This window comes from Peromyscus eremicus, chromosome 20 (assembly GCF_949786415.1).
Source record: "Peromyscus eremicus chromosome 20, PerEre_H2_v1, whole genome shotgun sequence".
NCBI classification, from domain to species: Eukaryota; Metazoa; Chordata; class Mammalia; order Rodentia; family Cricetidae; genus Peromyscus; species Peromyscus eremicus.
The window spans coordinates 23568338-23630707 of NC_081436.1; the positions used below are offsets into that span (position 1 = coordinate 23568338).

General features: G+C 42.9%; 2 protein-coding genes across 2 annotated transcripts in view; both read left to right on the plus strand.

Annotated features, from left to right (window-relative positions):
* The window catches only part of Fam227a (family with sequence similarity 227 member A), a 55434-nt gene extending 51289 nt beyond the window's left edge, over positions 1–4145 (plus strand). The window contains exon 18 of the mRNA XM_059248058.1: positions 3220–4145. Coding sequence (XP_059104041.1) covers positions 3220–3292 — 73 coding nt within the window. The 3' untranslated portion in view covers positions 3293–4145. The remainder of the gene's footprint in view (positions 1–3219) is intronic.
* An 11655-nt stretch (positions 4146–15800) lies between these two features.
* On the plus strand, positions 15801–60744 carry Dmc1 (DNA meiotic recombinase 1). Its single transcript, XM_059246959.1, has 14 exons — positions 15801–15927; positions 19878–19961; positions 20578–20622; positions 22160–22306; positions 24671–24753; positions 29799–29851; positions 31287–31328; positions 33520–33592; positions 37116–37207; positions 38035–38108; positions 38230–38344; positions 39110–39170; positions 55262–55378; positions 60526–60744. Exons 2-14 carry the CDS (start codon positions 19911–19913, stop codon positions 60593–60595), a joined length of 1023 nt encoding a protein of 340 aa, XP_059102942.1. The 5' UTR covers positions 15801–15927; positions 19878–19910; the 3' UTR covers positions 60596–60744.
* Positions 60745–62370: the final 1626 nt, after the last annotated feature.

Genomic DNA, 62370 nt, shown 5'->3' on the forward strand with positions numbered 1-62370 from the left:
TCAGATGGTAGAGAGCACCACATGGGAGGAGGGCAGAGCCAGGGGTAGGGAGAAGCTCAGATGGTGGGGAGCACCAAATGGGAGGAGGGCAGAGCCAGGGGTGGGGAGAAGCTCAGATGGTGGGGAGCACCACATGGGAGGAGGGCAGAGCCAGGGGTGGGAAGAAGCTCAGATGGTGGGGAGCACCACATGGGAGGAGGGCAGAGCCAGGGGTGGGGAGAAGCTCAGATGGTGGGGAGCACCGCTTGGGAGGAGGGCAGAGCCAGGGGTGGGGAGAAGCTCAGATGGTGGGGAGCACCACATGGGAGGAGGGCAGGGCCACGGGTGGGGAGAAGCTCAGATGGTGGGGAGCACCGCATGGGAGGAGGGCAGGGCAGGGTATGGGCAGGACATGGGGGGGTCGTTCGTAGACTGGACAAACAAGGAGGTTTTTATGAAGCACTTTGTTTTCTGTTATGGGGACTGCTGGAAGATGGTCGGCAAGGGCATCACTGATTAGATTTGGCTTTTCAGAAAGCAATATCAGGTTTTAGTGCTCACGTCTGCAGGACTTGTAAAGGATCTCACAAATCCTTGTCTGTACATGGTACCTGTCTATACCTCTCAGTCAGGAATCCCCAGACTGTCTCAATCTTGGCTCAGAAAACTATTTCAGAAACTAGTCCTTAATAACATATTACTAATTAAGAAACCATTTACAGGCAAGAAATGGTGGCATGGGGCTATAATCACAGCACTTAGGAGGCTGAGGCAAAAGGATTTTTTTTTTTTTAAGTTTTATTTGTTATGTATACAGCATATATGCCTGCAGGCCAGAAGAGGGCACCAGATCTCATTACAGATGGTTGTGAGCCACCATGTGGTTGCTGGGACTTGAACTCAGGACCTCTGGAAGAATACCCAGTGCTCTTAACCACTGAGTCATCTCTTCAGCCCCTAGCAGAAGGATTTTAAAAGAACAAGTACCTTGGTATCTAACTGGTGAATTAGTTCTTTTTGTTGCCATAATGAAACATCCAAGGGTGAATGTTCATGACAAAAAGAGATTTATTAGCTTATAGTTCTGGAGGTCTCAAAAAACGTGTGTGTGTGTGTGTGTGTGTGTGTGTGTGTGTGTGTGTGTGTGTACTATGTGTGCTGTGAAATTATGGAAAAGAAATCAGAATTCTAAAAGGATCACACGCAGCCAGGTGGTGGTGATGCACACCTTTAATCCCAGCACTCGGGAGGCAGAGACAGGCGGATCTCTGTGAGTTCGAGGCCAGCCTGGTCTACAGAGTGAGTTCCAGGAAAGCTACACAAAGAAACCCTGTCTCGAAAAACAAAAAAAATAAAATAAAAGGATCACACGCGTGCGTGTACATACACACACACACACACGCACGCACGCACGCACGCACTGACTGGGCCATAGCTCACTGGGTAAAGCCCTTGCTGCACAGGCATGAGGACCTGATGGCTAGGACCCAATGTGACTGTAATCCCAGTATTCCTGCAGTGAAAGGGTGGTGGAAGTGGAGACGGGAGAACCCTGCAGACTTGTGGGCTAGCTAATCTTGTAAACAACAACAAAAGGTAGAAGACAAGGACACCCAAGGTCATCCTCTGGTGGACACACATGCGCCATGGTACACGTGTGACCCCACAAATATCATACACATGTGCACACACACAAAGGGATGGTATAAACACCTGCATCAGCTGACTGCTCCCTAGAGGCCCCAGGTAAGGGTTAACCAAGCCAACAGGTTCCCTTTTGGTTTACCCCACAGAAAAAGTCAAGGTGTGGAAACTGTAGAAATGTTAGAGAGAACCGATAATCATCGGCTTCCATTGCTGTTACTTCTGTGGTCCTTACCGCGCCTCTTAAGTCAGGAAGGCCTAGAGCATGCCTGGCTGGGAGTCCTGCCAGGCTCCACCCAAAAGGACTCCTTTTTGCTGGGCCCTGCACATGGGTTAAATTCTCAGAACCCAAAGGACAGCTCACAACCATCTGTAATTCTAGTTCCAGGGAATCTAATGCCCTCTTCTGGCTATAGATGTGCCCACAAAACACTCATACACATAAAATAAATAAATCCTAAGAAAAGGAAATTTAATTGCTATTTTAATTAAAGTAAGGTGAAGCAAGGCAAAGTCATCTCTCTGTCGCTGGTTTTCCGAGACAAGGTTTCTCTGTGTAGCCCTGACTGCTGGAACTCACTCTGTAGACCAGGTTGGCCTCGAACTCAGAGATCTGCCTGCCTCTGCCTCCCAAGTGCTGGGATGAAAGGCGTGTACCACCACGGTCAGCTTGACATAGTCATCTTTTAAGGGCTAAATGGAGAGAGACAGCAGTCTCGGTCACTGAGCTTTTAACATCAGCTCCCTCAGGACCCCCTGGTTCTGTGGCCCTACGTGGTTCTTATCTTGAGTCTCAGCCTTTTCCTCTGTAAAATGGGAATGATAACAGTGTGTATGGCTTAGGGTTGATGTGCAGAATGACTGGTCAGCTCTTTGTAACGCCCAGAACACAGTGCCTGATACAAGCAAGATACAAGAAGAGAAGTGTACCATCATCATCGTCGTTAACATTACTGTTTGAGACAAGGGCTCACTATGTACCCCAGAGTAGTCTCAAACTGAAGAGCCTGCTGCCTCAGCTTCCGGAGTGCTGGATTACAGTGTGGGCCACTGCGCCCTGCCCAAGAAGGGCTCCTGAAATGTAAGCAGCGAGTGCTGTACACAGCTGCCTGTAAGACACCGCTGCTCGGTGCCCCTTGCCCGTTTCCCAGCAGCCCGTTGCCCTTCCTCCTCCCTGGAATGTCTAACACCAGGCTGCTGGGCTGCTTCCTCATCCTTCCAGAGCCTGTGGGCTGATCCCATCACTTCATTGGTCACTAAGAGGATTGTGATTCATTCAACACTATTATCAACGGCCAGGACTCTGTTTGCTCGTCGTTCCCTAGAACACTTTGGTTATCCTGAGAGCTAAGCCTCGATGTCTATTTTAATTTGCTTGTCTTCTTGATATTTTTTCCCTTGTGTATTTACTGCTGTCCACCCCCAGATTCTTCCTTGGTTGTATACATCTCCCCTTCTCCCAGAACATTCAGACCCTCCACGTCACCTGTCATTTGCTGGCCTTTTGATCTGCTTCCCTCAGGTGCTTGATTCTAGCCTGCTGACATCTTGGCCACTCAGGATGTCATTTGTCTGTGTCTTTTCATTCCTCCGCAGTGAGCTCGTCACCAAGGTTTCCAAAGCCACACAGGACGTGCTCTTTAGACTCTCACCGTCTTCCATGGAGTGAACTCGCCCACGCACGGGCTCGGACTGCAGAGGTGGGGCCTGTGTCTGTTGTTGAATGGGATAGAAAATGGAATCAGCAATGGCAAACGAGAGCACCCCTGCAGCCAGGAGCGTGCTGAGTCTTCCCCAGTCCACGGGATAAAGACGATTAAAGGTCACATCTACCACGAGCCGAAGTTAGGGCTGAGAGAAGGTGATTCGCCTCATCCATTCAGACATGTAATTTCTTCTTTCATTCCCTTATTAATGATAACAACACAATTCAACACATCCTTAGGAAACATAGCAAGACCTTGTTTCAAAAACCAGGCAAGCAGGGAGGGAGCTGAGCCAGGTAGTGGTGGCACACACCTTTAATCCCAGCACTCGGAAGGCAGAGACAGGTGGGTCTCTGCATTTGAGGCCACCCTGGTCTACAGAACAAGTTCCAGGACAGCCAGGGCTACTCAGAGATACCCTGTCTCAAAAAACCAAAACCAACCACCTGAGACACCCAGCTACGTGGGCTGAGCATTTTCTGGATTCTTGGACTTTCCATTCATAGTTAGCCATTGTTGGATTAGTAAGAAGGAGAGATTCATTCTATAAGTTCTGTTACTCTGAAGAACCCTGGCTAATACAGATTTTGGTACCAGAAGTGGTTGTGGAGCAACAGAAATATAAGGATGAATCTTTTAAGCATCTGGAATAGCCTTTCCAATTTGCTGATACCTACAAGTACTGAAACTTCTCCAGGGAGCTCAGAATGTACTAAAAGTCCATGATGTGAACTATTTCACAAACTTATAGAAATAAATACATTTGATTATTCTGATTCACCAAACAGACAAATAAACAACAAACAAATCCCCCCACAGTTCTGACTTCAAATTGAGAACCGAAGGTGAATTTTATGTTTCAAACAGCCTGCTGAAGACCAGGAGAGGAGGCTGGAAAGGGCAAGGGAAGGAGGATGGAGAATTCCACAGCTCCAGGGAAACTTAGAGGGTTTCTCCACTGTCCTAACAGTGGGGAGAGGCCTACAGATTCACATACCCGTAATTTGCTTTAAGGGCATGTATGCTCTTGTGTTCACTATACCTCAGGCTGTTGTTTACAAATGCATGTGTTAGCCAGGCATGATGGTAGATGCCTGTAATCCCAGCACCCAGGAGATGGGATAGGGAAGATCAGGAGTTCAAAGCCAGCCTCCACCACATCCCAAGTTCAAGACCAACCTGAGCTTTACTAGACCGTGTCTCAAAACAAACAAAACATCAATTATAAACATAGATATTTCTGAATTCTGCCTACTGAAATAAAATTAGAAATAAAAACTGACAGCAACCCAGGACACCCTGCCCCAGTGGTAGGTAAGTGTTCTACCACTGAGCTCCCCCCACCTCTAGCCTAGGACTGTGGCTTGAGATAACGTTCTCACTAAAAGGACTCGTATGAACACACCAGGCGCGTGTCCAGTGGTTTCCCACACTGATTCAGAGCACATAGACTTGAGCCAGCTGTGAGTCTGGGGCAGCGTGTAGATGGGAGTCACGACAGATCCTGCCTCACTGTGTCTGTTTGTCATTACTCCACGAAAAGCACTTGGAGCAGCGCCCAACTCCAGCAGGGGCTGTACATGATGCTGTCCTGCTCACTGCGTGCTCCATGAACATGTGGCCTCATGGCCTCTTCCCTTTGCACCTGAGACCTGCTTTCTCTCCTGAGCCTCACACTGCAGAAGAACTACTTGCCCCTCCCTGAAGAAGCCTGGGTGGGTCTGTCTTCCACCCTGTAAGGCAGGCCAGTCCTCAACCATCTTCCTGCTCAATGCAAGGGTTACACCACTAAGGTCTTCCCAGTGCTTGGGTCCCAGTGGCCCGCCTGATCTTCATATGGCTCTATGAAGACCACTCTCTGTCTCCAGTTCCCCGCAGGGCTCTGCTTCTTTAGGGCAGATGTCTGTCTTTATCTCTGTATCCAGCAGAGGGCTGAACTGAGAAGTGTCTGATGAGTACTGACGCTGTACATGCTCACAGGTAGGCCTCTGATGTCTGTGTGGGAAGGTTAGGAGGTTTGCACCTTGGGAAAGGTGGACAAATGAGAAAGTCCAAAACATATGTGTCACTTACATGTATATAGTGAATATATCATATGTCTATACATTAAAACATTTCCATAGAATTCATTCACTCATGTATGTTAAAATATATGTGACACACAATTATTTAGGGCTTGCTCATCTGTTATCTATATTACGTTAGCTATTAGCACATGTCCTAAGTTTATCTATAGTTTTTGGTTTAAATTTTTTTGTTTGCAGTACTAGCTGTGGACCCTGCCTGTGCTAAGCAGGGACTTTACCAGTAAACCACTCCTTCATGTTTCAGGGTCTTGCTTAATTTTCTGGGGCACCCTTGAGCTTGTGAGGCTCCTGCCTTAGCCACTGGGCCCAGCTGCCTCTACATGGTTTGGGGGTGGAGGGTGGGAAGCATGATCATGGAAGAAGTTAAACTAAAGGAGTGGGAATATGTCTGCACCCCGATATCTGCATTCCTTTAAATCCTGCACCAGTTTGTATTATTTGTCTGAAGCGTGTCATCCCTGCTGGGGACTACTGGCCCTCCCAGAGCTGTGAAACAAGACTTCTTTTCTGGTAATGGGAGCTGGTACAAACATTTCCAGGAGCCTAAGATTCTTTTCAAAGTCCCTGGAACTATCTGTGCCTGCCCCATACGCCAGCTACACTTCTGGAAATCTACCCTAAAGAAAACTCAGAAAAGAAGGCATACAGGAGATGTTTGTCATCTCTGATAAGAGGAGACACATGTTGGTAACAGACATTCCATGGAATTCTGCGCGGCCATTTAAAAGCTAGGTGGAAAGTGCAAAAATAACCCTAGGGGTGTGGCCGAGTGGCAGGGTGCTTGTTGAGTATGTCTGTTTGGGTTTTGTTAATGTTTTCAATAAAGATCAATTGTTTTTATTTCGGTTTTGGTTTCTAAAACTTGGAAGAGTTTTTCTTTGCCTCCCCCCCCCCCATTAAAACTATAGGCCGTCCTTAGATGCATATGCACACATCAGAGTTTGTCGGAATGCGTCCCTGCAGTAGTAAGCACGCGTTTGAAACTGGGCCCAAGAGGAAGGGAAGCAGAACAAGAGCACAGGTCAGGTCTGGAGACGGAGCTTGCAGCCCAAGGAGATGCTTTCCTGGCCGCTGTCCCTTCCACTGCACCTTAGCTGCCCCACATCAGCATTTGGCCTCCCGTTGCCCTGCCAACCACTAGGGTTCAGCCTAGGTGCCGTGTTTCCCCTCCCCCAAGAAGAGATCGGTGCCCCGTGTGCATTCCCATACCACCCTGTATTTTTATTAATTTTAAGATTTTGGTTTTGTTTTTTGTTTGTGTGTGTGTGTGTGTGTGTGTGTGTCTGTGTGCGCGCGCGTGCGTGCAGGCCAGAAGAGGGCATTAGATTCCCTGGAGTTTAAGGCAGTGTGTACTGTGGAATAATCCTTCTGTACACTGTGAAAATGTGTTCCTCTCATTGTTAATAAAAAGCCGATTGGTCAGCCGGGCGGTGGTGGCACACACCTTTAATCCCAGCACTCGGGAGGCAGAGCCAGGCAGATCTCTGTGAGTTCGAGGCCAACCTGGTCTCCAAAGCAAGTTCCAGGAAAGGCACAAAGATAAACAGAGAAACCCTGTCTTAAAGGGGAAAAAAAAAAAGGCGAAAAGCTGATTGATCGATAGCTAGGCAGGATTTTCTGGGCAGAATCCTGGAAAGAAGAGGGGCGGGGTCTGAAGAGTGATGAGAGAGGCAGAGAGACAGCCACGTGGTAGAGGGTAGATAAGAAATATGGGTTCATTTAGCCGAGCGGTGGTGGTGCACGCCTTTAATCCCAGCACTCGGGAGGCAGAGGCAGGCGGATCTTTGTGAGTTCAAGGTCAGCCTGGTCTACAGAGTGAGTTCCAGGAAAGGCACAAAAAAAAAAAAAAAAGAAAAGAAAAGAATATATGGGTTAATTTAAAATGTAAAAGCTAGAAACCAGCCTGAGCTATCGGCTGAGCATTTATAATTAATAAGTCTAAATGGTTATTTGGGAGTGGCTGCCGAGACACAAAGAAACTCCGTCTACAGTTATGAGTCACCTAGTGTGGGTACTAGGAACTGAACACAGGTCCTCTGGAAAAACCCTTAACTCTTAACCGCAGAGCCCCTGTACGTATTCCTGCAAAAGGAGAATAAGAAGGTCCCAGGTTAAGAGCTTCCCCTGCTATGTACAAACAGCAGGCGTGAACAGGGCCCAGTGCAGGCTGCGTGGATCTTTGCTGTGGGATGGTCTGTATGTCAAGTGTGTTGCTGATTGGTCAATAAATAAATCACTGATTGGCCAGTGGCCAGGCAGGAAGTATAGGCGGGACAAGGAGGAGAATAAAGCTGGGAAGTGGAAGGCTGAGTCAGAGAGACACTGCCAGCCGACATGATGACAAACAGCATGTGAAGATGCCGGTAAGCCACGAGCCATGTGGCAAGGTATAGATTTATAGAAATGGATTAATTTAAGCTGTAAGAACAGTTAGCAAGAAGCCTGCCACGGCCATACAGTTTGTAACCAATATAAGTCTCTGTGTTGGTTGGGTCCGAGAGGCTGTGGGACTGGCAGGTGAGAGAGATTTGCCCTGACTGTGGGCCAGGCAGGAAAACTCTAGCTACAGATCTTACTCTTCACCTGTTTGCTGATGCTGGGGATCAGTCTCAGGGTCTCAAGTCTAAGTCAAGCCCCTACCACTGAGCTTCCCCCCAGCCTGTGCCTTACTCTCCAAGGAGCTTGATTCAAAAGTGGAGTTAAAGCAGAGGGACGTGGTTCTCTCTACGTCATCCTGTGAGAGATCACACAACAGTAAGAAAATGATAAAAAGAAGTTCTCTTTCATAGGTTTGGATCACATCATCCAATAAGTATTTATCTTTGGGAGCCTGAAAAAGAGAGTCCCCACTTGTTTGGGGCAGTGTCTTAGTCATTGTTTTATTGCTGTGAAGAGACACCATGACCACAGCAACTCTTATACAGGAAAGCATTTAAGTGGGGCTGGCTTACAGTTCAGAGGCTTAGTCCATTATCATCACGGCAGGAAGCATGGTGGCATGCAGGCAGACACGGTGCTGAAGGAGGAGCTGAGAGTTCTACATCAGGATCCACAGGCAGCAGGAAGAGAGAGCCGCTGGGGCTAGCTAGAGCATTTGAAACCCCCAAACCACACCCAGTGACACACTTCCTCCAACAAGGCCACACCTTCTAGTCGTCGTCTCCCCCCCCCCCCCCTTGTCAAGTAGTGCCACGCTCTAAGGACCAAGCATTCAAATATAGGAGCCTGTGGGGACCATTCCTATTCAAACCACCACAGGCAGTAATTTGAAAACATAGTTGGGCATGGTAGGGCAAGCCTGTAACCCTGGCACTCAGGAAAGGGGGGCAGGAGAACTGGAAGTCTGAGCCCAGCCCGGGGGACCTAGTAAGAGCCTGTTTGAAACGCAACAACAAAAAGTTAGGCAGTGGAGGCGCACGCCTTTAATCCCAGAACTCAGGAGGCAGAGGCAGGCGGATCTCTTAGTTCAAGGCCAGCTTGGTCTACAGAGTGAGTTCCAGGATAGCCAGGGCTACACAGAGAAACCCTGTCTTGAAACACCCCCCCCCAAAAAAAAACCCAGAAATATCAAAATGAAAAAACTGAAAAAGGGCCGGAGAGATGGCTCAGCAGTCCAAAGTCTTAGTCCTCTCACAGGAGACTAGAGCGGCTTTCAGCAGCCACAGACAGGACGGTGCCCCACTCTGACAGCTCAGACATAGGGATGAGAAGTTCCTCAAGGCTCGGGAAATTGAGAATAAAGTCCATAGGCTGGAGAGATGGCTCAGAGGTTAGGAACACTGACTGCTCTCCTGGCCGTGGTGGCTAACACCTTTAACCCCAGCACTCGGGAGGCAGAGGTAGGTAGATCTCAGTGAGGGCAGTCTGGTGTTAATATTCTGACCTGCCCCTTGAAATCCCACCCCTTGGGGCCGCCCTGCATCCTGACGTAAAAGCCTCATTTTAAGGAAAAACCCCTCCCCTTCCTCTCTATTCCGCTTTTCCTCCCACAAGGTGTGCACCTTTGACCCCCTCTCTCTTCCTCTCCTCTCTCTTTCCCTCTTTCCTATCTTTCTCTTCGTGTCTCTATTATAATAAGCCATTTCCTCTCAGATGCAGCATCTGGGTTGTGGATTTGACTGTCCGCCGCTGCCATGCCCACATGGCATGGGTCACCTGCCAGCCCAGTACTGCACCTGCCCAGCATGCCAGCATGTTTCCCTGCACACGAGGGATACCCTCAGGGTCCCCCGTGCAATATATCATAACACCTCGTCTACAGAGTGAGTTCCAGGACAGCCAGAGCTGTTATACAGAGAAACCCTGTCTAGAAAAACAAAATAAAACAAGAACACTGACTGCTCTTCCAGAGGACCTAGACATTTCAATTCCTGACATCCACATAGTGGCTAATAACTGTCTGAACTCGAGCCCAGGGGATCTGACACCCTCTTCTGGCCTCTGTGCACTACATGTGCACAGAAATACAGGGAAAACACATGCATACAAATAATCTCTAATTTTTTTTTAAATTTTGTTTTTTTCCAGACAGGGTTTCTCTGTGTAGCCCTAGCTGTCCTGGAATTTGCTCTCAGAACTCAAACTCAGAAATCTGCCTGCCTCTGCATACCAAGGGCTGGAATTAAAGGCACATACCACTATGCCCAGCCCCCCCGAAAAATGTCTTAAAAAGAATAAGGCACATATAAATAAATGTCCCAAATGAGAAAGACACACTGCTGGTGACAGCAGGTCCTGGAATGACACCAAGTCTACTGATAGGACTGGAGGGCTGGCTCAGTGAGAGCTGTCCTGGGAGACTTGGGGGTTAAGTAGTACCATAGAAAGCCACCTTGAGCCATCTCATTGAGAACACTTGCTGCTCTTACAGAGAACCCAGGTTTAGTTCCCAGCACCCACGTGACAACTTATAACCATCCTTAACGCCAATTCTATGGGATCTGACTCCCTCTTCTGGCTCCTCATGCACCAGGTACACATGGTGCACACACAGACATGTAGGAAAGATACTGATAGACATAAGTTTTTGAGACAGGGTCTTGTTGCAGAATATTTGTTTACTCTGTAAAGATGTGGGGGACCTGCCTCCACTTTTACCCTAGGTACTCTTGAGGAGAGAGGGATAAGAAAATATCAGGTAGAATGATAAGCCTAGCCGATGAGAGGAAAGACAGAAACACAGGATAGCTTCAGGAGGACCTGGGTCAATACCCAACAGCCCAGAACTTTATTCAAAGGGGCTTTTTATAACAACACCAAGGGGCGAGGCAAAAGACACCCCCCCCCGCTAGATACAGCCAAGTGTAGACCCTTCCAAACACCTGGTAACCATGCACGTGGTCAAATCATCCCCTTATGCAGCCCTGCTGGGTAAAGCAAGCTCGGATTCTCTAACCCTGAGTAATTTGGGCCTCTACATAAAGATGTCTCTGCCTAAGATGCCTTCTGGTTGGTTTAATAAAGAGCTAAATAGCCGATAGCTAAGCAGGAGAGATGGCAAGATTTCTGAGGGGAGAGAGGAAGAAGAGATAATCAAGGCACGCAAGAGACGCCATCAAGATGCAGAAGGAGTCTGACATGCAGAATGGAAGAGAGGTAAAAGCCACGTGATAGAATATAGATTAATAAAAACATATGGGTTAATTTAAGTTATAAGAGCTAGTGGAACAAGCCTAAGCTAATGGCCAAGCTTTTATAGTTAATACACCTGCATGTTGTTATTTGTGGGCTGATGGTCTCAACAAGAAAGCATATTACAATGTTTCACTACGTAGCTCTGACTGGCCTGGAGCTTGCTGTGTAGACCAGACTGGTCTCAAACTCAAGAGATCCACCTGCTTGAGTACTGGGGCTAAAGACATGTACCACTATACCTAGCATTCAGTTTTTGGAAAATATTTGAGGCTGGTGAGATGGCTCAGCAGGTAAAGGTACATGCTGTCCAGCCTGGTGACCTGGGTTCAACCCCGCGACTCACATGGTGGAAGGAGAGAACCGACTCCCACAAGTTGTCCTCTTTGTGCTGTGTTACTTGTCCTTGAATCCCCTCCCCCAACACATGTGCATGTTAAAAATAATGTATCCTATTTATAAGTAAGATACTACTGGAGACTTAAAGGAAATGTGAAGTGTGTCATAAGATAATGTTAATTGGGGAAGGCAGGGGAATTGAAAGCAGGTCTCATGTAGCCCAGGCTATGCAGCTGAGGCTGTTCTTGAACTCTTAATCTTCCTACCTACTCCTCCCAAGTGCTGGTAACATTGTGGGTGTGGTCGCCACTCACAACTAAACATTAATTAAATAAATAGTCTAACATATGTACATTTTATACTCTAGTGTTTCAATAAAATCTTGTCAGCCTTGAGGGACAATATGGTGAATAAAGGAGTAGAAGAAAAACCTGTTCCCATCAGCCTCTGTGACGATGTCTAGAGAAATGTACTGTGCACCAATGAGAAGCAGGAAAATGAGACAGACCCAGAGGCCTAAGGGGGAGTTAGGGAGTGTTAATGAACTTCCAAGGATGGTTTAGAAAGTGTGAAGAGCTCCACTTTCCAGAATGTACAATATAGTGAGCGTGGTGGTGGAGGCCCTTAATACCAGCATCCAGGGGGCAGAGGCCGGCAGATCCGCATGAGTTTAGGACAGCCAAGTCTACCTAGTGAGACCCTGTCTCAAAAACAAGCAAACAAAAACATGAAACTCACCAGGGGAGGCAAATTATTAATCCAGGGGGAATGTGGGCTGATTGTGTGTGGGGGATGGTTGTGTGCATGCACATGTGTGTCTAGAACAGACTGTTACAGAGCAGTGGTTCTCATCCTGTGGGTCGAGACCCCTGTGGCAAACCCCTAGCTTCAAAACTATTTACGGTTTGTAACAGTAGCAAAATTAGTTATGAAGTATAAATAAAAATAATTTTATGAAGAGAACTGATAGAAAGTGCTGAGGGCAGAGGCCACAAGGGAACCAGTGAAAGGGGCAAGGGCAGAGTCACAAGATGGGAGGGGCCTCAGGGACCAGTAGAATTTGTAAAAAGAAAAAAAAAGAAGAAAAAAGAAAAAGAAAACTTTTATGGTTTGGGGGTCACAACATGAGGAACTGTATGTATTAAAGGGTCGCAGGGTTAGGGAAGTTGAGAACCACTGGTCTAGAACATCTCAGCCCTGGCTCACCATGCCTCATTTTCTACTGGGGACAGTAAGGGGTGACTGGTCACCTGTGTGTTGTTTCTTCTTTTCTTCTTTTTGTTTGTTTATTGAGACAGGGTTTCTCTGTGTAGCCCTGGCTATCCTAGAACTCACTCTGTAGACCAGGCTGGCCTCGAATTCAGAGATCCACCTGCCTCTGCCTCCTGAGTGCTGGGATTAAAGGCATGCGCCACCACTGCAAGGCTACTTGTACATAGTTTCTACCACTAAAAGAACTGCAAAGCATGAGACCTGGAGTTCAGATAGCATAGCTGTGTCTGCCCCTCCTCGCCTCTGGACAGGAAGGACCCTGACTCTCTTAGGAAGGGAAGGAAAGGGCCTTTGCTTTCTCAGTCCTGGAACAGTAAGAGAAGAGTTTTTGATGGCTTTCTGTGTGTGAGCAAATGGCCTCAGAGAAGACTCATTTCTAAATTGCTCTCCAAAGTGACTCGATTTCTGGTTTCTAAAAACGCTTTTCAGTCACAAGGTTCACATTCTGCAGAAAGATGAAACTATTCATGGAAAATTATGCAACAGAGAGAGGCAGACGAGGGTCACGTCCTACCATAGCATCTTGACTGTCTGCGTTCTTTTATCTTGGCCCTCAATAGCATTGGTACCTTGTCCTTGAATCTCTCCCACCAAATATCTAGTGCAGTGCCTGGCACACAATAGGAAATCAATGCCCACTATCTAAATGCATTAAATGTTTAAGGGAAGATCTGCCTGGTCAGTTATTTGGGGTTGTGTGTGTGTGATGAACCTTCTTTCTTTAGTTCTTTATCAAAGTATTTCTCAAATTTGTGCTCTTGAAACTCCAAGAATATACATTCACAGACACCTGCTGTGAAGATCCCCAGACTGGAACCACGAGCCTCTATTTGGCTATAAGGTGATTGTCCACAGAGGGGCAGTACAGTGCAATGGTTGGAAACGCAGGTCCTGCTCTGAATCCCATTGCCTGTTTCCCTATTTCATTTCATTTCTTCTTCTTCTTCTTCTTCTTCTTCTTCTTCTTCTTCTTCTTCTTCTTCTTCTTCTTCTTCTTTTCTTCTTCTTCTTCTTCTTCTTCTTCTTCTTCTTCTTCTTCTTCTTCTTCTTCTTCTTCTTCTTCTTCCTCTCTCCCCCTTGGGTTTTTTAAGATAGGATTTCTCTGTGTAGCCCTGGCTGTCCTGGATCTCACTCTGTAGACCAGGTTGGCCTTGAACTCACAGAGATCCACCAGCTTCTGCCTCCTGTGTGCTGGGATGAAAGGTGTGTGCCACCACACCTGGCCATTTCTTTCTTATGAAATATTGTTTTATCAGGAGCTGGAGAGGTGGCTCAGTGCTTAAGAGCACCTCCCAACTACCTGTAACTCTACTTCTAGGGGATCTGATGCTCTCTTCTGGCCTCAACAGCACTGATACACACTGGCACACACTGGTGCACATACTTACATGCAGGCGCGCACGCTTGTGCACACACACACACACACACACATACACAATAAAATAATCTTATTAATCTGCTATGGCTTCTGATTTTGTGCTATGCCCTGTTCTTGCAGAGGACCTAGATTTGGTTCTCAGTGCCCACACAGTGGCTCACAACCATGTGTAACTCCAGTTCAGGGGATCCAACACCCTCTTCTTCACTGGCATCAGGCACTCCCATGGTGTATATACATGTAGGCAAAACACTCATACACATGAAGTAAAATGTTAGATTCATTTAAAATCCATTTTTCTTATAAAATTGTAAATGGCCCGTGTTTTCTTCTAGTGCTTTTCTTACAGTCTTCAGTTTGATCCATCTAGAATTTATTTTGGTATAAGGTGTGAAGTGTGGTTCCAATTTTATTTTCTTCCAGATGGTTACCTAGTCATTCCAACACTATTCGCTTAACTCATTTCCTTACCAACTTGAAACTGCTCCTTCACGATACTCAGAATTTTTATAAAATGTGAAAGACTTTTTTTCCCCGATTTAACTGGAAGGTGCACTTTTTCACTCTCTTGTTTGTGGCTGTTTTTAAACGTTTAAGACGTTGCAGAGAACCATCGGTATGCTATCCTAACAAGACTTTCTCCTCACTTCATGAATTTGTCATTACCAAGCTCATTTCGGTTTCTTTCTTCGAGTGTACTGCACACAACCTTCAAATATTATGAACATTTCTCTCTCCCAGCTGTCACTACACCAAACTACATATGTTAGATTTCCCTAAATCGTCTCGCTGTCCTCTTTGCAGCTCTCCGGTATACTGTTGATGTCTTCAAACAAGTTGCTCAAAAGTTACTGCATTTTAGGTGGATTCAGAAGGAAAACCTGCCGCCATTATCGGGTTCCTTCTCAAACGGACAATTTCCATTCAAGAAGACGAACAGGCAACGATTCTGGAAAACAAGAGAATTTTGAAAAGCTACGGCATTTGCTGGCTCTTTAAACTATCCACGGGAGAGGAGTGTCCTTCAAAATGCCATTTGTTTTGGTGTTTATTCCACCATCAAAAAGGTTCAAAAGAAAGTAGAGGTCACCCTGTACTGCTAGGTCATCCTAGACACTTCCAAGCTACCTCAGCAGATGGTCTTTCAAGTGTTTCATGATTCTCAACAGTCTGTTTCCATTTAGGGGAAAAGGAGGCAGTCTGGAGAGATGGCCTTGCAGGCATCATGGCTGGCCCCGGGGTTTCTATTTAAAACGGAACTGAAATGTGTTGGGTTTCTGTAGACTATTTAGAATCACGTTAGGACAAAGAAAATTACTCTCCATCCCAGATGAGAGGGCGGCAAATGCTGAGTCAGGAAAGGAGAGGGGAATGGGAAGTCTGAAGTACGCAGCCAGGTACGGAAAGCTTGGAGTGAAAGCAGCCTCGGGCAGGGGAAAGGGACCCCCATGCCCGACCTCCTCACAGTTGTAGGTGGCCATCTCCCGCCCAGGTCAGCCGCCTTGGCTCTCTCCTTGACTCAGCACCTCCCTCTGCCCAAGGGACTCTGGGGTTCTCGTCTCCCGCCCAAAACGCTTTGCTCAGAGCGTGCATCTCCCTCCCTCATCTCAGAGGCCCAAGGGTCCCATTCGGTCCCACCCCGCCCACTCCCTGGGGCCCTCGCCCCGCCCCCCGCGTTGCTCCATTCGCCCCGCCCACACCCGCGCCCCGCCCACACCCTGCGCCCCGCCCACGCCCACGCCCCGCGCCCCGCCCACATTGGGGGCGTGCCCTCGCGGTCCTCCTTCGGCGCCAAACTCGTAGAGATTCGACGACCCGCTCGTCGGCCTCGGCGTTCTGGGGCCGAGTTAGAATCCGGGACCGGACGGGAAAGCGTACCCGAGTGGGAACCGTAAGGGATTCGCCTTGAAAATCTTGGGGAGACCGCGGGTTCGAGTGGGGGTGAGAGGCGAAAAGAGGAAGCAGCGCGGGAAAATCTGAGGAAAACTCGAAGCGTTGAGGAAGCGCTTCCTCTCGGTGCCCTCTCTGTGGTAATTGTGGGTCACTGTTGGACTTGGCCTGGTGACCGTCGCCTTCCACCCCGGCCCGTAGTCCTTGCGAGACATTCCCTGCCTCCTGTCAGTCAGTCCGACCTGAGTCTTGAAGGCCCGCACGTCAGGAGGGAAGTAGGGCCCGGGAAATGCGGGCCTCAGGGGCGCTGACTGAACCGCCTGCTGAGGGACCATGGGCTTCCCACCACCTTCGCTTCCCCCTGCCGCCCCCCAGCCCCCTGAAACCCCTCCCCCTGCCGCCCCCCAGCCCCTGAAACCCCTCCCTCTGCTGCCCCAGCCCCTGAAACCCCTCCCCCTGCCGCCCCCCAGCCCCCTGAAACCCCTCCCCCTGCCGCCCCCCAGCCCCCTGAAACCCCTCCCCCTGCCGCCCCCCAGCCCCTGAAACCCCTCCCTCTGCTGCCCCAGCCCCTGAAACCCCTCCCCCTGCCGCCCCCCAGCCCCCTGAAACCCCTCCCCCTGCCGCCCCCCAGCCCCTGAAACCCCTCCCTCTGCTGCCCCAGCCCCTGAAACCCCTCCCCCTGCCGCCCCCCAGCCCCCTGAAACCCCTCCCCCTGCCGCCCCCCAGCCCCTGAAACCCCTCCCTCTGCTGCCCCAGCCCCTGAAACCCCTCCCCCTGCCGCCCCCCAGCCCCCTGAAACCCCTCCCCCTGCCGCCCCCCAGCCCCCTGAAACCCCTCCCCCTGCCGCCCCCCAGCCCCCTGAAACCCCTCCCCCTGCCGCCCCCCCAGCCCCCTGAAACCCCTCCCCCTGCCGCCCCCCAGCCCCCTGAAACCCCTCCCCCTGCCGCCCCCCAGCCCCCTGAAACCCCTCCCCCTGCCGCCCCCCAGCCCCCTGAAACCCCTCCCCCTGCCGCCCCCCAGTCCCCTGAAACCCCTCCCCCTGCCGCCCCCCAGCCCCCTGAAACCCCTCCCTCTGCTGCCCCAGCCCCTGAAACCCCTCCCCCTGCCGCCCCCCAGCCCCTGAAACCCCTCCCCCGCCACCCCCAGTCCCCTGAAACCCCTCCCCCTGCCGCCCCCCAGCCCCCTGAAACCCCTCCCTCTGCTGCCCCAGCCCCTGAAACCCCTCCCTCTGCTGCCCCAGCCCCTGAAACCCCTCCCCCTGCCGCCCCCAGCCCCCTGAAACCCCTCCCTCTGCTGCCCCAGCCCCTGAAACCCCTCCCTCTGCTGCCCCAACCCCTGAAACCCCTCCCCCTGCCGCCCCCCCAGCCCCTGAAACCCCTCCCCCTGCCGCCCCCAGCCCCCAGAAACCCCTCCCTCTGCTGCCCCAACCCCTGAAACCCCTCCCCCTGCCGCCCCCCCAGCCCCTGAAACCCCTCCCCCTGCCGCCCCCCAGCCCCCTGAAACCCCTCCCCCTGCCGCCCCCCCAGCCCCCTGAAACCCCTCCCCCTGCCGCCCCCCAGTCCCCTGAAACCCCTCCCCCTGCCGCCCCCCAGTCCCCTGAAGCCCCCCCCCCAGTCCCCTGAAACCCCTCCCCCTGCCTCTTCCTGAAACCGAGGCTAGGCGCCCTGCTGGTAGGTTTGCTTTCCTCCAAAAGGATAGTCTGAAATCTGGGCAAATCATACACATAGCTGAGTGCCGGGCATGGTGGTGCACAGTCTGTAGTCCCAGAGCTAGGGAGGTGGGAGAGGAGAGTCATGAGTTCCAAGCCTGCTTGGACAGGCTGTGTGAAACACTTAGACTCACACAGGAGGCAGAGTCAGGAAATTCACTGCAAATTTAAAGCCAGCCTGTTCTACATGTGGATCTCCAGGACAGCCAAGGCTACAAGTAAAACCCTCCCTCACAATTGAAAAAAGGGAACAATATTCCAGAAGAGCCCACTCAAATAGTATCCTCTTTTGTACCCCCCTCTTTGCTGCCTTAGTGGTTTGTTTCCTTTGTGCTGGGCTTCAACACCTGAATTTGGTATTAAATGGGGAAACAAAATAGACCAAGAACAAGGTTATTCATTTTATTGTAATGTATACACCATCATGTCTGTAGCTTCCTGGGTTTAAAAAAAAAAAAAAACCTGACTTGTCATTGGGTATTGTTCTGGCTAGTTTTATGTCAACTTGACATCAGCTAGAGCCAGCTGAAGGGAGGGAACCTCAATTGAGAAAATGCTCCTGCAAGATCCAGTTCTAGGGCATTTTCTTTGTGATTGATGGTGGAAGGTCCAGCCCATTATGGGTGATACCATCCCTGAGCTGGTGGTCCTGGGTTCTGTAAGAAAGCAGGCTGTTGGGAGGCAGAGCCAGGCGGATCTCTGTGAGTTCGAGGCCAGCCTGGTCTACAAAGCGAGATCCAGGAAAGGCACCAAAACTACACAGAGAAACCCTGTCTCAAAAAAACAAAACAAACAAACAAAAAGAAAGCAGGCTGGGCAAGCCATGGTGAGCAAGTCAGTAAGCAGCTCTTCTCCATGGCCTCTGCATCAGTTCCTGCCTCCAGGTTCCTGCCCTGTTCGAGTTCCTGTCCTGACTTCCTGCAGTGATGGACTATAATGTGGAAGTGTAAGCCAAATCCGTTTCCTTCCCAGCTTCATTTTTGGTCATGGTGTTTCATAGCAGAAATAAAAGCCCTAACTCAGACAGGTATTTACTATATTTTTACAAAATTATGAAACTAGTAAGTACCGTGGAATATATAGTTTTATGAAGCAAAGCTGCATTTACCTGTGTAGCAATTCACAACCATCAACTGAGAAGTTATTTATCAGATATGAGAAAAATAAAATCCTTTTACTAAGGTTACAGTAAATTTGACATGGCTAGGAAAGATGCAAAGAAGAATGATACAAGGTTCTTAGAGTGTTGTTAAACATAAGCCTGCAATTAACAAGTCTAACATTCAAAAGAACAATAAAGCTATTTTCATTGTAATGACTGCATAATAGGAAATTAGAAAGTGATTAAAAAAAAAAAGTTATGCTATGTGCCTGGCACATGACTAATCCCAGTACTTGGGAGGTGGAGAAAAGATCAGCAGTTCAAGGTCATCTTCAGCTACAGCTTAAGGCCAGCCTGGACTACATGAGATATTGTCTCCAAAAAACAAACAAAAAAGATGAGCATGATTACATTCAGAAAATAATGCCATAAGCCCGGCAGAAAAATTGAACAGCCACATTTTTGCATGCAAAATGTTTTTGTTCTTCCTAATCTTTGGTGATTTTGAAATTATACCAGAGGCTTCTATGCAAGGGAATTTTTACTGTACAAACTATGACTACTGTGATGGGTTTCTTTGTCACCCTGACACAAGCTAAAGTCCTCTGGGAAGAGGGAACCCCCAAGGAATTGCCTTTATCAGATTGGCCTGTAGACCAGTGTGTGGAACATTTTCTTGATTCGTGGTTGATGTGGAAAGGCCTAGCTTACTGTGGGCATACCACTTAGGCAGGTGGTCCTGAGTTATATAAGAAAGTAGGCTGAGCTAGGCAGTGCTGGTGCACACCTTTAGTCCCAGCACTCGGGAGGCAGAGGCAGGCAGATTTCTCTGAGTTCAAGGCCAGCCTGGTCTACAGAGTGAGTTCCAGGACAGCCAGGGCTACACAGAGAAACCCTGTCTCGAAAAAGAAAGAAAGCAGACTGAGGAAGCCATGGAGAACAAGCCAGTAAGCAGCATTCTTCTGCAGCCTGTGTTTCAGATCCTGCCCCAGGCTCCTGCCTTGAGTTCCTCCTTTGGTTTCCCTCAGTGATGGACTGTGACTGGGGTGTGTAAACTCACCAAGTTGCTTTTGGTTTTATCACAATAGAAAGCAAATTAGAAGGAAAACTGCTTCTTAAATAATATTTCTTATTTTTCCAGAATTGATTATTTTTCTGCTGCTTCCCTTTCAACATGAAAGAGGATCAAGTTGTGCAGGAAGAATCGGGATTCCAAGATGAGGAGGTATTGTTAGAATGTTGAAAGTTATGTTGATGTTCAGTCTTTCCACAAAAATCATATTTCTTCGCTTTTAGCTACTGGTTTTAGGAACTAAAAGTGAAATAAGATATACACATAAATGTGTAACAATTTATTTGGCAAAGGGTGCTAAGTTTAGCTACTTAGCAACTGGTATGAAAGTTTTTATTGTTTGTTTTTCAATAGAAGAGATCCAACTCAATACTTCTTTCTGATAGGCAAATGCTCTTCCACTGGTCACATCTCCAGCCTCAAATGAAAGTAGCTTAATAACCACTTCCTGCTCCCTATGCACACTGGTCCTGAAAAAGGATATCAAGATTTGTAGTAAATAAAATAGGTCAGGTGGGAGCTGGAGAGATGGTTCAGTAGTCCTTTGCTCTTCCAAAGAACCAGGGTTTGATTCTCAGCACCCATGTTGGTTTGTTTTCTAAATATGTAACATGTTTGAAAACGTGATTGATTTTACTTCCGTGTTTAGAAAAGTGGAGCTGAAGTATTATGGAATGACTGTGAATCAGCATTAGTCACTCCCAAAAATGTGAAACATTTATTTAGATATGAAGGTTAAAATCCATTCTTTCTGTTTCGTTTCATTTAGGAATCTTTGTTTCAAGACATTGACCTGTTACAAAAACATGGAATTGTGAGTAACTTTTCAGTACTGTATTAAATGGTCTGTTCCATTTTCTCAGCCTTGTCCTTACCAACCCTGGATAATTCTTTTTGTTTGTTTGTTTTTTGGTTTTTTCGAGACAGGGTTTCTCTTTAGTTTTGGAGCCTGACCTGGATCTCAATCTGTAGACCAGACTGGCCTCGAATTCAGAGATCCGCCTGCCTCTGCCTCCCAAGTGCTGGGATTAAAGGCATGCGATAATTCTTTATTGTGTGGAGAAGGGGAGCTCTCTGTCTTAAGTTGTTTGGCTTGGTGTTCCAGAACAATTTAATCCCAGTATATGAGAACTGACCCCCAGGAGCCAGGAGATTGAAGCAAAGAAGCAGTCAAATCCAGAGTTGTATAAATAAATAAGAATATAAATAAGGGGAACTCACTCACAGAAGTGTGGCCCTGGATGGCACAAGCCCAAGCAGAGCCCCACAAGTTGAGTTAGAAGGATATACTGGTGAAGATAAAAGTGACTTCATCAAAGCTGGAATGAGTCTGGTTGATCTTAAGCTAATATCAAAGAGACACACTCCAGAGCCAGGTAATAATAAAACTTCACATACCACTATGTTGGTTTGGTCTATTTATAGTATGCTTGGAAATTATACAGGAAAAAAACACAAAAACAACCAACTAGTATTACTCTGAGCAATTATGGAATTACAACTCACAGATATCTGTAGTCATATCCAACTGAATTCACACACCTGGCCTCTGCTCATGCATCTAATGCCAGTAGTACTCTTCTACCTGTGATGACCAAAAATGTCTCTGGACACTGTTGAGAATTTCCAGTGATTAAAAACCACTGGTTCAGCTGGAGGTGTTTGGAGCATCTCTAAATAACCAGCACCATCTCTTGTCTCTCTAGATTTAACATTAGATAGATAATGCTTTATTTACAGAAAATTCTGTTTGTCCAATGACCAGTGTAAATCATGGTGGCAGAAATGTAGATTATCAAAATATGTGAATGTCAACAGTAATCATTGGTGTTAAAAGTTTGCTGAGGTTGTCTTTTGAAGTCTTCATATTAATCTCTTTCCATTGATTTCAGAAATAGAAGCAGGGGAAAATCCCAGTCTTTAGGTGATGTAGTTATTTGTGTTCTTCAGGAGCAGAAGGGAAAAAAAAAAAACAACTTTGAAAACTGTAGAGAACATATTGGTTATGAAGTTCTGTAGAAGGAAGGAGCTGAACTGAGGGGGTGAATGTGTGATAAATTTGTTAGCTTTTCCACCAACAGACTTTTCTTTTTAATTTCTTGCTACATTGCCATGGTCTCACTAACATTCTTGGGAAAATCAGGGCACAGCCAGAACATTTGGCAACCTACTGGGTATGTTCTACTCTGGTATTTCCAGAACATTTGGCTAGGTGGTGGGTGGGTTCCACCTGGTTGCTTGTATAAAATTAGCATCCTGATGGAAGGAGATGGACACGAAGCTCATGACATAGTAGAGGAGCCTTTCAGGCTGGCATTTTATCATCTGCTACTCCCATTCTTTTATTTCAGAATATGGCCGATATTAAGAAACTGAAGTCTGTAGGAATCTGTACCGTCAAAGGGATACAAATGACCACCAGAAGAGCCCTCTGCAATGTCAAAGGGCTCTCAGAAGCTAAAGTGGACAAGATTAAAGAAGCAGCCAACAAACTTATTGTAAGCCAAGTTTATTCTTTGCTGTTTTAGTTTAGCAGAGTTGTCTTTGTAGCCTTTCTCATGAACATTAGAAACTACAGTAGGAACTTTAAGTTCCTGTAGATAGACCACAATATATTATACTCCCCATGTGACCTGCTTATTACTTCAATCCCAAAGCCACAGCAATTAGTTTCTGGAAGACTGAGGTAAGCATTAATATGCCTAGAATATAGTCTGGCCCTGAATTCCATTCTTTTTTTTTTCCATTTATTTTTATTTTATGTGCGTTGGTGTTTTGCCTGCATGTATGTTTGTGTGAGGGTTTCGGATCTCCTGGAACTGGAGTTACAGACAATTGTGAGCTGCCATATGGGTGCTGGGAATTGAACCTGGGCCTTTGGAAGAGAAGTCAGTGCTCTTAACCTCTGAGCCATCTCTCCAGCCCCCTGAATTCCATTCTTAGAACCCACATGGTAGAAATAGACACCATGGCATGCATCCCTAACACACATACAGTTCCTCTGCCATTTGTTTGTTTTTGTCTGTCCCCTCCTTAGTTTGGTCTTGTCTTCTTATATATGCCTATAGCTGCTCTGAAGCTCAGTATTAAAGAATTTACTTTTTCCTGGTGTAGGCCAATTGGGAAGACAAACCTGGATTAGAAAAAGACTAGCATCAGCTGGGTCTATGTATGTGCAGCTAAAATGGATACGGCCGTGAATATGTCCACTAAGGCAAATGAGTTCATAACCTATACCTTCCAATGACACTGTGGACTGCAAGCAGTCAGGCTGTCAGGGAAAGGCATATAACCTTAGACCTAAACTCTCCTGTAGAGTTTCGGGGATCATCAGAGGAACCCTATTTTTAGTCTAGAAATAGGAATATATGAAAAAGTAGTCACCAAGTATCCCTGTCTACAGAAGACCAACACTTTCTATTTCTCCCTGTATGGGGGAGTCTCATGACCAGAAGTGGCAGTCAAAGCAGGCAGGTAATACAAATAGTATTGTGATCTTCAACTTGGACAGGACCCAGGTGACCAGTGGTGTTCCTGGTCCAGTTGCTCTGTTCTGGACCTACTAAAGCAGTATATCCAGAGGTCACTTCCCCAACTGCCAGAGTGTCTAAGAAGCCCTACAGTAGTACCCAGATTTTGGCAAACTACTACTTTTTAGCTCCTACACATATTTTTTATTTGTTTGTTTTTTGAGACAAGAGTTTCACTGTGCAGCTCTGGCTGTCCTGGAACTCACTCTGTAGACCAGGCTGGCCTCAAACCCTCAAATTCACAGAAATCTACCTGCCTCTGCCTCCCGAGTGCTAAGATTAAAGGCATGTGCTACCACTGTCCTAGCTGCTCCTACACATCTTTAAAAAAAATTTTTGTGTGTGTGTGTGTGTGTGTGTGTGTGTGTGTGTGTGTGTGTTTGTGTGTGTGTGTTATGTACAGGGGAGAGACTTGCACTTATGGCACACATGTGGAAGTCAGAGAACAACTTTGTGGAGTTGGCTCTCCTTTGACCTTTAATTGGGTTTTGGGATTGAACTAAGGTCAAATTCAAAGTTAGCATTTTTACCCAATGAGTCATTTTACCATACCCCATAGTCTTTATTTTTAGAAGCTAAATCTCATTTATTTTGTATTTTTGTGCAGGTGTAGAAACCTCAGATATCATTCCTGAGGCATCATTTACTTTTTTGGGGGATTAGGGGAGAGGTTTCTGTCACTATCCTAGAACTCATGAAGTTGGCTAGGCTGACTGGCCAGTGAGCTCCAAGAATCCACCTTGTGTGTCTCCTTTCATGCTGAGATTACAAGTGCACTACTTCCTGTTTTCATTACATGAGTTCAGGGGACTGAACTTAGGTCCTTGTGCTTGCAAAGTAAAAGTTTACTGACTGAATTATCTCTCCAGCCCCTAAATCTCATGTGCATGTGAGGTATATGTACGTGTGTTATATGTGGGTACATGTGCCTGTGCTTATGCATGCAGAGGCATCCTATGTCTTCCTCTATTACTCTCCACCTTGGTTTTTTTTAATGATTTATTTATTTTTATTTTATGTGCATTGGTATTTTGTCTGCATACATGTCTGTGTGATGGTGTCAGATCCCCTTGGAGGTAGAGTTATAGGCAGTTGTAAGCTGCCATGTGAGTACTGGGAACTGAACCCAGATCCTTTACAAGAGAAACAAGAGCTCTTAAACAGAGTCATTTCTCTAGCCCCAAGCCTAGTTTTTGTCCATGTTCTGATACATTTTTTTAAAAAGAGCATACACAAATGATGAGCTTGATAGCTGAGCATGTAGTTCTGGGAGGCAGCTGGCATTCCAATCATCTCACACTGTTTTTTAACCTCTCCATTGTCTTTCTTTAGGAACCAGGATTCCTAACTGCATTTGAGTACAGCGAAAAGAGGAAGATGGTTTTCCATATCACCACAGGGAGTCAGGAATTTGAGTGTGTATCTCAGTTTTTATTACCACTAAGTAAAGTCTATGGAGTCCATTTTTCTTTTCCTCTATCTCATCATGATTTCCACTATCGTGAGTAGAAGTAGTTTCCTCCTTTGAAGGCGTTTGTAGTGTTTGTTCCAAGATGAATGTGAGGCAAATTCCAGGCTGCTTGTAGGAACAGATTACATTTCTTCCAAGGAATTCATGCTCATAAGTTGTTTCTAATTTAGCCTTTATTTATCTATGACTTGAAATATCAGCTTACATTTCATTCCTTTCCATCTTCGTTGAAGAAAATTTCATTTCCCACTTTGTGTTTACTTAAAAATCAGTTGTTATAGAGTGAATATTTTAGAAGAAACAATCTACTATAGGGCTTATTCCTCAGCAAGGGTGGTTCTAGAATCCCTTTTCATTTACTCTTATGATTTCTGACATGTATTGCCATTTCTTCCCAAATTGATTATAATGAGTTTTCCCCCAAATATTTCATCTATCTTTTTTTTTTTGGACTCTCATTAGATTATCCAGGATGATGTTAAATATAGGCACTCAAGTGACCTTCCTGCTTCCAAGCAGCCAGGGCCACTGAGCCCGACTTTATTATTATTTTTTTTTATAATAGTTAATTTAGCCAGGTGGTGGTGGCACATGTCTTTTATCCCAGCACTGGGGAGGCAGAGGCAGGTGGATATCTGTGAGTTCAAAGCCAGCCTGGCCTACGGAATAAGTTCCAGAACAGCTAGGGCTACACAGAGAAATCCTGTCTAAAAAAAACAAAAAAACAGTAACAACAAAGTTGATTTATAGATTTTTCTCCCTGACTTATTTACTTTTCTTCCCGCAAGAACCTATAATTGTAGTATATTTATGAAAGAAGCTATGTGGTTTATTTTTTAATAGTAGAACAGGCAGGGTTTGCTAATGAAGTGTAATTAGGGTATAATGGGGTTACCAAGGATAACACCTAGGTTTTAGGTCTAAAGATCAGAAAAATATAGATCACAAATAAGGGACTTGCAGGAGGGGCAGATTTAGGACCAAAGGCTGAAGACTATGAAGTCTAAGCTACTTATTAGACCCAAATGAATAAATGAATGCTAAGCTAAGTGCACAGCCCAGGACACTCACTCTCTCTCTCTCTCTCTCTCTCTCTCTCTCTCTCTCTCTCTCTCTCTCTCTCTCTCTCTCTCTCTGGTTTGATTTTTTGAGACAGGGTTTCACTGTGTAGCCCTGGCTTGTCCTGGAACTCACTCTGTAGACCAGGATGGCCTGGAACTCAGAGATCCTTCTGACTCTGCCTCCCAAGTGCTGGGATTAAAGGCGTGTGCCACCACTGCCCAGCCCAGGACTCTCATTTTTAATACCATCATATCACCACTACTGTACCTAAAACTATTAATTCCTTTGTCATTAGTTATTTTCCCAGAGAGCTCAATTTTCTGTCTCATGGATGACTTGGTGTGTGTGTGTGTGTTTGTCTAGGGTCTTATGTGTTACCCAGGATGACTTGAACTTGTCATCTTTCTACTTCAGCCTCCCAAATGCTGAGATTACAGACCATGCACCACCATAGCTGGCTATTTGTCTAATTACTAACTAGGCTAGATGTAGCCCAGTGATCAAGTGCTCACTTAGCAGTATTCAGTCCTCAGTGCCCCCAAGAAAGCAAGATCTTTCCTCAAAGGTACAACATATCTTTAAAGTCTAATAATCTTACAAGTGCAGTAAGACTTAGGCATTCATAAATGTTCAGCTGCTGCTCATAACTTAGTTATCAACTTCAAACCACAGATCTAATGCAACTCTCCCAGAGCTATTCTATTATCAGAAAGCCAAAGTCTCTCATACTTTAAAAGTTCTCAAACACTAAATAGTAATATGTAGATTTGATTTGTATCTGTTTAAATCTTTCTAGATTTAAAATATTACTCTTTTGCACCTAATTCTAAATGTTCCTGAGTTTTACAAAGGAAATCATTTTATTATCTCAAATAATTTGGGCAGCTTTCACAGGTAAGTTTTAGGGTTACTTTTTTAGCTTCTCAACGTTGCATAAATACCAGAAATTTTGACTACTACTTTCCAAAACTATACATTTTCAGGTTGACTCTTCTCAAGATGAAGAATAGCATTCAAATTCTTTTTTTGTTGTTGTTGTTGTTTTGTTTTGTTTTGTTTTATTTTTCAAGACAGGGTTTCTCTGTGTAGTTTTGATGCCTGTCCTGGATCTCGCTCTGTAGACCAGGCTGGCCTCGAACTCACAGAGATCCACCTGGCTCTGCCTCCTGAGTGCTGGGATTAAAGGTGTGCACCATCGCTACCCCGTAGCATGCAAATTCTTTAATAGTCACCTTTCCAAGGGCTTTCGCTCCTCGTGGGATGCTTTTGTAATCAATGTCCTCAGATTATACATGCCAGTGTCTAACTTTTTCTTATATTGTTTTATGTGTATGAGTATTTAGCCCATGAAGGCCAGAAAAGGTATTGTATCCCCTGGAACTGGAGTTACAGATGGTTGTGAGCCACCATGTGGGTGCTAGGAATCAAACTCAGCCTTCTGCCAGAGCAGCAAGTGCTCTTAACCACTGAGCCATCTCTCCAACCCCTTTTCTTTTCTTTTTTTTTTTTTTTTTTTTTTTTTTTTTTTTTTTTTTTTTTTTTTTTTGGTTTTTCGAGACAGGGTTTCTCTGTGTAGCTTTGCGCCTTTCCTGGAACTCACTTGGTAGCCCAGGCTGGCCTCGAACTCACAGAGATCCGCCTGGCTCTGCCTCCCGAGTGCTGGGATTAAAGGCGTGCGCCACCACCGCCCGGCTCCTTTTCTTTTCTTAATTGAAGTCAGCAGAGCCCTCATTAAGTTTGTGGATAACTTCCAAAATGCTTCAATTTGCATTTAAATTGCTGTCTTACTTAGACAAATATAAATCTGTTCTCTTAAGACTTGGTCTGATTTGTGATTGCATCCCCAAAGACATGCTAATAGAAACTACAAAGGCTTTTTAAGCTCCTACCAGGTCTCAGCACAGTAACATATACTTACTGCATTTAATGATTGGATGAGATCATAACTTCTTTAGATCTTCTCATATTGAGAACATTAAATTCACTAAAACGTTGTGTTACCAATTAAACATATGCTGTCAAAACCTGGCAGTTTTCCTCTAAGTGCTAACATTGTATATACTATTTGTCTTAGTTAGGGTTTCTATTGATATCATAAGACACCATGACAAAAGTAACTTGGGGAGGAAAGTTTATTTCTTCTTACAGCAACCCCCACTCCTTTCTCTCTGGCTTTTTGAAATAGGATCTCTCTGTAGCTCTGCCTGTCCTGGAACTCACTGTGTAGACCAGGCTGGCATTGAACTCACAGAGATCCTCCTGACTCTGCCTCCCCTGTGCTAGGATTAAAGGTGTGCACCACACTCCACTCTCATAACTCTTAGGTCACACTCCATCAGTGACATAAATTAGGGCAGGAACTCAAGGCCTGAGCCTTGAGGCAGGAACTGAAGCACAGGCTATGGAGGAATGCCTCTGACTGCTTTGTTCCCGTGGCTTGCTCAGCTTGCTTTCTTGTTACACCCAGGACGATCTGCCCAGGAATGACACTGCCTACAGTGGGCTAGGCCCTCCCACATCAGTCATTAATCAAAAAAATGCCCTCCAGACTTGCGTACAGGCCAATCTGATGGAGACATTTTCTCTATTAAGATTTCCTCTTTCCTGATATGTCTCAGCTTGTTTCAAGATAACAAAAAACAAAAACAAAAAACAAAAACCAGCATACTATCTTTGAACATTTTCTTTTCTGACAGGGTCTGCCTAAAATTTGGTTTTAGGTGAGATTAAACCAACAATGACAATCACTGGATTCTCTTAATGTCTGTCTTTCATACACTTCTGAACATTTTAAAAATTAAAGCTGGGGGGCTGGTGACATGGCTCAGCGGTTGAGAGCACTGATTGCTCTCTCAGAGGACCTGGGTTCATTTCCCAGCACCCACATGGGAGCTCACAACTGTCTGTAACTCCAGTTCCAGGGGATCTGACACCTTCATACAGACATACATGCAAGTAAAACACTAATGGACATAACATAAGAATAAATAAATCATTAAAAGATGCTTTAAAATGTTTTAAAAAATTAAAGCTGGGCATGGTGGTGCACGCCTTTAAACCCAGCACTTAGGAGGCAGAGGCAGGTGGATCTCTGTGAATTTGAAGCCAGCCTGGTCTACAGAGTGAGTTCCAGGCCAGCCTGGTTTACATAGAGAGACATGCCTGAAGAAAAAAAAAAATTGAATATTCAGTTAACTTTTAGAAACATTATCTGTGCACAGTTTGAGAAACTTGATTAGTAACAAGACCATTGCATGTGTGTAGTTCAGGCTTTCTTAGCATGTGCAAGACCTGGTTCAATCCCTAGCACCACAAAATAAACACTTTTTTTTTGTTTGTTTTTTGAGACAGGGTTTCTCTGTATAATCCTGGCTGTCCTCAAATTAGTGCTGTAGACCAGGCTGGTCTCAAATTCATAGAGATCCTCCTGCCTTGACCTCCTCAGTGCTGGGATTAAAGGCATGCACCACCACCACCACCACCACCACCACCCAGCTTAACAGATCTTTTAATTCTAATTCAAAAGAATAATGGACATAAAGCTTTAGGGACTCATTTACTATTGATACTCAGAAGAACAGGGCTTATAAATTACTTTGTTCATCTTCCTGCTCATCTACTATGGAACCTGTGATCTAAACAGTGAGTGTCATTTCTTTCAACTATGAATTCTTTTTTTCTTTTTTTTTTTTTTTTTTTTAGTTTCTCGAGACAGGGTTTCTCTGCAGTTTTGGTGCCTGTCCTGGAACTCACTCTGTAGGCCAGACTGGCCTCAAACTCACAGAGATCCCCCTGCCTCTGCCTCCCAAGTGCTGGGATTAAAAGTGTGTGCCACCACACCTAGCTCATCTCCTTTCTTGATATTTTTTTTCCTTTCTTGATATTTGTATTTATATTCTGTCACCAAAACTTTATGTCTGTTTCCAGTAAATTACTAGGAGGTGGCATTGAAAGTATGGCAATAACAGAAGCTTTTGGAGGTAGGTAAAACCTTAATTATTTTATATGAAATAACATGTTTATATATGAATAAATATATAATTAAATAATAAATAAGTTCCTGTTTGGGAATTTTTGATGAAATGTCAATTATTATAATACAGGATTATTCCAAGCTAAAATGAAAATATATATTAACATTAGCATATTTCTTACTGACATTTTTCTTCCTCTTATCTCTGGTTACTATATAAAGAAATTGAATTTTTTCTTATTCCCTCAAAAGGTGCCTTAATAATAAGGTTGATCTTTTGTTTAGGCAATACATATTCCATGAATATAGAGAATAAATTTATTCTCAGTTTATAGTATATATAGTATGGGGGGTGTGTGTGTGTGTGTGTGTGTGTGTGTGTGTGTGTGAGAGAGAGAGAGAGAGAGAGAGAGAGAGAGAGAGAGAGAATTCAGGGTCATATTGTGTGGCCCTGACTGACTTGGAACTCACAAAGAACTACCTGCCTTTGCCTCCCAAGTACTAATATTAAAGGCCTGCACCACCGTACCTGGCCTATGTGCTATATTTTTACAAATAATCCATGTATTCCTGTTTTACATGCTGAATCTGACAAGCCAATATTTGCAGTCTTAGAGAACTAAGTCTTTTGTTGTTACTGTGTCTGTTGACTTGAAGAAGTAAATCTAATTTTTATTATTTCTATTGACTCAAACTTAGCAATTTCTCTTCTTATATATTATATATGAGCTTTTTCAAAATTTAAACTGGCCGGGCGCACGCCTTTAATCCCAGCACTCGGGAGGCAGAGCCAGGCGGATCTCTGTGAGTTCGAGGCCAGCCTGGGCTACCAAGTGAGTTCCAGGAAAGGCACAAAGCTACACAGAGAAACCCTGTCTCGAAAAAACTAAATAAATAAATAAATAAATAAATAAATTTAAACTGAGAGTTCAGTGGACCTAAGTGATTAGGGAAGTTTTTCTATGGAGAACATTTGCTTCTGCTGGCAACTAGGGATGTCACCATTCAAGATCCCATCAGCTTTTCCTTGAGATCTCAGTACAGTGAAAGAGCCTGGCTGTCCTTTCTGTGGTCAGGTCTTAAACTTTCATTTGTGTGAATAGTCCTATGGAAAATTTGCTTTAAATTAACTTTAACCTAAACAGTACTTATGTTGAGGAGATGAATTTGTTTTCTCTCCCACTTTTGGTATTCATACATGCAGCATCCTTTTGTGATAGGAGGACCTTTAAGAGTGAGATTTGACAATTGGAAAGCAGTGAAGTCTTCTGTGGAGGGAAATACTGGAGATATAATTTGGGACCTTGGGCATTTTAGACAAGTTTCTTTAGACCACTAAGTGACACTTCTAACCCAAATGCAGTGTTAGTTTTGTTTGTTTAGTGAAAATATATAAATAGTAACTGTACTTTTCTAAAAGTTCCTTTTTCTAAATTTCACAGAATTTCGTACTGGAAAAACTCAGCTGTCTCATACCCTCTGTGGTAAGAACACATTCTAACATCAACAACATAACAGTGATAGAACATTCACTTACTAGACCTCTACTGCATTTTACATGATCTTATGCAGTGGACCAAATGTTCAAGGAAACAAAACTCAAGAGGTTAAGTAGACAGTCCATTGTTACACAGGTAGTTTTAGAATGTGTGTGTTTGAGGTGTGTTGTCATGCTGCACTATGAACACCTGAATGGAAGTACAGAGAAGGTAAGTGGTTTGTGGTGAATTGGCAGGAGAGGCACCCAGTGTATCAAATTCTTCCTATCCATCTTTCCTGTCTTTTTAAAAAACAGCAATGACAAAATTTATTGAAGACCAAAATACTTTACTGCCTGTGGGGTGTATTCTGTTCAAAGAGAAGCATAAAATTAAATTTGGGGCCCAGCAAGATGGCTCAGTGGATAATAAAGGCACTTGCCTCCAAACCTGAGACACTGAGTTTGATCTCTAGAACCCACATGGTGGTAGGAGAGAGCTGACTCCCACAATTGTCCCCTGACCTCCACAAACATGCCATTGCATCATGTGCCCCTAAAATAAATAAATAAATAAATATAATTTTGGGTGTTTGTTTGTTTTGTGACAGGGCTTACTATATAATTCTGGCTGGACTGAAACTTGCTGTGTAAACCAGGCTGGCCTTGAACTCACAGGGATCTGCCTGTCTCTGCCCCTCAAGTGCTGGGATTAAAGGTATGCACCACCACACCTGGCAAATATAAGTTTTAAAAAGAGTAAGTATATAATTTTTTTCTAAAACAAAATAAACAAGAAATTCCTTATTAACAAAGATTCGATTTGCATTTCTTTTACTTAAATAAAAGGAACATAGAAAAGAAGTTAATAGGGGGTTACCTATGCACCCTAACACATGTGAACATGTATACACACAAGATAACACAACACACAAATACACACAAGAAAAAAGTGAAAAGGGGGCCAGTATTTTAGAATCAAAATGTCTTGGTTCTATCACTGATAGCTGTATGACTGTGGGCAAGTTGCTTTACCCCTTTAATTATCATCATAGTAAAACTGAAATAATAATTATAGTGCCAAATCTTGGGGGAGTTTTGAAAAGTAAATGAAATAGTGTGTATGCCTAGTATGAAGTAGTTCTTTATGTTAACTACTGCAATGCAATACATAGGAGTTGGGAATAGAGCTTGGTTGACAGAATCATGTCCAGCATACGTGAAGCCCTAAGTTCAATCCCCAGCCCTGTATAAACCTGCTCAAGCCTATAATCTTAGCTCTGGAGAGATGGATCAGAGTTCAAGGTCATCCTGGCTATATAGTAAGTTGGATACCAATCTGGGATACATGAGAACCTATCTTTTTTTTAAAAAAAAAAATGCTTGGGCTGTGGGGAAATGGCTCAGTTGAGAAAAGTGCTTGCCACATAATTATGAGGTCGAAAGTTTGCATCCACAGCACTTCTGTAAGAAGCTGGGGACTGCAGCACACACCTCTAATCACAGTGCTGAAGAGACCAAGACAGGAAGATTCCTGGGCCTTGCTGCCTACCAGTCTAACGCAATCAGTAAGTTCCATATTCAGTAAGAGATGTTGAATCATAAAAGGTGGACATACATGTGCGCACACACAGGAACAGCTACACATGCCTACAGTACACACATACATATAAAGGTTACTAAATAAATTATTTAGCATAAATTATATTTGTGGCCGGGTGGTGGCGGCACATGCCTTTAATCCCAGCACTCAAGAGGCAGAGCCAGGTGGATCTTTGTGAGTTCGAGGCCAGCCTGGTCTACAGAGCGAGATCCAGAAAAGGCACAAAGCTACACACAGAGAAACCCTGTCTCAAAAAAACCAAAAAAAAAAAAAAAAAAAAAAGTGATTATTATGAAAATACAATTAGTAACATTTAAATGCTAATTCTGTTTACTTGGGAGAATTGGCTTTGCCAAATATTTCCTATTGTGAGAGATGTTAAAATTCTCAGCTAAATTATTATTATCCTGGCAGAGTACTTATTTTACCACTGGTTACTGAAGTGGAAATGCAGCAATCTTTTTATAAGCCAAAGGGTCACTGTTCTTTACTAAGTTTACTAGAGTTCCAACCAGTGTAAACTTAAGGCTAATCTGTGTTTATTTCTGCAAAGTTTATTCATCCGTGTTAATATTCATTTTTAATTGTTCCCTAGTGACAGCGCAACTTCCAGGAGCAGGTGGCTACTCAGGAGGAAAGATTATCTTCATTGATACAGAAAATACTTTGTAACCCTTTTATTTAAACAAGTCCTGAGGCAGTGTGGGAGAGCAGTTATTACAGAAGAGAGTGTCTTGCTGTATGGTTTTGTAGTGACCCTAGTAACCAACAATAGTGACAGAAGCCCAGGGGACAGCAGCGCTGACAGGCGCTCACATCACTTCTTGATGACTTCTCTACACAACAAGTACACGAGGTGAAATTGTGTCGTAGTCATTCTTAAAGCTTCCTATCCAAAGATGTTGCCTCAAGTAGAGGGAAAGACTTGAAGAGCTTAAATATACAGAAGGAAAGGGTCAGAGCTGTTTGTATCACAGAGGGTATGGCAGTTTAATTGATATAAAAGTATTCCAGAATACACAGCCAGAAAGGTGATTTGGGTCAAAGACATGAAGGACTTTGAAATCAATTAGATATTTTTTCAAAAATCTAAGAAAATGGGGATGTTATCTAGATGGGAAGCAATAAAAACAAAAAGAGGCTGGGCAGCTGGGAGGCGGTGGCGCATGCCTTTAATACCAGGGCTCAGGAGGCAGAACCAGGCTGATCTCTATGAGTTTGAGGCCGGCCTGGTCTACAGAGCAAGATTCAGGACAGGCACCAAAACTACAACAGAGAAACCCTGTCTCGAAAAACCAAAAAAATAAAAAGCTGGGCATGGTGGTGCACGCCTTTAATCCCAGCACTGGAGGTGAAGACAGATGGATCTCTGTGAATTTGAGGCCAAACTGGTACATAGTTCCAGGGCAGTTAGGGCTGTTACAAAGAGAAACTCTGTCTCAAAAAACAAGCAAACAAATGAAGAAAAAGAAAAGAAAAGGACAGGAAGCATTAGCAAGGGAAACTGCAGACAAAGGAGAGTGGCTTGAGAGGCCACCTTGAGTCTCATCTAGGCAGAGAACAGAATGGTGCTGAGGACAACTGTTGTTGCTTGGTAGTGTGTTGAACATGAGGGGCAGGAGGATGTACAGATGACAGTGGGAAATTCTGAGGAAAGGGTGGAGTCAGAGATGTGGATGAATTAACTAAAGAGAGAGTAGAGACAACTTACAACTTTGATGTGTGCTTGTATTTATGAAGAGGACTAAAATGAAGAATGTACAATCAGAAAGTAGGAGGAAGTTTGGTTGTGGAAGGCAAGCAAATTTGAAGTGTGAAGAAAAGAGCAGATGAGGATGACTAGAGTTGGGAATTAGTTTCAGGGAACATTTGCAGTGGAGTCTGGGGTGATTTACACAGTGACTGAGGAAGTGCCAGGTTCAGAAGATGTCAGATCTGCACAGCTTCGTTAAAGCTGTTCACGCTGAAGCCCAGCCTGCTTCACCAGGCTTGTTTCTCAGCATTGTCACAAGTAGAGGCAAAGAGATGAGAATGTCTAATCCCATCCTGAGAAACATGCTTTGTTTTGCTAAACATGTTAGAAATTGAAAAACATTACATTAACATTCTTTAGGCTATGAAGGCTTTTGTGTTGTCATCAAGGCCTCTTCCATCCGCAGAGCATCTTGCTTTTGTTTTGCTGAAACACCTTAAGCACTGCTTTCAGGAAGGTGACCAAGGTGGTAAACCCAGACCTGGCATGTCTGAAATGCCTTTTGCTTTGCTCTCTCTTTTGACTGTTGGCTTGGCTGGTCATAGAGAAATTCATATGTTGCTTTCCATCCTACAAGAGATTTGCTTTCTCTATCCCCATGTCATTGTCTTACTGAATGATACAAATTGTTAAAACTGTCATAGATACCAAGGCCTGTTCTTTCTGATTTTCTGTAATTATCCAATTCAGAAAGAAAATCTTGTACTTCCTGAGCTATTGTAAAATTTATTATCAAAAATACTCCTGTGGAAGAAAAATAAGCCAAAAACTATTTGCAGATTGCTGAGGAATCGGCATGAAAAGTCTCTGAAGGAACCTTCTAACTTGGGAAAAGAGGGTGGAATGTTTAGAGCTGCAGCAAGAAGGGCTCAGCTGGAGTTCATCGAGTTTCAGAGAGAACTGGCTAAGGGTGCTCCTCAAAAAGGGAGGAATGGCTCTTGCAGATTAGCAGTCTGGATTTTATCAAGACAGGAAGAAAATAGTTAAGAGCAAAGGGAAATTCAGGAGGAAAATCTCTCATGTTATTCTCTTGGGGTCTCTCAACCTATACTACTGTCTTTGATATTTTTCTTCTTACATTTGTATTTTGTCTTTGTAAGTTTTAAACTTACCTAGAACATAGATTCTTTTTTTTTTTAATTTATTTATTTATTATGTATACAGTATTCTGCTTGCACATACGCCTGCAAGCCAGGAGAGGGCACCAGATCTCATTATAGATGGTTGTGAGCCACCATGTGGTTGCTGGGAATTGAACTCAGGACCTCTGGAAGAGCAGCCAGTGAGTGCTCTTAACCTCTGAGCCATCTCTCCAGCCCTAGAACATAGATTCTTTTTTTTTTTTTTAAAGATTTATTTATTTATTATGTATACAGCAGGTATGCCTGCAGGCCAGAAGAGGGCGCCCGATCTCATTACAGATGGTTGTGAGCCACCATGTCGTTGCTGGGAATTGAACTCAGGACCTCTCGAAGAGCAGCCCCTGCTCTTAACCTCTGAGCCATCTCTCCAGCCCCCTAGAACATAGATTCTTATTACTCTTTGTAGCTAGAGTTTTCCTGCCTGGCCCACAGTCAGGACAAATCTCTCTCACCTGCCAGTCCCACAGCCGCTCAGACCCAACCAAGTAAACAGAGAGACTTATATTGGTTACAAACTGTATGGCCGTGGCAGGCTTCTTGCTAACTGTTCTTACAGCTTAAATTAATCCATTTCTATTAATCTATACCTTGCCACATGGCTCGTGATTAGTGATTATTAGCATCTTCCATGGTATCTTTGTGGGTATACAGGAATTTCTAATTTCAGAAAGCTACAAACTTCTTTAGAGGGTGTATAAAAGACAAAAACAAAAACCTGTATAATCAAATCAAGTTCCTTTTAGACCCTTCAGGTTACTTTTTGACCCTTTACTTCATGTCATCAAATTTATAATTTTTTGCCACACATTATTAGTGGAATGTTAAACTATTGCATTTTGAACCAATGAAGCATTTGAAGTGATGAATTATAACTCAGTGACATTAGTGTTCTAGAATATGCCTATTTTTATAGAGCTATGAATAAAAGAGACTCACAAACCTTAGTTTCTAGTTTTTCTCTTTAACTGTTCTGTATAATCCTAAGTTATTTGCTAAAACTCTTTGTCGGTGTTTTTATAAAATGAGGACATCACAACTAGCTTCTAAACTTATTTTAAAACTTGATATTTCATTTCTGCTTCCCCATTCTCTGTGACCTCTCACTGTCCCCTAAGGTGTTTTGAAGCACTTAGAGAAAGGAGGCTCTGGCAGTCCTTAAGTCGTCACTGGCATCTGAATGCCTCCGGATGCACTGCTATGTCTCAGCTGCTTTGCTCGTCACAGGGTTACCTTTTATAGCTATCTAGACTTTCTTTGGAGTTGGTTTATTGGATCCTTAATCTTGGCACACTCCAGCCGTCCAGATCGCCTTCGTGACATCGCTGATCGCTTCAACGTAGACCACGATGCAGTACTGGACAATGTACTCTATGCTCGTGCCTATACTAGTAAGAGCCCTGTACAGTTGCATTTTAAACTTGAGTTATGGGAAGGCTGACAACACTAATTTACCATTTGATGATACAATATTTTCACTCGTTTTCCTTGTTTTAAATTTTCTGCAAATTGCTCTCGGGAGGCAGAGCCAGGCGGATCTCTGTGAGTTCGAGGCCAGCCTGGGCTATAGAGTGAGTTCCAGGAAAGGCGCAAAGCTACACAGAGAAACCCTGTCTCGAAAAGCCAGAAAAAAAGAAAAAAGAAAAAAAATTTTTCTGCAAATTAGTCCATAAATGTTATCATCTGTTGAGTCTTCAAGGTACTCAAATGTCTTCAAATTCGTTATTTGTTGTCTCTGAAATGTAGAGTAACAGTCAGGTATTTTCCCCTGTGGTGCTGGGCTTGACCCCAGCTTTCACATACTCTAGGCATGTGTTTTACCAGTGAACTAAAGCCACTCAGAGCAACATTCTTTTGTTTTGTTTTTTGTTTTTGTTTGTTTGTTTTGTTTTTCTAGACAGGGTTTCTCTGTGTAACAGCCCCAGTTGTCCTGGAACTGGCTCTGTAGATCAGGCTGACCTCGGACTCGCGGAGATCCGCCTGCCTCTGCCTCACAAGTGCTGGGATTAAAGGTGTTTGTCACCACTGCCCAGCTAGAGCAACATTCTTTTTGCTAAGGAACCATTTGCCACATATGCTCAAGCAGAATATGCAGTCTTTACTTAGTAAAGTATAGTTGGGAAGAAAGAAGAACTCTATCTGCCTGTCTCCCAAAAACACATACATGAGCTTAGCCTCTGCTTCTGGCTTTTGTAACATTTTCTGTGTTTCCCATCAGGTGAACATCAGATGGAGCTACTTGATTATGTTGCAGCCAAGTTTCATGAAGAAGCTGGCATTTTCAAACTATTGGTACAAGCTTTTAAATAATGTTCACTGACAGAACTATTTAACGCATTTTTCTATTCTGTTTAAATAGGCATCTTCCTTCTATTTTAAAATGCATGTTTGGTTTTATGTTACTCTTGCGCAGATCATTGACTCAATAATGGCACTTTTTCGAGTGGATTTCAGTGGCCGTGGGGAATTGGCTGAACGGCAGCAAAAATTGGCCCAGATGTTGTCACGACTCCAAAAAATCTCAGAAGGTAGATGTTTAAAATAAAATGGCAGTGTCACATAGCATCTGTTGACTATGTTTGCTAGAATGTATTTTGAAGAGAAGCTGAGAAGGATGTCAGAAGCATAAAATTTTTAATTACTTTCATAGTTTAGATGATTATTTAAACTAAAATTGATTCTGATATAACATTAATGATAACTTTAAGTATTTTTTATTAATAATGAAAAATAGGAAGATGGGCATGGTGGCACTTGTCTTTAATCCTAGCACTTTGCAGACAGAAGCAGGCAGATCTCTAAGTTTGAGGCCAGTCTAATCTACATAGTGAGTTCCAGGCTACACAGAGAAACCTTGTCTTGAAAAAAACAAAACAAAATTCCATTTGAGGTTGATTTTAAACTGGGCAGTGGTCAAACATGCCTTTACTAGAAGCACTAGGGAGGCAGAGGCAGATGGATCTCTGAGTTCGAGGCTAGCCTGATCTACAAAGCAAGTTCCAGGACAGCTAGGAACAAGAGCTTGTTTATAAAATGAACTCATGGTGCTAGATTCCTAAACTGAAATCTGCTTTTTGTTTTTCAAGACAGGGTTTCTCTATGTAGACCTGGCTATCCTGGAACTCACTCTGTAGACCAGGCTAGCCTGGAACTCACAGAGATCCACCTGCCTCTGCCTCCTGAGTGCTGGAATTAAAGGTTTGTACCACCACCATCCAGCCTAAACTGAAATCTAAACAATGAACTTTGTATTTTTATTGCCCTTCTCTTAGTTTCTTTATTTTTTGATGCAGAATATAATGTTGCTGTTTTTGTGACCAATCAAATGACTGCAGATCCAGGAGCAACTATGACGTAAGCCCTTATATTGTATTTCACAGAGATTACTATCAAAAAGTTAGAGTATAGAATAAAATTACTTAAAATAATCAACCTTATCTGGGTGTGATATCATATGCGTGTAACCCTCACACTTGGGAGATGAAGGCAGGAGGATGGTGAACTCAAAATCAAATTGGGCTATGTTGTGAAGCCTCATCTCAAAACAACTACAATAATAATCAGCCTTGATATGGGCATGGTGCATTTTTTTTAACATAAAAACAGGTTATAATTCAGAAGTCCAGGGTTTTTTTAAACAGTAAAATATTTTCTCTGTAGAAAATAGTAAAAATGATAACATTTCCCAATAAGCCCTTTAAAGCCAAATAATAGCTGAATTATCCATATAAATATTGATTAGATTCTGGGATACAGAAGAAACCTGTCTTCATCTGTTCAGAAAGCTATGTTTTACCTAAGTTGTGTAAGTGAGATTCCTATTCATCTTCCCCTTCACTGTTTGATTTACAGCAGACATTTTTCTATAGGCTAATCCATGATCTAAAAAGATTTTAGCTTCCCCTCCTGAAAGTACAGCCAGCATATTCTTTCATCAACTTGATAGGGTACAGATTCTTATCCTAATAGTGAAATGTTTCACTAAAGCTTGCCCAGTGATTGGGTAAAACCAAAACTAATTATAAGCCACAGTCATCCTAGGGTCTCCCCTGCTAGATAGCCTCCCTGGATCTGTGGGTTGCAGTCTGATTGTCCTTTATCCACTTATGAGTGAGTACATACCATGTTTGTCCTTCTGATTCTGGGTTACCTCACTTAGGAGGGCACAGTGTATTCAGATTACTTCATTACACTGTACACTGTTACTTCATAACTAGCATTTATTTGTTATTCAGAACCTATTTTTTTCTGTATTCTCTATAGAATAAAGTAGTATTTTAACAATTGTCATCCGTACTAGGTGCCCTGACTTGACCTAAGACAAAGGGGTATTAAAGGACAATAAGAAAAAGATCTTAGGGGCTTGAGAGATGGTTCATCAATTTAGAACACTTGTTGCTCTTGCAGAAGACCTGGGTTTGAGTCCCAGCACCTACGCGGTTGACTCACAATTATCCCTAATGCCAGTCCCAGGGGGTCCAACACCTTCTGACCTCTGCAAGCACCAGGTATGCACGTGGTACACATACATGCATACATTCAAGCAGAACATTTGTACACATAAAAAAAATCTTAAAAAAAAATGATCTTAGGCAGATAAAGCTTACATTCCAGAAACATTGAAAGGCTGCTGTACTAAAAACAAAAATTAGGCTTTTGATTAGATATATAAGAGACATCTTAAAAAAAAAAAAATAAGAGAAGTCTGCTGCTCATAGAAACAATGTCAGTCTTACAATGCATATTCAGAATTTACTGAAGTATTTGCCAACATATAAGAGTACAATGGCTCTCTGAAAGATGGCAAGGAATAGCAAAGCAAAGAGCTAAAATAAAATTGTGAAAGCATAAAATTCAAAAGAAGGTTTGTTATAACCATCCAAAATGTTTGACTGAATAAGCAGCTGAATAACCCTGAGTTCATAATGACTTTTAAAAGCTTTCCTATTTTTTTACTCAGAAAACTTGTTAACCAGAGAAAATTTGCAGATTACCACAATGAGTGCACACACACCATTCTCTTAGGTTCCCCAATGGGTATTATATCCTTGCAACACACATACTCTCTCCTTCTCTCTCCCTTTCTCTCCCTGCCTCCCTTCCTCCTGTTTCTCTCTCTCTCTCTCTCTCTCTCTCTCTCTCTCTCTCTCTCTCTCTCTCTCATGTACATCATGCACATCATGCTGGTATGCACATCTGTGAAATCTTTTTTGTCTATCTACATACAGTCATGTATGTCCCTATATACATGCACTGACGTATATTGACATATTATTCTATTTTTTGTATGTGAACCATTTGAGAATTGTCTCTTTTTTCTGATTATTGAGTGTTATTTGTAGACACTGACAGTTCACCACTTAAGACTTCAGCATATGTCTTCTAAAAGCAAGACATTCTCCTTCATAAGCACAGGACAATTAACAGGTGCTGTTTAACATCAACAATGATGCTATCTAATATCCACGTTTCTCTAGTTGTTCTGACAGTGGGTTGGTTTTTTTTGTTTGTTTGTTTTTGTTTTTGTTTTTGTTGTTGTTGTTGTTTTTGGTTTTTTCGAGACAAGGTTTCTCTGTGAAACAGTCCTGGCTGTCCTGGAACTCACTCTGTAGACCAGACTGGCTTCGAACTCACAAAGATCCACCTTACTCTGCCTCCTGAGTGCTGGGATTAAAGGCATGCACCACCACCGCCCAGCCAACAGTGTTCTTTATAATTGTTGTAAAGAGGTTGTTTTAGGTTCATGGTCCTCAGCTGAGTGCATGTATTACGTGTACTTACTGAGTCTCTTTAGTCTCCTTTAATAAAAATAGCTCCTCAACCTTGTCAGATTTTATGACACTGACATTTGATTTAAATTTTTTTAATATTTATTTTTATTTTATTTTTTAGGTTTTGTGTTTGTTTGGTTTTGGTTTTTTAAGACAAGATTTCTCTGTGTCACAGCTTTGGCTGTCCTGGAACTCACTTTGTAGACCAGGCTGGCCTTGAACTCGCAGAGATCTGCCTGCCTCTGCCTTCCAAGTGCTGGGATTAAAGATGTATACCACTACCACCCAGCAATTTATTTGTTTTTAGTCATGTGCATATGTGTGTGTCTGTGTGTGAGTATGTACATATGTGAGTGCAGGTGCTTATGGAGTCCAGAAGAGGATGTTGGATCAGCTTATGAGCCTCTCAACATGGGTGCCGAGAACAGAACTCAGGTCCTCTTCAAGAGCAGTATGTGTTCTTAGCTGCTAGGCCATCTCTCCAGCCTCTTAAGACAATAACATTTTTGAACAGCAGGCCAACTATTTTCAGTATCCCTCAATTTGAAGTTGATTAAAATTTTTTTTTAAAAATGTTTTGTTTATGTGTGTATACACACACACACAACTTGCAGAAGTCAACTTCCTCTTCCCCATGTGAATTCTGGGTATTAAAGTCTGTCAGGCTTTGTGGCAGGTACCTTTATCTGCTGAGCCATCTAGCTGACCCTGAATGTTTTTCTCATTATTTTAAATGTAAATGCTTTTAACAGGAAAAATATCTAAGTGGTATTAGAACTTTCTCAGTATATTATGTTAGAAGGCACAACATGGCAGTTTGCCCCATTATTAAGATGTTAAATTTGTCCAGGCCTGGTGGTACACACTTTTAATCCCAGCACTCAAGAGGCAGAAGTAGGAACATCTGTGAGTTTGAGGCCAGTCTGGTCTACATAGCAAGTTTCAGGCCAGGCAAAACTACATAATGAAATCCTTTCTCAAAGACAAAACAACAACAACCAAAACCCAAGATGTTAAGTTTGACTATGTCATTAAGATAGTATTCTTGAGCCAGTTGTGGTGATGCACACTTTTAATTTTAGCACTCAGAAGGAGGAGCCAAATAGAAGGTCAGCTAGCTCTATCTACATAGACCCTGTCTGAAAAAAAAAGAAAAACCCAAAAACCCAGCCAATTTGACAAAAGTAGATGGTGTTTGTGAGAGTTCTTCATTAGAAAAGACAAAAAACACCTCTTGGAAATTCAGTAATTTGTGGGTGATACTCAGATCATGTTATATCATGTTTTGCAATAAGCTTTCACCATTTATTTTAGCACCTGTCAATAAATCTTGTCTAAATTAATCATTGCTCCAATGTTGCAAAAGAAGGTGATTTTACTTTAAACCAAGGCAATGCTTCTATTAGGTGCATATAAAATGAGACATAGGCATAGATACTAACAGATACTTGATACATTAGTGCAAATTCTCTAAGTTGTGCTGAAATGAATGTGCTTCTCTTCAGGCATTTAAAATTTGTTTATTCATTCATTTTTATATGCTTCATATGTTTGAGTGCCTGCATGTATGTATTTGCAACACATGTATGCTTGGTACCCTAGGGCCAAAAGAAGGCACCAAATGCCCTGGAACTAGAGTTACAGGTGGTTATGAGCCACCATGTGGGCACTGGGAACTAAATCTGGGTCCTCTGCAAGAACAGCCAGTGCTCTTCACCACTGTGCTGTCTCTCCAGCCCTCATTAGGCATTTAAAAGCTTACCTTAGCAAACTGCTGCACCTTTTGCATTTTGATTTATCTCTTTCTTTTCAATACCTCTTATGAGTATTTTCTACTTAGTTACAGGAAAAAACTAATGTGGAAAATATCAGCTGTGTAAATAGCAAAAAGAAAGCTAAAATACTGAGGGAACTGCAAGTGTAACTTAGTGGTAGGATGTGTGCTTAGCATGTGGGAAGCCTTGGGTTCAATTTCTCTCCCTTCCAAAAAACAAATAAAAGATTGAGGAGAAAACCAACCATTCATTAGTTCAAATATTTATTGAAAATCTACTAGGTTACAAGATTCTGAGAATTAATTAGCAAACAAAAGAGACAAAAGCCATTGTTTCCATAAAGAAGAAAGATAAACGATATCTATTTTGCTATTTAACTTAGCATTTTAAAGTCTTGGTATGTCCCACATCACATCATCAGTTGTGTAGTCCTTGAGTGTTTAAAGGAATCTTTTCTCTATGGAGTGTCTTTTGTACACAGGACATGAAGTACTTCACAAAGATTAATTTTAAACTACAGAGAAATGGAAGATTTTTAAGGCTTTCTTTAAAAAGAGAAAATGACTCATTGGCTCAGAGGGAGGAAGTGGGTTGCATTCAGATAAAACAGTACAAGTTAAAGAGCACTGTTCTCTCTTCAGGTGTTAGGAGGGAACACTGAGGAGGCCAAAACTGTCACTCTAGAGTTACAAGGTAAAAGAAATCAGTGGAAATTAGGCCAGATAGAGGTTCTTTTTTCTTGTATTTGTAAAAAGTTTCAAAAAGAGTAAAACCATCCTGAATTTACTCCTGGAAGACAATGAAGGGAGAAACTGGAGAGAGGCAGAATGGAGAGATTTGTAATGAAGAGAACTAAGCAGGGAGCCAGAGAAGGTAACGAAGCCTAGTATTTCTGCTGGGTAAGTCTGCTGTGAAACGTCTCTTCCACCTAGCCAAGCTGTAAGGAAACAAGGCTCACTATAATTAGTATGCTCTGAAGTATATTGAATTATAACAGTACAGATTAAATACATGTCTTCGTGTAAAGCACAAAATTACTGCATCTAAATGAAAAAAAAAAGGGACAGTTTTAAACTAAAGGATTTCAAATGCTATTGGAAACCCTCCCATAAATAAAATATCTTTGTTTCTTGGTGTTGAGGAACTCCAAGCTGCAGCTCGCCTGGAGCCTGTCAGAGAAATATCACTATAATTGGTATGAATCCCCAAGTACACTGACAATAATTGAGGCTTGTATCCTATGCATTATACTTGATGGCACATCGTATTAAAAAAGAACAAAATTATAGAGGCGAGGAGCGGCTGTATGATACAGCAGAGCAGCAGCTCCTAGATGAGGCTACAGATCCAGACGTTAGGGCTGCAACGATCCAGTCGACGGTTTTAGAGATAGCGAGTCAGAGAATGGGCCTGAGAAGCTGCACACGAGGGCAAATAAGCATCAAGAGAGACCATGATCTCACCATGTACTTCTGTTGTGTCCGTGTTTCTTAAACAAAAAGCCATCCAGAACATTTGCAGGCTTGTGAATGTATAATTTATTCATTAAGCATGCCAACCTATAACTTAACATTGTCAGCTTAAATAAGAAGTAATATGTTTGGCTGGGCAGTGGTGGTGGTACACACCTTTAATCCCAGAGCCCGGCAGATCTCTGTGAGTTCGAGGCCAGCGTGGTCTACAGAGCGAGATCCAGGACAGGCACCAAAAACTACACAGAGAAACCCTGTCTTGAAAACCAAAAAAAGGGCTGGAGAGATGGCCCAGTGGTTAGGAGCTCTGACTGTTTTTCTAGAGGTCCTGGGTTCAAGTCCCAGCTCCCACATGGCAGCTCACAACTGTCTGTAACTCCAAGATCTAACACCCTCACACAAATATACATGCAGGCAAAATACCAATATCAATGCAAATAAAAATAAAAAAATAAAAATAAATAAAAAATAAACCAAAAAAAGAAGTAATATGTTTAGGGTTACTAGCATAGTAATTTTATTGCAAAGTGTTTAGATTATTTGAACCCCATCCATTCTGCATAATCTTATGTAATTCTCATGTGACCCTGATATAACTCAGCCTTCTTCCACCTTCCTGTGTTTTCTGTGAAGCCAGTCTCAATATGTGGTTGCACCTCTCCCCACTCTACCCCACCAAACAAGAATTCCAATTTCAAAAGATGGGGGAGGGACTTTTAATTTTTGTGTGTGCATATTTTGGGAGCAGACAAAAAGGATGGATATATTATTTAATAACAACAGCAACAAATACTACTTCCTCCTCCTTCTCCTTTCTACTTTCTTCTTTTTGAGAAAGCCATGGCTGTCTTGAATTTGCTATGTAGACCAGGCTTGCCTCAAACTCCGAGAGTTCCACCTGCCTCTGCCTCCTAAATGCTGGGACTAAAGGCGTGTGCCACCACTGCCTGGCTAACAAAACTTCTTAAACATACCCTTTTTTTTTTTTGGCCAGGGAGTGGGGGACAGATGTTGAGACAGGATCTCTCTATGTAGCCCTGGCTAGCCTCAAACTCAGAGGTCTGCCTGCCTTGGCCTCCTGAGTATTGGGATTAATGTGTCCCATCATGCATGACCATACTCTTTTTAATAAACTAACTCTTCTCTTAAAAGTTCTCTTTGGCTGTACTCTTTTCTTCCCACGTTTTCCTTATGTTAAAGCCTCCTCTTCATTCTGTTTCATTCAGCCTTTATCTCCTCAATGGACCCTTCTCAGATTTTCACCTCGACTGTGCAGATATATCAAAAGCACCAAAAGTCCTGTTGTCCCTCTGGCTTGCCCTACCTCATTCCCCTGGATCTACACTCTGACCAGAATTTAAGATGGTGTTATGCATATTCCTAATTCTTAAAAGTAGGCAGCTCAAAGTATTTACTGTTTGCCCAATCATACAACTAAAACTAAGGAAGTCAAGATTTGAGCCCTATACATCTTTGACTTTGAAGTTGATTCTCTTTGGGCAGGGAGATTGTAGTTTAGTGGTAGAGTGTTTGCCTAGTATCTTAGTAGGGGTTTCTATTGCTGTGAAGAAACACCATGGCCAATGCAAATTGGGGAGAAAAGGGTTCATATCTCTTACACTTCCACATCATGCTCCATCATTGAAGGAAGTCAGGACAGTAACTCATCTCAGGAACCTGGAGGCAGGAGCTGATGCAGAAGCCATGGAGGAGAGCTGCTTACTGGATTGCTCCCCATGGCTTGCTCAGCCTGCTTTCATGTAGAACCCAGGACCACCAGCCCACAATGGGATGAGCCCTTTCCCATCAATTACTAATTAAGAAAATGCCCTACAGTCTTTTCTACAGCCAGATTTTATGGAGGCATTTTCTTGATTGAGGTCCCCTCTTCTCAGATGGCTTTAGCTTGTGCCAAGTTAACATAAAAATAGCCAGCACACCTAGCATGCACAAAGTTCTGGGATCAGTCCTCACGACCACTACCACCACCACCACAACAACAAAACTACAAGAAAGAAAAGAAGTTGATGCTTCTTAGTCATACTGTTTTCTCCCATCCTATCCCATTTCATCTCAGAACTGTTCTTCATGACCTCTGCTAATTTGGAGTTGGAATCAGAATGATAGAATATGCTATGTCCTGTTCAACCAAAGTAGGAAAATCTCCTTTAGTTCCTCCTTATTCCTAGTATCTGCCCCCACCTGCTCCCTCATTCTCCCGAGAAAAAAGGAAAAAAGAGAAGAGAAGAAAATGTAAAAGGCTATAGGAGGGATGTGGGAGGCTTTCTGATGCTGTTAGCTTGGTCAGAAATAGATGTAAATTAAAGCCCTCTGGAAGAATGCGGGGTGCTATGCCACCTTCTTGTACGTCACCTCAAGACTGTGACTGCTGCAGCAGTCAGGAAGTACAGATACTAAGAAAAATTTCTTGGATTATGTTTCATGGAAAATGATTGTTTAAATTGAACTGTTTAAATAATAACTGTCGTTTATTGATGATATCTTATGTGATAAGTTTGCTGTCTGGGTAGAGCTAATATGTATCAGTGAGCAGCCATGGTTCCTAGTACACAGTGGCTCCCAATAAGTTATTATTAGTATCTTGAGTCCTCACAACAGTCCTAAAAGGTCAGGAATCCACTCTACCCCCCATTTTGCTATGAAAGAAACTGGGTAAATAGGTAGTAAATGTTTGAGTCAAGATTAGGAAAGCAGATAAATAATAGCTGTAGTCACTAGGCTAACACTTTACCTGAATTATTTCATCTTATTTTTAAAATTGTCCTACCAGTTGGTACCATTATTATTTTCCATGAAGAGTCAGAAACAGAATGGTTCAACGGTTTTCCTGAGGTCACAGAGCTGACAAAACAGACTTTGAACTCAAGTCTAATTCTAAAGTTCATAAACCACACAACACCTCAGGACTGTATCTTCAGAGGAAAAACTAGCATGTTGCCACCCTGGAGACTTTGCAGGGATACACTTATTATTCTGGTGAAATGACCACTGTTCAGGGTTCATCCTTTAAGCAGAAATGTGATTGGGTCAGAAAATTCTTCTTTCAGGGGAAACTTAAATAAAGCTAGCTCAAGACTCCACAAAAAGACAGAAAACTAGTCTGATAAGAGAAATGTAACTACATTTGAAGTTCATAAGACCAGTGAGTGTAATCTCCCTATACATAGACCTCTAGCAGAATCCAATTTTTAATCCAAATTATTAATAAATATGAAATCCAAGCAAAGTGAAGTATAGATGACTTAATGTCTTCGACACAGTGAGGACTCAGTAAATCTTGGTTATTATTATTCATATTTGTGTATGTCAGAAAGGAGGTTCAATGGCACTCCTAAACTTACATAAAAATTTTATATATGTGTGTATATGTGTTCATTTTGCTGGATGGGATTCTGTATCTTATTAAATTGTCAAAGTGTTGGTGACCCTCATAAAAAATGTTAAGGGCTACAAATTCCATATACAATGTGCACAGAATTGTTGACAAGGCAAACAAAATTTAAATTGGCTTGAAATTCAAAGTTAAAGCTGATGTTATTTCATAGTCTATTTTGATTAAATACAGTCTCAAAGTTTGAATCATTTTGATAACTTTTTTATAGCTATAATATCATTCTTATATGTTTTCACAGCCCTTTTGAAACACCTGTAGTAATTTCTCCATATAGCTCATCTGAAGTCATCAAGGACAGGCAATAGCACCTCTTCTCCCTGGTGTGCAGGGGATCACATTAGTAACAGCAAACAGTAATTTGCTAAGAAGAAAATCTTGGCTATTTACCTAGAAACTCCACTGTGTTGCTTGTGGACAGGTTTCCAGAACAGCCAGCAGGGGGATTACTTCAACTGGGAGCTGGAAAGCTGTCTCTTTTATATTTGCCTTTCTTTTTAAATTTTATTTTATCTTTGAGACAGGGTTTCACTATTTAACCCTGGCTAGCCTGGAACTCCCTATGTAGGGCAGGCTGGCTTTGAACTCTAGAGTGATTGGATTAAAGGTGTGTGCCACTATGCCCAGCTTTATATTTGTCTCTCTGTTAGAAACTCTTTCAAATGGTCCTTAATGTATAGTTTCTTTTTTTTCTTTTTCTTTTTTTCCTATTTATTTATTTATTTTTCTATTATCAGCTTCATACAGTATAAATTCTTATCCTAATAGTGATAGTGAAATGTTTCATTGAGGCTTGCCCAGTAATTGAGTAAAACCAAAACTTACTATAAGCCACAGTCATCCTAGGGTCCCCCCTGCTATATAGCCTCCATGGTTCTGTGGGTTGCAGTCTGATTGTTCTTTGCTTTATATCTAGTATCCACTTAGGAGTGAGTACATACCATGTTTGTCCTTCTGGGTTTGGGTTACCTCACTCAGGATGATATTTTCTAGTTCCATCCATTTGCCTGCAAATTTCATGCTGTCATTGTTTTTCTCTGCTGAGTAGTACTCCATTGGGTATATGTACCACATTTTCTTAATCCATTCTTCAGTTGACGGGCATCTAGGTTGTTTCCAGGTTCTGGCTATTACGAATAGTGCTGCTATGAACATAGTTGAGCATGTAATGTATAGTTTCTTTGAAGAGATGTTACAAGCCTGTATCCAGGAAGACCTAGACCAGGGAGAACCCAAGTATCTTCTCAGTGTTCATGAAAGACCTTCCTTCATGTGACACACACTTGTCTAGACATTAGATGAATAGGGACTGTTTCAAATAACAGTGAAGATTCTTTCTCCTTCCCTTTGTGATGCTAGGGGTGCTTTGCACATCCTAGGCACATGCTCTGTCCTTGAACTACACCCCAGGCCAGAATGCTTTAATAAAAAAATATACACCATGGCAGGAGACAACAGAGCTGCAGGATCCTAATAGGAGGCACCTGAGGGATGAGTGAGAACTGCTTGAGTAAACCCAGTAAGGAAAGGGGCTTTCATTTCAGAGGTAAAATTATGTGCGAAGGCATAGAGGCATGAGAGGACCTGCTTGAACAAGAAAAAAGAAATTTGAATGAAGGAGGAGAAAATGAGTACAACTCTAGTTAAGTTTGTAGGTAGTTATGTTAGGTTTCCATTACTATAGTAAATAATTTAAACAATTTACAGTTTACAATATGAGCTCACACACATACACACTAAAACAAATCTTTAAAAGAAGAAAAGTTAGCTGGGTGGTGGTGGTGCACACCTTTAATCCTAGCACTTGGGAGGCAGAGGCAGGCGGATCTCTGAGTTTGAGGCCAACCTGGTCTACAGAGTAAGTTCCAGGACAGCTAGAGCCACATAGAGAAATCCTGTCTTAAAAAAAAAACAACAACTTTTTTTATTTGTGTGTATCTTTGTGAGTGTATGTACGTGTGTGCGTGTGTATGTGCTTGTGAATGTGCAGAGGCCAGTAGAGGGTGTCCTCTATCACTCTCTGCATATTTCCTTGAGGCAGTGTCTCTCCCTGGACCTGGGCTTCTTTTACTTAGTTAGGATGGAAGCCAGCAAGCCTCCTGCCTCGTCTCCACCCGCTCTTTGCAGAGGTTACAGGCCTGCCTGGGACACCACCCGGGTAAATATATTCTAGAAAGAAGCATAAATCACTGTTGCAGGTTCAGTGCTCATAGCTCAGTTAAGAATGCCATCAGCCCTTCTGAACCATCTCTGTACAGCATAGAATTCCTGTGAGACCATGAAGTACCACCCACCGGTCATGTGACCTAGAAAGTTCAGAAGTACTCTTCTAAAAAATGTGACACTGGGGCTGGAGAGATAGCTCAACAGTTAAGAGCACTGGCCACTCTGGCTGCTCTTTCAAAGAACCTGGGTTCAATTCCCAGCACCACATGACAGTTGACAACTGTCTGTAACTCCAGTTCCAGGTGATATGGCACCTCACACAGACATACATGCAGGCAAAACCCAATGTACATACAAAAATTAATTAATTTTTTAAAATGTGACATTGATCTCAAACACTATAGAGCTAGGTCATCCAACTGTGATAGTTTTTTGTTTGTTTTGTTTTTTTGTTTTTGTTTTTTTTTTGCCTCCCTATGTTATCGCTTCAGGTTCCTGATAGAGCAGCCAGCCTCTGGCCACTGCTTTCTTCATAGAGTTTCACCCAAAACTGTCCTTGTTGTGGAGCTGGAAAGATAGCTCAGCAGTTAGAAGTACTTCCTGCTCTTCTAGGAGACCTGGGTTCCATTCTTGGCACCCACATCAGCTCACAACTGCCTGTGGCATACACATACAAACACAATAAATAAATAAATAGATAGATTAGTTAGCTAAAGAACATGTTCTTGTTCCTATGACCTACTAATGAATCTTTTTGTTTATTTGTTTCTGTTTTTCAAAACAGGGTTTCTCTGTGTAGCCCTGGCTGTCCTGGAACTTGCTCTGTAGACCTGGCTGGCCTTGAACTCAGAGATCTGCCTGCTTCTGTCTCCCTAGTGCTGGGATTAAAGGCGTTCACCACCGCCTGGCATCTACTACTGAATCTTAAGCAATTTCATACTATCCTAAATAGGCCGCTCTAGTCTAGCCCTAGAACTATGTAGTCTTAGCAGTTTTATCTTCAGAGAGTTTCTTTCTTACCAACCTATAGGTTACATATTTACTCTTACACAAGTCAGCCACATCCTCAGTACACCAAGACTCAGGCTTAGAGAACCCAAAACCCTGAACACTGTCATGGATTTACATTGACTTGAAACTATGTTCGCCCAGAGTTAAGCAATTCTGCTGTGTCATGGTTTATTCTAATCAAATATCTGTTTATGCATACTTTCCTTTGCTGGCGACTATTGAATCTGTTGGTTTTTTTAACCAGTTGATAATCATATTTAGTTTTCCCTTATCCTATTAATATAATGTATTGTTGATTGCTTTATTGAACCACCATTGCACTCCAGGAGTCAATTTTACATGATCAAGGCATATACTCCTTTCAATGCTTTGAATTCAATTTGGTGGTACTTTGTTGAGTTCTTTTGTGACTAGGATATTTTTGAAGCACTGCCATTAGGATTATTAAGAAACTTTCAGGGATTGAAATATGGGGGGGGAGGGGCTAGAACACATACTGTTTTTGAAGAGGATCTTGCTTAAGATCCCAGCACACACTTCATGTGGCTCACAACTACATGTAACTCCAGCTTCAGGGAATCTGATGCCTCTTGCCTACATGGACAACTACACCCATGTACACATACCCACATACATATAATTTTAAAATAATTATATTTCCTTTTTTTAAAAAGAAATTTCCACTTCTTAGCAATGGAAATGCTAGTCCCCAAGTATCTCTCAAGAAGAATATCAATTGTATTTTTAACTTCTTTTCTGTTATAATATGATTTTTGAATCACTATGACTAGACATAGTTAAGAGCTTACTTTTTTGTGTGTTTACAGATGAGAAACCCCATCTTGAAAACCACCCCCCAAAAAAAATTTTAAAATAACTTTTTGATAAATGAGCTAATGAATAAGTAAGTCCAGTATTTTATTTATTTATTTATTTATTTATTTATTTATTTATTTATTTGTTTGTTTGAGACAGGGTTTCTCTGTGTAGTTTTAGTGTCTGTCTTGGATCTCACTCTGTAGACCAAGCTGGCCTCTAATTCACAGAGATCTCTCTGCCTCTGCCTCCCAAGTGCTGGGATTAAAGGTGTGTGCCATGACCATTTGGCTATATAAGGAGAATTTTTAACCTCAACCATTATACTAAGGTAATGAATGTTTAATTCTCTCTGTCTCTCTGTCTCTCTCTCTCTCTCTGTCTCTCTCTTTCTCAGAGGGTTGAACCCAGGACCTTGGGCATACCAGGCAAGCACTCTGCCTATATCCCTATATCCCTAGCCCTTTTTTGTGCTTTCTCAATACTTAAAGGTTTTTTTGAGTGCTAGGGATTAAGCCCAAGGCCTCAAACATTCCAGGCAACTGTTCTAGCCCAGACCTCAGTAGTAATTGATTTTATTTTTAGTAATTTATCTTTAAAAATTCAAACAGGCTGGGCGGCGGCGGTGGTGGTGGTGGTGGTGGTGGTGGTGGTGGTGGTGCACGCCTTTAATCCCAGCACTCGGGAGGCAGAGCCAGGCGGATCTCTGTGAGTTCGAGGCCAGCCTGGTCTACCAAGTGAGTTCCAGGAAAGGCTCAAAGCTACACAGAGAAACCCTGTCTCGAAAAACCAAAAAAAAAAAAAAAAAAAAATTCAAACAGAACATGAACTAAAAGCTGGTATGGTAGTGCACAGCAGTAGTCATATTATTCAAGTGACTAAGGCAGGAGGATTATGAGTTAGAGACTAATCTCAGCTACAAAACCTAATCTCAAAAAAACAAAAATAGAAACACCAAAAAAGAACTGTTTATCAGGGACCCGCAGAAGTCTAAACTGGATGGCAATGAGATAGTAGCTCCCTCTCTGTTTTAGGATACAGATTAGGGAGATAGCTCAGGTGTAAAGTCTTGTATAATATTAGAGGGACCAGCCTTAATATTATACATCCCAGGGCCTCAGGAGAGAGAACTACTAACGGCGAGGACTATATAGTCCACTTGCTTTAATTCCTCTGGCATAACATTTTTTATACCCAGCTTCAGTTCTGTTCTCATGTCTAGCTCCTTTCTTGGCTGATTTCTCTCTATATTTATCTACTGCTTCCTCTAAGTTCTATCTTAATTCTCTTGTCTTAACTCTGCCTCATCTAGGTCCTTTTCATCTTGTTCTTACCCAGCTAGTACTTCCCCATCTGACTCTTCCTCATCTTCCATCTCGTTCCTCTGGTACTCTCCTCTAGCCCTTCAATCTAATTCTTTCTTCCCCATCTCAGTTTGTTCCTCTCAAGTTCTTACCTGTCTAGTTCTTCCATTCTCTTTTCTCTTCTCCGTCTCCATGCCCTGGAAATCCTGGTATATAAAGCCAGGCTTCCAGGGCCAAATGGAGGGGTGATAAGAATCACATAGGGAGCCAATAACCGTTAATTATCATTTGCAACCCCAAAGGGAAGTGACCAATGGGGAAATGAATTAACTAAAGGCTAAATTCAGGTAATATCTAAGAAGAGGGAATCTTATGTGCTCAACTATAGTCTTAAATGTGATTAGTAGAAAATGTTAAGAATCTATAAGTTGCTAGGTCAATGGGAGAAGATAAAACTGTCTTCTTTTTTCCTGTGGCTCCTATCTGTCCAAGCTATCTGCCGTTTTTCTGCAGGGTGGGGGAAAATGTGCTCAGTCGCTAGGCAACCTGTGTACAGCTAGATGCCTCTGGTGATAGTTAAAGGGAGATCTGGAACTTGAGGTAAGATTTGGAAAAGCAGGAAGTAAGCTTAATTGGCACATCCGCCAGACCTTCTCAAATGGGTAGCCTGGATGCTTAAGTCTGTTCTTAGAGAGTACAGAGGTATCTCTGATAAGGTACTTTCCTCCATCTGGGGATGGACCTGGCCGGATGCTACCAATGATGATAATTACAGGGAGGCTTGAACTGGGGTTCTGGCTGAGCATAGCTGTCAGCATGGAAAGTTATGTAAATATTCCTAGAAGTGGTTAGGTAAGGAGTTAGAGGTCTATAAAGTTAGTAAGGCTGTAAGAAAGGAGGGTCTGAGCTGAATTGTGTAAAGCTATTACTTAACGTCCACCTGACCTAGGTGGTGTCTCCTTGTGGAATTTACCTTAAATCAGGAGACTTGCATGTGGACTGTTATTACTGCTAGTCCTTGAAAGTGGCCAAGGGAGATATCTGATTCCAGAGAAAGCCTTTCCTGAGGCTGTTCTCCAAATACCTGGAATGTGTGTGTCCAGAGAGTGATCAGTCCACACTGTTAGCCCTTCTTAGGGAAAAGTCAATTGGGAAAACTATGAAGGCACACATGACTTTCATAACAGAATACAGCTGATATATAACAAGCCAAGTAACACCAAAAACTCCTTGGGATTTGGCTTCCTCTGGAGGAATTCCCTGATTCCTCTAGGTAGTGACTTTGCCATAACCAGCTGAGTTCTTATAATATATTTCTGCAGCCCGCAGCAGTAAAGTATCTGCTATGCAAACGTGAGGACTTTAATTTAATCCCCAAAGCCCACATAAAAGCCGGTCATAGTGACAAAGATTTGTAATCTCAGCGCTGGAAGGTGGAGACAGGCCAATCTCAGGCTCATTAGACAGCCAGTATAGCCTAATCAGCAAACCCACCAGGTTCCAGAGAGCCTATCTCAAATATAAGGTAGATGGCTCCTAAGGCAGACCTAAGGTTGACTTCTGAAATCCTTACACACACACACACACACACACACACACACACACACACACACACACACACAAAGAATCCCTGCCATTTCACTCATAGAGACTGCCTCTTCTTTGCAAATACCATTGCAAATCCAAATGAAACCTGAAGAAATGTTTTGTTGATTTAGCTTCCAGGCAGATCCCAAAAAACCCATTGGCGGACACATTCTGGCTCATGCTTCAACAACAAGAATAAGCTTGCGAAAGGGAAGAGGAGAACTGAGGATTGCCAAGATTTATGACAGGTATATATTTCTTTATTCTTCTTCAGATTCTGTGCATGTGCTTTTAAACAGAATTGCTACCCCTAAGAGACTATACTTACTTCCTGGCAGATACTATTTGTTCTGAGTTTCCTTCTTAAGTATTATGTCACTGATCAGGAAGTACCACCTGTGCACTATGTACTAGGGATCTAATCTATAGTCACATTTATCAGTCTCTGACATTCAGAGCATATAGTGAAGCAAGCAATGACGTCACATTTACTTCAGTTGAAGACTAAGCTGTTAGGTTCTAGTGATTATAAGTAGGAGAGTTGGGGGGGAGATTCCTTTTGGGGATAGAAACCCCATTTCACAAGTTCCTGAGGAATGCTAGATTTTATCTAACATCCTGAAATGCTTCTATAGTCCAACTTCAGCTAATTTCTAAACATATGGAGGGCTTGAGACTTCTCTTGCTTGACTAAGAATTATAAATATCCAGGCATTATAGGGCATGGTGGCACACACCTCCAATCCCAGCACTTAAGAGGCTGAGGCAGGCAGGTTGCTATGAACTCCAGGACAGCTACATAGAGAGACCCAGTCTCAAAACAAAACAAAACAACAAGAAGAATTATAAATGTAACAAATTTACAGGAAAACTTACTGCATATCAGCAATGCTGGGTTCTTGGGATAAAGCAGTAAACAAAACAAAATGGTAAGTCTAGGGAGGGGAGATAGCTCAGTGGGGAAGGGCACTAATGTGAAAGCAGTAGGGCCTGAGTTCAAATCCCCATCACTCTGAAGCCAGGCAGAGCCTGTAACCCCAGCATTGGGCAGTGGGGCAGCTGCAGGTAGAGGTCAGCAACAAGTGGATTTCAGAAGCTCACCGGCTAGCCAGCTTAGCTAAAACATCGAGCGTCAGGTTCAGTGAGAGACTGTCTCAAAAAATAAGATAGAAGGCAATAAAGGAGAACATTCAACATCCTCCTCTGGCTTCCGCACATGCACAGACAGCTGTGCATACTTGCATGCAGAAGCATATACCTCAGAGAGAGAAAAGACAAGGCTCTGTTCTCATGGCACTTACATCCCTTCCATGTGTAATGAACTGTATAATGTGTCATCCCATCTAGACAGTTACACACCATTTGCTTGTCTGAGACATAACAGGTAATACAGTATCTGTGACTGATATTAGTCAACCCAAAACAACAAAGCAAAGACTTGTGGTAACTCTTCTAGGGAGGGAAGAGTAGTTCCCAAAGAGAGAGAGAGCTTTAGTCTGGATTCAGTGTGGACCACAGCAGGTAGAATGTCTTGGTGTTGATTTAAGATTAGTTCCCACATCTGCAAGATGCTTCTTCTCTTCTGTCCCTGTAGAAGGCATCCTATATAAATAACTTCAGTCATTTCTAGAAATTGGCTACAAATGTTCTTTGTTGAATTACAATAGATGATCCTGTCTCATTACTGGAACTTCTTTGTCTATTTCTTGGATAGAGTGCTGTGCCAAAAACCCAAACACTTTTTTTTATAAAAAAAATATTTTTTTATGTGTATGGGTATTTAGCCTGCATGTATGTCTGTGTGTCTCATGTGTGTCTAGTGCCCTCAGAGGCCAGAAGAGGTCATTGGATCCCCTGGGGCTGGAGTCAGACAGACAGTTGTCAGCCACCATGTGGGTGCTGGGAATCCAACCCCTGTCCTCTGGAAGAGTGCTCTTAACCACTAAGCCATGTCTCTAGCCCCACCAAAATACCCACCCCCTTGTGGGTTTTTTTGTTGTTTTTTTAAGAGAAGCTCACTATGTATTCCTTAGTTGGCCTGGAGCTGGCTATGTGGACCAGGCTAGCCTCAAACTCATAGAGATCCACCTGACTCTGCCTCCCTAGTGCTGGGATTAAAGGTCTGCATATCACACCCAGCTAACATCCAAACACTTTGTTCATTCTTACTGACTGTTTGCTCTACATCTCCCTCACCCAGCAATGAGCTGGGACTTGACACAGTTAGACATTCAATAACTATTCATTGAATTAACGGATAAACTTAAGCTACCTGTTCAGTCATTTGCATGTCTCATTTAGTCCTCCTACAGTTCTTTAAGGTAAACAGCTCCAGCCATTTTTACTGGCCTAGGAGGTTGTTTCAGCCTTGCAAATTCAGTAAGGAATCAGAACAGTAAGTTGTCAGCAAGGCTAGTAATGTCAAGTTTCCATAGACTAGGTTCAGGTCAGGTATGGTGGCTCATGATTGTAATCTTAGCTGAGACAGGAGGATTACTGCAATTGTTCGGCCAGCCCAGGCTACATAGTGAATTCCAGGTGGGTAAGCTTGGGCCAAAGAGTGTGACCCTGTTGCAAACAAACAAACAAATGCACATCTTATATCAAAACTGCAGAACTAGTTCAGAGCTTAAGATATCAAAACCAGGGGTCGAAGAGGTAGCTCAGCAGTTGGGAGCACTTGCTGCCTTGACAAGGGACCCACCAGGCTTCCCATAACTTAGAACCAAGCTCAAGTTTCTATAGCCATTTACACAGCACTCCATGAATAGCTTTTTGAATTTTTATTTTTATTGTATGTGTATGATTGCCTGAATGTATGTATATGCATGTGCGTCCCTGGTTCTGATGGAGACCAAAAGAGGGCATCAGAGCTCTAGAAACTGGAGTTATAGACCGTTGTGAGCTGCTATGTGGGTGGGTGTTCATGGTGCTGGGAACTGAACCGGCTCCTCTGTAAGCAGCAAGTGCCCTGACCCTCTGAGCCAGCTCTCCAGTCCCATGAATGACCCTACACTCATTCCGTGATCCTCCCTTGCCCCCTGTGCTTCCACCTCATACATTTTTGTTTTTGAGACAGGGTTTCATGTAGCTCAGGCTGCCCTCAAACTCTATATAGCCAAAGATGACCTTGAGCTTCTGACCTTCCTCCCTTCTCTTCCTGAGTGCTGAAATTACAGACATGCACCACCACACCTGCTTTCACGAAATGCTGGGGATTGAAGCCAGGGCTTCAAACAATATGAGGCAAAAACTCTACCAACTGATCTTTTCCACCCATCCCCCTCCCTCTTTTTTAAAGCAAGATCTTGTTCTGTAGCCCAGGCTGGTCTTAAACTTGTGATCCTCCAGTGAAGGCACTGTCAGGCATGCTGCTACCTTAGAGTCTTTGCCCATTTGTTTCCTCTGCCTGGAAAAACCCTCCCACATAGCCCTTTGCCTAATCATCTCTCTCATCTACTTCAAGTCTTTGATCAAATGTTACCTTCTCCAGGATGGGGAGATAATTCAGTGGGTAAAGTGCTTTCTACACAATCATGAGGACCTAAGTTTGGAGAAGCCTCAGTGGTACTCACCTAAGAGCTGGGTGTGGTGGTATGTATCTGTAATCTCAGCACTGGAGGAACAAGAGGATTCTGGGGGCTTGCTGAGCAAGTGTAGCTGAAATAGAGTGCTCTAGATTTAGGAAAGACCCTGTCTTAAAAAATGAGGTGGAGGGGCTGGAGAGATGGCTCAATGGTTATAGCACTGATTGCTCTTCAGAGGACCTGAGTATAATTCCCAGCACCCACATGGCAGCTCACAACAGTCTGTAACTCCAGTTTCAGGGGACCTGACACCCATGGCAAAACACCAATGCACATAAAATAAAGATAAATAAATTAAAAGAAGTGAGGTGGAGACAGATGCCTAATGTCAACCTCTAGCTTCTACATATCATGTATATAGCTAGCAAGCACACACACACACACACACACACACACACACACACACACACACACGCAAAACTGGGTAAAGGGGAAGCAAAAGGATGAGGAGTTCAATGCCAGCCTAAGCTACATAATGAGATCCTCTCTTAAAAAAAAAATAATTAATCCCAGCACTCAAGAGGCAGAAGTAGAAGGCCAGCCTGAGTTACATAGAGTACCAGGACAGCCAGGAATGCATAGAGAGACCCTGTCTCAAAAATAAATAAATAAATAAATACATAAATACATAAATAACAACAAAAGGACTAAGGGCATAACTAGGTGAGAGACTTGTCTAGCACATTCAAGACTCTGAGGTCTGTTTCCAGCACTAGTTTTTTTCCCTCCCACCAGTAGTTTTCCAGCACTACATACAAATGAGAAGAAAAAAGTTACCTGTTTAACAACTGATCACCCAGTGCCCACACACCTAATCTCCCTTACTCAGCTCTATTTTTCTTTCTCCATAACACATTGATTTAGTGCATTTGTGTGTGTGTGTGTGTGTGTGTGTGTGTGTGTGTGTGTGCAAGCACATGCACACAAGCATACAAGTGCTTGGGCATGCATATGCCACAGCATGCATGTCGGGGTCAGAGGCCTTGCAGGAGTCAACTGTCCCACTGTGTGAGCCCTAGGGATCAAACTCAGGTCCTTAGACTTATTAGTAAGTGCCTCTACTGCTGAGCCTTCTCACCAGCCCATGTCAAAGACCTTAAAGTCACATTAGTTTTCATTGATTAATTAATTAATGAAAACTAATAGGGTCTTCTAACTAAATCAAAAGAAAATTCAAAGTACCACACATGTGTTAGTCAAATAGGGAATGCAGAAATGAATCAAATTGATCAAAAATGGGTCAATATCTATAGTTCAGTAGTCAATGGTATTCCACTTTCACAATTTGCATTTCTATGAACAGGTAGAATTGCACTACTTGCAGTTAATGACAACTCAGAATGCATAGAGCCCTTACAGAACTAGGTAACTGAAGGATGTGCTAGACAACCGTCTTTCCATTGCAGGTGCTCAGGACTTTCCTAGTTTATTTTAAAGCCTTTTACAACTCCCCCTGTGTTGGCAGAGCTTGTAGAAAGGTGTACCCCTAAGGAGTCAGACAAGCCACACAGGATCTGCACCGCAGGCCTCAAACTACCCTGGAGGAACACCCAGTTTATCCCGATTTGCCTGTTTCCAAGTTTGGGGCTAATTTTTCTTGACATTCAAAACTTTATATAGAGTTGTTTAACAAATGTTTGCGAGGGTTGATAACACTGCTAGGTAAGTTCTGTAGTCCACATTTAGCTGTGGCAGCACTGCAGTGTCTCTGGAGACTCAGACTGATGGGAACGTGACGACTGTGACATGTGCACAGTATTTATAGAAACAGAGCTTTTTATAAACTTCTGTTCCCTTGTATTCTGTAGCCCTGAGATGCCTGAAAATGAAGCCACCTTCGCAATAACTGCTGGAGGAATCGGGGATGCCAAGGAGTAGGTGGAGAATTGGTACAGATTGCTTCTTGGTGCTTATTAGGAGCTGGAGAAATGGAAAAAGCAGTCTTGATTTTACATCTTGAAATAAGAGTTTGTTTGCTTTTTTCCATGTGTTATTAAAGGAAAGTCAAAAAAGAGATTTAAAGCTTATATTTATCTTAAAAGTTCCAGCCTGATATGTAACCAACTATATATACACTGCGTGTTGATTCAGAAATATGCATACATATTCTTGAATTACTTGATAGACACATATGCATACATGTGCCTGTCAGGTATGGGAAAGGGGTACTCAGTGCCCTTCCTTCTGTCTTTCAAAGTGAGCCATTGAGCATACAGAAAGCCGAGGAGCTCAGAGATGTCCCACTCCCTCAGAGCTCCCTCAGACCAACATTTTCTGGGATATAGTACCAATGACCTATGTAACTGGATGCTGTTCCCCAAGAGGGAGATTTGTAAGGGGGAATGTTTAGAGACACCAAGGAGCTGTTTGTATTCACACTGGCAGCCTGCACATTCATCTTTACAGCAACAGAAGAGAAACAGTAAGCCAACTTTTAAGTCATTTGACTTGTCAAGTTGAAATGACTTTTTAAAAATGCATTATGATAATTGGGCGTGGTGGTGCATACTTGTAATCTCAATATTTGGGAGACCTAGGCAGCTTTAGCTACATAGTGAATTCAAGACTAGCCTGGGCTATATGACATTGAATCCAAAAAAGCATGTTTGTATATTTTGGGTAGAAAATTCAAAATGTTTTAAAATTTTAGAGCTAGTTTAAATGTAAAATCTAGAACAGAGCCCTCAGAATTTGTGAAAGAACACTGGTTTTGTGTGTGTGTGCGTGATTGTCAGAAATAAAATCTAGTTTTCAAAAGATGAGATATTTAGAAATTAAAATACTAATATATAACCATTACAGATGATCTCTTTTTTTTTTTTTTTTTGGTTGATTTTTTTTGAGACAGGGTTTCTCTGTGTAGTTTTGGTGGCTGTCCTGGATCTTGCTCTGTAGCCCAGGCTGACCTTGAACTCACAGAGATTCTCCTGCCTCTGCTTCCCAGTGCTGGGATTAAAGTCGTGTCGCACCACTACCCAGCCTACAGATGATCTTTAATATTGTATTAACTTACATGAAAATCCAAAAAGTTAAGTATTTGCTACAAAAGGTTTTTGATTCTCCATTCAGTCATTTGCTGGCTAGTCTCAGATGCTACATGTTAATAAACAAGGTGTGGCTCCTGCCTCAAGGAGCAGCACACTGGGGAAGGGAACAATGCTCAGGAAAATGAGAGAGCAAATGGCGAGACCTTGAATTGACTCTTAGAATGCAGTCTAATGTGGGGAAGGAAAGGTCAAGCACAGACCACAAAGACCTGAGGGCTCCCTAGGACCAAGAGGAGCCCAGCTGGCAGCAAAAAACACTCAGTTTGTGGGGCCTGGGAGGCAAAACCCTTCTGTCTTTTTCTCCTGTAAAAGCATGGGAGCAGCTCCTCTGAATAGAGCAGGAATAAAAGCATCTGGGAGCAGATTTTCTAGAGTCTGTAATGAATCGTTTAATCGTTTAAATGAATTATTTTACTATGTAAATATTGAAGCATTGTTTTGTTCTAGGAAAAGGATTTGTTACTAGATACATTAAAAAAACTTTCTGTGCGTTATATTTTGGCATTTAAAAAGTCTTTCTGCCAGGTGGTGGTGGCAGCACACACCTTTAATCTCAGCACTTGGGAGGCAGAGGCAGGCAGATCTCTGTGAAGCCTGATTTACGAA

Coding starts and splice junctions, on each gene's coding strand:
- Dmc1 (XM_059246959.1), top strand. CDS start 19,911: ATGAAAGAGGATCAAGTTGTGCAGGAAGAATCGGGATTCCAAGATGAG. Junction 29,852..31,286: donor AATAACAGAAGCTTTTGGAG/GTAGGTAAAACC, acceptor TAAATTTCACAG/AATTTCGTACTGGAAAAACT. Junction 55,379..60,525: donor ATTGCCAAGATTTATGACAG/GTATATATTTCT, acceptor TGTATTCTGTAG/CCCTGAGATGCCTGAAAATG.